We start from the raw sequence: 72089 nt of genomic DNA on the forward strand, positions 1-72089 counted from the left end.
CTTTGGACCCAAGTACTCCATAAAGGAGCTCTGAGCCAAGTTATCCACAACCCCCTTATTTACGCCCCTGAGAGAATGACTGCTCATTCTCTCATCCATAAAACACCCTCTTCCCTCAGCTTCAGGAACACTCTAATTTCCCTCCCCGAATCTCCTTGCTAGGACATCTTTTGCCTTTCCCTTCAATGTCAATTTTCTTGAGTGCCTCTATTGGAATCTTCCTACTCTCCCTTGATAATCTCATGTGCTCTGCTTGGATATTTCTGGTATTTAATCTCTTTTTCTATGTCAGATGCCAACCCATCTGCTTTGCAATTCTTTTCACAAGGAGACTATATAATCTCCATATTTAATTTTTTGAACTAGAGAATTATTTTGACACAGCTATAGGTATAAAATACTGCCAAAGAACAAAATGAAATTTGCTCTTGATGCAATGTTTAAAGTGTTTTTACAATGGGAAGTTCCAAAATCATGGTAGCTACAATGTTTTGAACAGTATTGTGTGTCAAGCATGGCTGTAAAAACTTTGTGGACTCTCACTAAAACTACTCAAAATTCTGCAAGGTAAGTATTTTTTGTTTTGTTTTGTTTTTACCATTATTAAGATTTTTTTCCTTTTATTTGTCCAGAAAGTGTGTTACAAAATAATTCTTATTTTAAAAAATTGGGATTATGGGAATATTTTAATTTTATTGTGGTAAGAACACGTAATACAGATTACCCTCAATAGATTTTTAACTTTACAATACAATAGTGTTAACTATAAGCACATTGTTGTACGATAGATCTCTAAAATGTTTTCATCTTGCTTAACTGAGACATGTTAGTTGATTAGCAACTTCCAATTTCCTCTCTCCCTAGTCCTTGGCAACCACTATTCCGCTCTCTGCTTCTATGATTTTGACTATTTTAGATACCTCGTATAAGTGGGAATTGTACTGTATTTTTTAAATTTACTTATTTTAGTTAGTTTCAAGTATACAGTACATTTGTTAGACATCTATATAGTTTGTAAAATGATCCCCCAATTGCTTCCTTCCTCCCCTGACTCTCCACCTAGCCAACTGTATTAATGATAACTGCATTCCTTATGCCATGCTCCCCATCCCTGTGACCATCCATCAGCTACTAATTTGTACTTCTTTAACCCCTCACCCCATGCTCCCAGCCCTCCAAATCCCCCTCCCCTCTGTCCATCACCAAATTGTCCACTATCGTTGTGAGTCTGTTTCTGATTAGTTTGTTCTTTTTATTCCTTAGATTTTGCATATAAGTGAAATCATATAGTGTTTATCTTTCTCTGTCTGACTTAAATATCTTTTAGGTCCATCAAAGCAATATCTTTTTCCATCTTCCTTTTAGTCTGTGTCTTTTAATCTGAAGTGAGCTTCTTATAGGCAGCATATGTAGGGGTCTTGTTTTCTTATCCTTTCAGCCACTCTATCTTTTGGTTGAAGAACTTAATTCTTTTCCATTTAAGGTACTTACTGATAGGAATGCAGTTGCTAACATTCTTTATTTCTGTTTGTGATACATGTTTTTTCTTCTTAAAGAAGTCCCTCCAACATCTCCTGTAATATTGGCTGGGTGGTGAGAAATTCCTTTAGCTTATTTTTGTCTAGGAAGCTCTTTATCTGTCCTTCAACTCTAAATGATAGCTTCGCTGGATAAAGTATTCTTGGTTGTAGATCCTAGGTTTTCATCACTTTGAATATTTTTTTGCCAAGCCCTTTTGTCCTGCATAGTTTCTTTTGAGAAATCAGCTGCCAGTCTTATGGGTGCTTCCTTATAAGTAACTATCTGTTTTTCTCTTGCTGCTTGTAAATATTCTTTCTTTGTATTTAACCTTTGGCATTTTAATTATGATGTGTTTTGGTGTGCGCCTTTTTGGATTCCTGGTTTTTGGAATTCTCTGAGCTTCCTGGGGTTTTATGTCCATTTCCTTCACCAGGTTAGGGACATTTTCCATCATTATTTCTTCAAACAGCTGTTCAACATCTTGATTTTCTTCAGGTACACGGATCAGACAGATATTTGGACCCTTAATAGCGTCCCATATGTTCTTTAAAATATTTTTATAGTCTCGGCATCTTTTTTCTTCCCATTGTTATTGAGTGTCCTTGGCTTTCCCATCCTCTAGACAGGGCATTTGATCCTTTTCTTTATTCACTTTGTCTATTCTTTTGTTTATTCCATTTAATATACTTCTCATCTCAGATGTGTTCATTTCAGATGGGTTCCCTTTTATAATTTCCATTTCCATTTTTATTTTTTTATCTCTTTGTTGAAGCTCTCACTGACTTTATCTACACTTCCCAAAAGTTCATTGAGAATCTTTAGAACCAGTGTTTTGAACTCTGCATCTGTTGTTAGATTACTTGACTCCATTATTTCTGCATCTCTGTTCTGTTCTCTCATATGGTTTCTGCTTCCTTGTCTTTCCATTTTGGCCGCTTTTCAGTATCTGTTTCTATGTACTAAGCAAAGCTCCCAAGTCTCCTGGTCTTATTAGTGTGGATTGTGAAGTGGGTGTCCAGTGGCACAGTCCTAAGAAGGGTTCAGCTGCAGGCCAAATTTAGCCCCAGCCTGTGCCCCTCCGGAGCCACCTGTTAAGATTCAGCAAGCAATCCACAGATGCTGTGTTTATAGTTGCCTCAAAAGACCAGAAACTGAGGCCAGCTGCCTCCAGTGTGAGTCTAGCGCTGTTCAGTAAGGAGCACCTGACTTGCTGAGGATAAATCTGGATGTGGCTTGAGTGGGGCCTCGAGTTGGGGGAGGTGAAGTTACAGGGAATCCTCTGGGCAGAGTGACCTCTCTTATCTCGTTTGATGATGTCACGGCTATGGCGGCACTGAGTCTGCGCACTGGGAGAGGGGAGAGCTCAACAGGGAACAATGGATACTGCCAGCACTGTTGTACAGAGCTAGTCTCACCTATGCCCTCACTCCCACAATGTCTCCCTGTAAGTCCCTGGTGCCCGCTGCGCGCAGCCTAATCGGCACTGGTACTCAGAACAAGCAGGTCCATCACTAGGAAAATCTGCTCGTGGATGCAGCCCGTTTAAGAGGCTTCTGCCACTGCCTCTGCCGCAGCCTCCGTCTCACTCAGCCACTGGATACCGGGCAGCCCTGCGTCCTTGTCCCGTCCTACCTTCTGTCACTGCAGGGTGATTTGGATTTCTCCCTAGTTGTATGGCTTATTCAACAAGATCCCAGGTGATTTTTCCTTGCTGCTTGCTTATTTCCATCACAACTTTGATTTGATCGTCAGAGGGATGAACAGAGCCTATCGTATACGCCATTTTTTTTTTCCTCCCCAAGGTAAGTATTTTGACCCCAACTTTCAAACTAAGAAACTGAGACTGAGAGAGATTATACAACCCATAAGACCCACAGATCATGCTACTAATCAGTACTTGGCCTGGAGCATAATAATCCTGGTTCTGATAGAAATTAAAGCCCATCTTCTTCTCACCCACATTTCTTCTCCAATATGGGCATTTCTATACCCATCTAGTTCAAAGATGGGCTTCTTAACAATGCTAACAGAGAATTTTGGTTATGACACGTACACAATATGAAACATTATAATCAATAGCTGAAACACCAGAGATTTTTCCTAGAGTCAACTTTATGGATGACATCCCTCAGATAGATTATTCCATGCCTGTGCCATATGTTATTTTAATATTATAAATTTTCCTTTACTGAAATGCACTACATCTAGATTTTTTTAATAAAGTTTCTTGTAAGAGAATCCTATTAGAAAGTCAGTTCTCATCTTTCTTTTTTTCTGTTAGAAATAATAATGATACCAAGCTTCAAAGATCCTATATTTAAAACTCTGATCGCCAAAATGGTCAGTGAAAAATTTCTAAGATCTTGAATTTTTCCTCAGCTGTTGAGCCTACAATGGAATACTGAAGAAAACTCTAGTAGTCACTGGGGAAAAAATTGTGTTTCTCTCATATGTATTTCCATAATGTTCATATTTTTTTGAAGTTGCCAGTTGATCACAATCCTGGCCTCGGCTGACCTAAAGACCAGGCACAGCCTTCAAAAGAGGCAGCTTTTGGTTTCTCACTTGTAGGAAACATAGTAATGAGTCCTTTAAATTTAGGTTAATACATTCAAATTGTTCCCAAAGAAAAGTTGGTAGAAAAGCTTTTCCTCCTGAAGGCAGTAGACACCAATTAGAAGTCTGCCAAAAGCTTAGTATTCTTAGACTGGTTGGAGAAAGGGTTCGAGTAACTAAAGTAAAAGCGTAGGAAAGAGGTGAGGATGAGAAGAGATATTCTTCACCTTGGCTAGGGCAGATTCTGTCACTTCCAAAGTTCACTCTGAAAAGAAAAAACCTGCTGAGTCTTCTTTTACAGATACAGGAAAGTCAAGAAAAGGCCCTTGCTCAGCAAAAGCAGAGCACAGAGTGGTGAAGTGGCACAGATGCCTTTTCAAAGGAAATCTCTGCCGCAGGCTTGTCCTTCCGGCACTTGGAACACAAGGCAAGGCAAGCCACCCTCCTGTTAAGCAGGAACAGGCATTCTGGCATTCCTTGGCACACTTGTACTGGATAAATTAAACCATCAGCGATTCATTTAAGCTTTCAGCATTTGCTTAAAGAGAATAATGTACTCGTGCAGACTCAGGAGACATTTATCTTTCTCCTAAGAGAGAATGCTCAAGTGGGCACTTTTATCACGTTCAATTCGACAAGCAATTATTGAGCACCTACCACATGTCAGGCATTGTGTGAGGTGCTGAGGATCAAAAAAATAAACAAAGCAGCCTCCTGCCCCTAACGGGTCCCAAACCAGCCTAAGAAACAGACACAGATCAAGCAACTCTAAGACAACAGGAGCAGACTAGATTTAGACTAGTGGATGAACGTGGTTCTGTGTAAGGCGGAGTGTGGAGAAAGCGAGTGGAGGAGAAGGGAGTGTGCTGGGAAAGCTTCTCAAGTGATCACATTTAAGCTGGGTTTTCTCCAAACCGCCATAGCCAGGAAGCAAATCCCAATCTTTCAAAATTCATTGTTCTAAGAACTCACAAAGACTTGGAAAGAGATACATTTTTAAAATATACAACGTCCTAATTAGTGGCTGTCCTCTGAAGCCAAACTAGGCAGCTGGGTAGCAGACTTCAAAGCCACTCATCTGATGACAGGCTAGGACGCAGAATGACTTTAAATGAGAAATAAGCCCCGGCTGAGCTACATTTTGCTAGCACCCCAATTTCACCATTGCTGGCATGCCTAATTTATTCCTTCATAAGTCTTTTTCTCTTTGTCATCCCAAGGCAAGATAAATCTTCAGTAGTCCTCAAAGGGAAATATTAACAATCCCATTAATTAAAAGATGCATGTAAACTTAAGCCTGAAAACTCTCATTCTTTTTGAGTTCAGAAAGTGAGCCAGTTCTTGACTCCAAGACAAATATTTTCTAGCAGGGCCTAGCTTCATCTAGGACTAGAGGCTAACTTTATTCTTAAGTACAGTGAAACAAATGCTTGTCCTTCAGAATGGAATTATAATCTGATAGTTGATTCTAGTTTAAGACAATAGACTAAATGTCGATCTTGAGCTTAATGTTATTCATTCCAGCATTTATGAAGTACCCACTATGTACACAGTAGGAATAGAAACTGATGAGCTTTCTTTACCACTGTCATTTCCCACCCCATCCCCACCCCTAACAGTCCCCATCAACACACACCTTCATTTTCATCACAGCACTTATATACTGTCTGGCACTGTATTATGATATACTAGAACATGGGCTGGCTTCATGAGGGCAGAAACTTCAGACTGCTGTGATCACTGCTATAATCCCAGAGTGCCTCGTAGAAAGTACTTGCTCAATGAGATAATTGCTCATTCACGTGAAGGAGCTAGGCATTGGAGAGTGCAGTTGACAAAGTTACAGAACATAGTGGCAGCTATATCATTTCCATATGAAAGGAGTTGATGGGTGAAAGGCTAGGGTTGAAAGGGATGTTTTAAAACTGGTTTGCAGAGCAAGCACACTGTCTCTACTGAGATTATGTGTTGGAGTGATTTGGTGAGAATATTGGAGAATTATGGGAGAGCAGCTAAATTCCTTCCACCGACTGGATAAATGAATAAAAGAAAAAATGTGTTTGATTGAATAAAAATCAAAATAATATGGGAACTTTTCCTGCCAGAAGTCTCATTTAGTAGGATGAATACACTATGACAAACAAGGTGGCTGCAAACATACATGAAGTGTTAGAGAAGCCCCAGAAAATCAACAAAATGAGGAAGACAGATGAGGACATGCGAGCTGAGGCTTACTATAAGAGCGGGAATTTTCCAGTGTTGCCCATTTGCAAAAATCTTCAGTCTGGCATTATATACTGTCTGGCATTGTATTATGATATACTAGAACATGAGCTTAATGAGGGCAGAAACTTCAGACACACATAAGACTTCTCTGACTTTGTTAAAGCCTCTTTAGGTTAAACACAGGAGCCTGCATTCTGAACCAGACTGCCTGGGTTCACATCCTGGGCCTGCCACTTACTACATGGGTGACCCACCTCCTTATCCCTATAAGGTTAATAACATTTATATCTACCCCACAGGATTGTGAGAATTGACTTAATAAATATACTTAGAACAGGGCCTGTCAAGTAGAGTAATAGCAAATGTTGTAATTATTTTTATTATTGCTATTAATGGAACTATTATTATTGTTCTTATGAACAGATTAGCATGCCGAAGGATGAAATAAATGACCAATATGGTTTAAAGGGAGTTCTAGTTTCCACCCTCGGCAGCGAGGTCTACTGGGCCCATACCAGAAAGATCAATTTCAACAGTCTAGCTAAATCTTGCCCCTAAAACACACAGCACAACTTTTAATGTAAAGGGAAATCTAATTATTTGCAGATATATACTATGAGCCCAGATAATAGGCATTACATAGAAGGGAGGCGCCTAAAAAAAAATAAGGAATTATATTAATTTATAATATTCATCTCAGACTCTACAACTTGCTTTTTGGTTAGAATTAAAATAATTTGGCATCTTAGCAACTGTCCAAGAGCAAGCTACTTTTAACATTTTGTCATCGATTCTTTCTGCTTTTAAGACCTTAAAAGCTACTACTATTCTAAATCACAGAAGCTATTTCTAAACCACAAGACGTAAAAATGTCCAAGTATCACTAAGCTTAATGACATTATCATTGAGGGTTTCCTAGCATGCAGTGTGAATTTCAGGAACTCGGTAAAAATTTTGTCATTTGCTCATGTTTATACATTAAGCATGCTTTCTACTCTATTATTCGTGCAAAGTAACAAGGAAAAAAGTTGAATTTATTAGCACGTTTCAGCTTCTATGCAGGGATTTAGATAAAACATCAAGAAATGCTTTTAAAAAATAGAAGCCTATGAAATTAGGAGTCATTATACCCCGAAATATGCTTTATTATACAAATTTAAAAGTAAAATGATTTTCAAAAAAACACAAGTATTCAAAATGATGACAATGTTCTGGAAAAGGTAGTGATGGTTTTAGTGTGTATACTAAAAACCACTGAATTGTACACTTTATATGGGTGAATTGTATGGTACATAAATTACCTTAATAAAACTATTGAAAAATAAATAATGGAGGCAACCTAGATGTCCATCAATGGATGAATGGATAAAGAGGTGGTACATAGATACAATGTAATATTACTCAGCTGTAAAAAAAAAAAATCTTGCCATCTGCAACAACATGAATGGACCTGGAGGGTATTGTGCTGAATGGAGTGTCAGAGAATGACAAATGCCATACGATTTCATTTACATGTGGAATCTAAGGAACAAAATAACAAAGATACAAAGAACATTTTGACAGTTGCCAGATGGGAAGAGGGTCCTGGGAGGAGGGCACAAAAGGGAAAGGGACTAATAAATACAAATTAGTAGTTACAAAATAGTCATTGGGATATGAAGTACAGCATAAGGAATATAGTCGACAATATTGTAATAACTATGCATAGTGTCAGCTGGGCACTAGATTTATCAGGGTGATCATTTTGTAAGTTATATAAATGTCTAATCACTAAGTTGTACACCTGAAACTAATATAATATTATATGCTGAATGTAATTGAAAATTAAAAATTAATTTAAAAAATAATAGCAAAGCATATACTACCTCTAAACATTAAGTTGACAGGAGCATGAAGACACAAAATCTGATTAAAGTACTTTTCTTTTTCCTGATAAACTTAGATAATACCATCAAAGCTTTACACCAATTATTTTCACTAGTGTGAATGATTAAATACAATAATGGCTTGGATGGTGAAGACAAGATGGTGTTAGCAATATTACCTTCTCTACCTTTCTATTCTTCATAAATTAAATTGAGAGAATTATCAAGCCAAGCAATTCTACTATTACCAATTTCTGTTTATCAGCTATTTAGAGTGGACAAAAAGAGAAATACTGTTGGTTAAATGGTTTAAAATTGTTTTTTATTGCTAAAATTTGGTATATGAAGTATATGGTTGTAAAAAAAAATTTCAAGGACAAAATAATTTTTAAGAAATTTATTTTGATATGTAAGGGAATGACACTGATAATAACCCCTGTAGAAATAAATGTACCTTTAAAAAGTTTATAACACCTAACACTGATACTATAAAACCTGACATAACACTTAATGTTGAATGAATCTAAAATAATTTAGCTTTTAAAGAAATATTTTAAAATTATCAATAAACAAAATTTCATGTATTTTCATCCTAGACTTAAATTTTATCTTGTAAAATGTATAGCAATCTAATACATGCGAACATGTAGATTGTTCTACATGTTACTACATTGTTTACTACATCCTAGACTTAAATTTTATCTTGTAAAATGTATAGCAATCTAATACATGCGAACATGTAGATTGTTCAACTGTTACTACATTGTTTAAAGCTACAACATGTATTTGAGAACAAAACTACCATATCCAAGAGAAAGGAGACTGCAGCTCAAGTACTGGGACCTTTCAAAAAACCATAAAGTATACAATTTAATTCTACTTATTTATAAGAATTTCAGCATAAACATGATAAACAAATGATTTACATTAATTATGACCATTTTATGCACTTAACCCAAAGGCATGAATTCATGTGTAAGGTGTAATCAACTTAATACTTTTCCTTGGTATCTTGCTTCCTTTATACCAATCGTTACCAATTTTATTAATATACTGGGAATCTAGTACAGTCCAAGTAAATATCATTCAAGAGAAGTAGCATGAAATATCGACCAAAATCATTTCGTGTTTACATATAATTAAGATTTACAAAAGCCTGAAAAATTACAGAAAAAGTTATGGAAGAAAACACATCTTGGGCTCTATTTGCATGTAAACTCCATGAAAGGAATGGAATTTTTACTCACTGCTCTACCCCAAGGGCCTAGAATAATGCTTGGCATATTGAATGAGGGAAAAAATGCATAATATCTCCATTACCTTAGCAAGAGGGAAAAAAATCTTCAAGTCACAATACATACAAAAAGAGGTAAATTGTAAAGTATTTTTTATTGTAAAAAAGTCAATAGAGGTTGACAATGCAAATGTTATTGCAGAACATTTCCCCTTGGTTCCTGAATTTGCTAGGTTCCTAATGTACCAGCAAGTTTCCATTAGCACGTTTCAGGTTTCATGTTGATTATATGATATATTGCTTGGAAATAAAAGTCCATCTGATATTAAAAAAAAAAAAAAACCTGTTGTGCTTTTCCTTCACATTTCCTGCAGGGAGATCTATGTATCCCAGACGCTTTCACAATTAACAGTATAGTGCCTTAACCAAACCAAAGAATCCTCCATCACAAGTTACTAAATCGAACCTCTACTAACATATGCAATATAACCAGATTTAACGGTTTAAAAACAAAAGAATTTAGAATTTAAAACAATCTTTAGACTGATTTTTCATATTTGAAAGACTGTAGTTTATTTGCAGCATACAAATGGAGAAAGTAGTGCAAAATGCATCAAGTTTTATATGATAAATATACTTTCAACCTAATGGATGCCTCAAAAGCAGAGTGAAAAATTACCACTTCTCAAAGGCAATCTAGACTGACTCAGTACTAAGGTCACAATTTAGAAAGATCAATTGCTATTCTATTTCCACACGTTGCAAAATGATTTCAGAAACAGATTAAACATACAATGTTTTACAAAAATAGAAATATTGTTTGGGACTTTACAAAACTTTATAAAATATAACACTATATTTGTAAATCCAAGATAGTTTCACCGAAATAGACATTTCCACAGATATAAAGTCTAGTCAAATTTGGTCTGTCTTGACCATTCTTACATATTATTTTTTCCAAATCTTCAGCCTAAGTAGATCTGTGCTCTATCATAGGATTTTTTTTAACAGATTATTTTCAAGAATTTTATAATTTTTTCATTCTAGAAACAATGTTAAAGCAGATGAATTTATACCTACAAAGTCTTTTACTAAAAACAAACTAATACAATTTGACAATTCTGTATTTGATAAATTCCAAACCAAATTCTTAAGAATGACCTCCTATTAACTGAAAATTTATATCTGACAATTATAATTTGGTACCTATAAAACATAAAAATAAAATCACAACTATTTTGTGAAAAAATATTTATTCGTAGAGAAGAACTTCTAAATTTAGTTATTTGTAGCTGTCAAATGACAAGTTATTTTCCAATTATACCCATTCATAAACACTCATTTTATCACCTCGAAGAGCACCAGTGTATTTTTAAAACAAACTAAAAGGTGAGAAGGTAGGGGCTTATTTCATATAACAATGCTATTAAGATAAGGCACCACTTGGTATGTGAAAAAGCCAAAGTATTTCCAAATCATGTATTTTTGTTACTGGTGTCTTAACCATTAAACAGAATGGTTAGAAAAAAGCTAATAATGTTATTAACTAACCACATTATACTCCTTTGTCCATCATTCTTTGCTTTTAGTTTTTCCATATAACAGAACAGTTAACAACAATGTAGTACATGATCTGTTAAATAAGCATCTCTTCCCAACCTTCCAAGAAAATAATCTAGAATGAAACAATAAGAAACCAAAAATTTATCTGCTATATTTGTAAGAGGCTATCCCTGCAGAAGAATGGAAAGTCGTGGGGCGAGTGGTGGAAGCAGTAGGGTTGGGAGGATGGCAACAGGAGCTATTTCCTATAGAATGTATTGAGGCACATAGGTTAAAAGTTTCTCAGGCAAATTCATGGCTAGAGCAAAACAGAGAGAGCTCAGAATTTTACATTTCCCCCAAAGCTGATTTCTTAGTCACATCCAATTTTATATTTCAAAACGTGCCCTTAGTCACTGCTATCATCATCATCATCATCATCAGATACATCATTTAAAGGAGACTTCAATGACTGACTGTAAGAGTCTGACCTAGTAGGCTGGCATGTGGCCAAGTCCCCAGTAGAAAGCAAGTCATAGCAGAAGTCACAAATCCGTACAGGCTTAGAAGACTGGCTGGGAAGAAGGAATCTCTTTTCAGAGCAGGGCCCACAGACAACAAAACCACATTTTCGACAATGGTGACGACGATTAACAGGCGTAAATTTTGCTTTCTGACAACGCATACAGACAGTTGCCTCCGAGTCAGGAACCCAGACAGCAGCATGTTCATTACTGGGTGTCTTCCCACTTTTGGAGAGTAAATCAGTAACACATTTATTTATGTGATTCATCCATTCCGATTTCTCAGTGGCAGTGGCAGCATAAACTGCAAATGATTTAGTTGGTGTCTTGATAAGCCATCCATTCCTCAAGTCTCCTTCATCTTTGATGGAATCAATAGTGACATTTTCCAGGGGAATAATATGTTGTTTGTTATATTTTTTCTTCTGAATGACAATATTGCCATATACAAGAATATCATTAAATAAGAAAAACTGCCTTGCTTTGGGCTTTTTTCTGCATAACTTAGTCAATACTCCTTCTCCAATAAGTACCCGTCCAGGTATAGTTAAAGGTTGACCAGCTGCTCCAAAACAGTTTTCTACTATATTTATACGTCTAGTATTTGCTTCGCTGTTTGCTAAGCGGTCCACCATCTTTTGCTAATAGCCTTTAAAAAAAAACAAAACAAAACAAATTAGCACATAAAAATTATAAATCCATATAAGAAATTAAATAACCTAAATTTAATCTAACAAATCATTATTTTCACCCAGAAAGCAAAATGCTCCAAAACTGTTTTCCTCTAAGGTAACCACTAAGCATACCAAAAGAGCTAACATCTCCCAATATTTATAATCATAAAATACACTATTAATCATCTCCATATAGCACCATACCAGTTAGGCAGGTATTTATAGAAGTATAAACTTCTTACAGACATAAAGGAATAACAACTGGACAATGAACATAAATCATTTCTGCAAAATAATAAATCCAGTTCCATGAAATTTAATCTCAGTACGATTATGAACGAGAGGGCCAAATATTATATAAACTAAGAGAAATGACTATGATTTTTCCAGTAAGCTATTACCATTGAGCAAAGGCCTTCATTCTTTCAAAGGGATTACCAGAACTGTTTCCCAACAAGTCTCCTTGTCTTTGGTCTTGCCCCTAAATCGATCTTCGGGCCATGATATCTCAAATGCAAACTTAATCATACCATTTCTTAGTATGACTTCCCTAACCTAGCAAATGCAGAATATTTAGCATGGCATCATTACCTGGTCCTTGCTTATCTCCCCAGACTCATTATAGTGAATCTTCACCTCAGACTTTATGTTCTAAGAATACCCTACTACTTGCAGTTCATTTCACCCATGCATGTCTTCTCTCATGCTGTTGTATCCTTTACTACTTACTATCCGCTAGCTAATACCCTTTCTTCAATACTCAGTTCAGCTTACCATATCTATTTCCTTAAATTCTATTAGACTACACACCTTTCTCTGTGCTCTTCATGTTTTATGTACCTTCTAGTTTCAGTCCTACCAAAGGATTGAAATCTGTCCCCTCCACAGGCTACAGTGGAACCTAAAAGGCAGAGACCATCTGATATCTATATTTGAAACTGATGCCAAGGTGCTCAAATATGTTGACAAGTATATTTTGGCAATGTGCAAAAAACCCATATTAATCTAATTTTAAATGATCATAGATGTAATTTCTAGATGTAATACTGACTTGATTGACTTGATTCAGTATTACATTAAGGAGGAGCGTTTAAAGTTTAAAGACTAACAACATAGTCTTAAGTTCCAGTAGTCAGCACACAAACTGATGATACTGTAACCCTTCTTGGCCTCCATTATAAAAGAAACAACAATTCTGATTATTCTTGAATTCTGTCTCATCCCCAATCGTATAAAGTCCTCTTGCCCTCCACAACGGTGGGTTCTGCCCTGAAAGTTGTTCCTAAGAATTAATATGATAATGCACGGATCCAAACTGTGATGCCTTCTCTTCGTAATTAATGCAGATCTGCCAGCCAATTAAAGGTCTACTACCCTATGCACGAGTGCAACAAAGAAGAAACATGAAAAAAAGACCGAAGTCATTCATAATTAAAGAAATAATATTAAAATATTAGGGTATTTTTTAATATATCAGATTTTTTTTTGTAATTTCCAAAGATGCAGTACTACTCAAGGTATAGGGAAACACGCATCCTAATACACTATAGAAAATATGTGTACCCTGTGACCTAAGTATTCTACAAAAAGTTTCACTCAAGTCCATAAAGATAAGTACAAGGACAGTCAACACAGCAGTGTGTAAAACAGAAAAAAATTGGAAAAGCTCCAAATGTTCATCAAGAGGAAGTGGTTGAACATTTTATGATATGTCCTCACTATATATCGTTAAGAATGAGACCTAATACAGTGATATGGGGAATTCTCAAGATACTTGGGTGGGTAAAGAACTGAACATAATGATCTTATTTTTATTTTAAATATATACCATATTTCATCAAATCCAAGATGCTATACATTTTAAGACATCCTCATTTTATGTGCCACAAAGAAAGAAACATGCTGCCAATTAAATCATGGCATACCCTTGATTATATGGCATCCCAATTTCAGACATAAACTATAGTAAAACAATATTCACCTTTAGGTTCAATGAAATATGGTATAAATGCATAATCACAGACACTTGTAAATATGTAAGCATACATAAAGAAAATAAAATTAGGAAACTATATACCATAATATTAACAATGGTTATCTCTGGGAAATACAATTAAGGACAATTTTTCATACTTTGCATTATATTCAAACATTCAACAAGAGTTCATTTTGTTAGGCACTAATCTAGGTGCAGAGAAAAAAAAACAAAAGCAAAAAACCAACATAGGCAAGGTCCTTTCTCTTCAAGACTTACATCATAGTTGGGGAGGGAGGAAACAGAAAACAAAATCAAGAACCAAACAGTAATTAATGTTATGATATTTTAAAATGACTTTAAAAAAATCAACCAGAAGTTACTCAGATTGGATGATCAGGGACAGACAGCCTTTCTAAAGTTACTACTTTAGCAGATAAGGAAGAACTAGATATGCAGATATTAAGGGTGGAGACAGGGAGAATATTCCAGGCAAAAAGAATAACTGAAAAGGTCTAAAGGCAGAAAAGAGGATGGTTGGCACTTATATAGAACTGAAAGTATCAATTCCCATCCAAATAAACTGCTGTTTCTACTCATTTGGACATAGAGTTATTAATCAGCTCATATACTGGCAATGCAAACAGGTGTCCTATTATTGCTACTACTGGAATTAATAGCACCACTAATTTGTTCAGTGCTTTTCACATTTTCTGATTTTAACTGTCTCAAATTCTTGGGATATAACTAAAGAAGTTTTTATTATCTCCCACAGAAGTGTCAAATAATGTTAACTGAAATGTGAGCTGAAGGAGAAACTAAGGCACAAAGACAGATTCAGTAATGTAAGAGGCAAAACAGCCTGGAATTAACTCTAGTCACTGGGAGCCCAAGTAAGGAGCTGAGCACTTTGTATGTATTACCATATTTCCTAGTCACTTAGGATAATTATGCACTATTAACTCAATTTTACAGATGAGTAAACAGAGACAAAGAAGTTAAGTACGCCGCCCAGGGCTGTCACAGAACTGGGGCTCAAATCTGACTCCTTTTTGCTATTACCAGTATACTACCACACACTAATTATTCACTAAGGCTCTACAAGAACTAAGAAAGCTAATGCTAACCTCTGGACTTTCACTGCAAACCTTAAAAATAGTGAAGAGAGATAAGAGGATCTTGAGCAAATAATCTGAAAGGACAGGTCATCATGATTTACTTAGCAAGTCTCCTGATGATGTTTCATTGTTCAAATTTTACAATATATTAGGCCTGATTCTCTGTTCATAAATCTTTCCCCCATTTAAGAACAAAGCGACATAAAATAAGTTTGGGGCATTATTAATTGGTATTCGGCTAAAACAAATAGCTTTCATAGTCTGACAGTGACCCACAGAAGAAATACATCCCATATTGCAAGGATGCAAGGTTAGTGGGGGAGAGAATGAGAGACAGGGTGAATGCGGGGAGGGGAGGTTATCAAAAGGGAAATCAAAGTACCACTTTTAGCTGATTACTTGATACCCCAAGGCAAGGTTCTTTGGTAAACTGGATTAAGGCACTATTCTTTAAGTGGGGCCTCTGCCTTCCCTCAAAGCCCAAATCCAAATTTACTACCAGAACACTGAGGTGCCCCAAGCAGTAAGAACTCTCAAAGACTCTGTGAGAGTGTTAGAATACAAGATTACCAAGGCTAGCCAAGGATTAAATCCTTTGCACATCTTACTCACTGAGCCACACTGAAGAGGAAGCAGAAGACAACTACAAAATGTTGTCTTCTTTTCTGAGGAAACGAATACCAGTGAATATGCAAAGAACTAGGAAGAAAGCTTCCCCACCCTCTGGCAGAGATGACTTCTTTAGGGCAGATTCCAAGTAGTAAAATTACTGGGTCAAAAGGCATGACTGTTTAAGGCTTTTACTATCTTTTACAAAATTTCCATTCTGAAAGGTAACACCAATTTGCCGAGCAGCACAATCACTGTACCCATCCCATTTTGTCTCAGAGTATTTTTCTTTAAAAACTTCAGCAAACAGGATTTTTTAAATGGTGATTCATTTTATTCATTTAATTCACTTTTTATTCATTGTTTATTCAATTAACGATTATTTATTGAACATTTCCTAGATGCCAGATATTATTCATGTCCTCTCAGAGTTTATAAAGTCTAGAGGAGAAAGACAGTAAGTAAACAAATAGGTGATTCTGAAAGGTTAAATGCAAAGAAGAAATCAGTGGACTGCCAAGAAACAGGAAAAAACTCATTTACTGAGTACAGTAAGTCCTCCCCTAACGCTGTTGCTGTTGTCTTAGGTTTCCACTTTAAGCGAAACTATGTATACTGAAACCAATTTTACCATAGGCTAATTGACATAAACAAGGGTTTAGTTCCTAAGGCATGTTATTAGAGCACCTGCTGTAGTTTAGAAAGGCCTCACTGAGGTGGTTCTATATTCTGAGTCTTAAAGGATGAGGTCAGCCATGAAAAGATACTAACACTATGGAGAAAAGTCCTAAGGCAGGAAAGAATAGTACTTTAAATTTAATTGAATGTTTTATTTCGTAGCTACCTATTGAGGCAGGCCAACAACCACTTTTTAATGTTTAATAGTCACTTATATTTTTAAGTTCATTATTTAGGGGTTATTAATCTGTATGATTGTTTTACATATAAATGCTATTGACCCATTTATTTCTTTGCTTTTCCTCGTATATTAATCTATAATTTTGTTTATGGTGTTTGACAGAGGCAGTTTTATTTCTTACATAATTAAACTTATAGATCTTTTCCTTTGTGATTTTCTTCTATTACTCCAAAGCTTCCCTTACCCAGATATCAGATACACCTATTATTATCTATGTTTTATAATATAAATTTTACATTTAACTCTTGTATCCATCTAAAATTTACTCTGGCAAGGTAAAAATTCCTTTTTGTCTTTGCAAATATCTGCATTCCATAAGAGCTAATTAACTGCTCCAGATTCACCAAGTACTAACAGTGACCACAGGTTTCCTCATTTGTAAATGGGAATAATAATAGTGGCTATGTCCAGGAAAGAATTAAATGAAGTAATGCATACAAAATGTTCAACAAGTAGTCAACAAGTGGTAGCTCTTATAAATGATATCAATAATCAAATCTACTAATATATAACACTCTTTAACATATTAAATTGTTATATATTCTAACATCTGCTTTGGGAATGTTTGATCTAATATATTAATTTGTTCTATAATTCTTGTTGGTACCATGCATCTGGTAGAACTTCTGGACTATCTCCCATTACTAATTTAACCTTTCAAAAACATTTTACCTAATCTTCTCTTTATTTTTCCAAATGAGTCTACTAAGAACAGTGGTTCTCAACCTTAGCTGAACACTGGAACCACAGAAAAGCGTTAATTTTCAGTATATCAGAAAACACAGACATCCCAATTTACTATCTGGGTCCAAAATACCCTTTTTACTTATTTTTAATATTTAAGCCATTTTATGACTAATTTACAGAAATAAGAATAAAGAGATAATAAAAAATAGCTTTAAGAGTAATTTAAATATGAAGGTACATATATCCAAAATAGCACCATCTTTTGAATGCAACTAACTGCTCATAAATTATCATGCATGAATCTGTAATACAATTGACCTTTGAACACCATGTGGGTTGGGGAACCAACTTCCTTGCACAAACACCCACATATAACTTTTAACTAGTGAAAAACTTGCGAAAAGCTTAAGTTGTAGCTCAGTGTTGGGGTGGGGGGGAGGGCGGAGCTGATTCCAGTTCCCCCTTTCCCCCATAGATACCAAAATCCATGAATGTCCAAGTCCCCTATATAAAACGTTGTATATCAATGCATACAGTTGGCTCTCCACAGCCAAGGACTCCCAAACTCAGATCGCAACAGTACAGGTATTTGTTGAAAAAAAAAATCTGCATATAAGTGGACCTGTGCAGTTTAAACCCTTATTGTTCAAGGGCCAATTTTATTTCCATTTTCTGTGTTTAGGAATATCGTTTACTCATTAATTCTGAGTTTGAAAAAAACTCATCTAGAAAATCATCATCTGAAGACTCACAGTCTGAGATTTCACTTACAATGATTCACCATCATTAGTTTAAGTGTTGCTGTTTCTTTGCATGCATTTTCTGACTTGTCTAATAGTTCTGAAATGTCTTTGTCAACGTTTCTTTCCCATAAAAGGTGGAAAGTGAAAAATGAAGAAATCTAAATTCTCAAATATGTTAAATGAAAGCTTAAAACAAACAAAAATACTAAGAAGGACATCTCCAAACTGTTTGTGTATCTTCTTGAAAAATGATGCAATGCTTTGAGCAATGCAATAATAAAATTGGAAGATGATGCAATAGTGATGATTTATTTTATTACTGCATCATCATCTAGGCAATTACATCACTCTTCCATTTTCTTTTTTGTTAAGTAATTCCTAGATGATGAAATAGCAAAATGCTTCAAGATGTAGGAAAAGCAAGATCTCTAAGATCTCATAATATCAGATATACACATGTCCAATGAACTCATGGTAACTGCAAACTAGAGTAATTTTATTAGTTTTTTTAAAAATAACTAAATTTCCTTTTTGTTTTGAAGATCTCTAAGAATAAAAGTTACAAAATATCAATGACTACGAATCATTAGAACTGCTTAAAATGGAAACTCAAAAACCAAAATCAAGACCAATAAACTCTGATAAATACAAAGGGTTAAGAAATACTGATACCTAGATCCCTTCCCTATATATTCTGATTTTATTAGTCTGGGATATGTGGAGTATGGGCACTGGAACTTTTTAAAGCTCCCCAGGTAAGTCTAATATGCAGTTAAGGTTTAGAACCACTTTCTGATTACAATAAACAAAAGAACAAACAAAATCCACTGAAATTTTGATGGAACTTACATTACACCCATAAATTAATTTGGATTAAATTAACATCTTTATAGTTTTGAGTGTTCCTAGCGAGACCGATAATGTCTCTTCCTCCTAAGGTTTCAAATCTTTGGTGGCCCAGTAATTTTGCAGGTTTATTCTCACAAGACTGTTACATTTCTTAAGTATGTTCCCAGGTATTTTAAACTTTTTGCTGCTACATTGAATCTAATCTCTTTTCCACATTATATATTTTTTAATTTGTTACTACTATTGATAAGAAAACTATTGACATTTCTGGTTCCCCTCATCCTATCCAGCCACTTCACAGAACTCTATAATTTCTAACAGTTTTCCAACTGACTTCCTTTTTCTTCTTTTCCAGTAAATAGTGTCTGGAAGTCTTAATTTATAGTTTAAAATTAAGAACCACAACAAAAGCATACCCCTCCAAAAAACAAAAACAACAAAAAAAACAAAACAAAACTTTAACTTCCATAAAGTCAGCTTTAAATACCACTTAAAAAAAAAATTTAAATAATCCAAAATTTCAAGTTATCTCCTTCACAACTGTAAACAAGAACTGCATTTGGATTGTCCAAGTTCTGCCCTAGTCTTTTGCTAACATCTTGTTTCTAAAGTAATATGTTCTTCAGTGGAGTGTCTACCACCTGTTAAACATGTAATACTAGAAGAGGCAAAAGCTCTTAAAAATGAGAAAGAATACTATTTACAATTGAGAAGAAAGCCCAACTGTCACAAAATACCATGGTCCAGTTCTTACTGAAAATCAATACTCCTTACCTCATCCTTGAAGGTGAGTTTAAAACAAAAAAATAATCTAACTAATTTCTTACATGTACCCATGACATCTGATATTAGTGAGCTTCAGTAGTCAACTGTGCATTATACTGGAAAAACCAATGAACTATGAACCAAAACACCTGGATTCTCATCTTAGCTCAGGAACTGAATAAGAGATTTCACATAAATGACAGAAGAGGAGGAAGAGAAGCAGCAGCAGCAAGCCTTACTTGCCTACAAATCAGTTTTTATTCAAACTTTTGATTGTCTTAATACGAATCAAGATTTTAAAATCTGTGTTACTGCTGAATTGAGACTTTACAGAAAATGGAAGAGAGGGAGAGACACAAGGAAGTGGGGAAAGAAGAGGTAAAAACAAACAGCAACAAACTACCAGAGGTACAAGATCCCTAGGCAAATGTGTAAGCATTAGAGCAAACCACGCCCTCTCCTAATGCATTTAAATCAAATTATTCTGAGTGCCTACTACATGCAAAGGACAAGAGAGTTCTTAATTTCAAAAATTCTATAGTTTAGTAAGCACAATGATAATCAAAAAATTCTAAGTAAGACTTTCAATAAAATTTTAGAATAATAAAAAATACTTGAAAGTTTAGCAAATTAAACTTGGAATTTTAGTAAATTCTACTTATTCCATCAACAAGAAGGGACAAAGTTTTTCCTCCTCTTTCACTAGGATTTCTGCCACTGTGGCAAACCAGCTATACAATATATATTGCAGAAATTAAAAGTGATAAAGGGAATGGGTTCATTTCTTAGGGAAATCAAACATTTATTTATATTTTAATTTTAAACTCATATAAAGCTGGATTGAGAATAACTGAAACTTCAAAAGTTTGAATCACATTTTGAGACACCAGTCTTTTTTTAAAAATCTCTCCGAAGCACCAAATATTCCTATCACTGAAAAGTAGACTCAAATGCATTATTCTAAAGTCTTAGCCAAGAAAGAGAAAAAAGAAAAAACATTTACTCAACACCTATACACACTAAGCATGTCCGCATTTTATTATTTTAATAATTTCTATTTTGTTAAGTGATCCATTTTACAAAAAAAAAGTAAACTGAGTCATGGATTAGTTAAGCAATTTTTCCATGATCTCACAGCTAGTTTTTGTAAAAATGCATGTTCTTTCCATTTTATTTTGCTACATTCAGAAATAACTATTTTAGAAATAGTTCATTCATGTAGACTTACGTATTTGGGAAAGCCACTTGACAAAATAAAGAGAAAAAAATTTAAAGCAGATGGTAGTAAGTATAAAATACACTCAAAATGATTCTTAAAATACTAAAGGAAGTAAAGAATAAAGCTATGACTAATTTAGTGTCAATACAGGTAGTTCCAAAAAGATTAGGCTTGACAGAGAAACTCAACACAGTATATAAGAACTAAGCCATAGTTGAGGATTTTAGAAAATTAATCTAGAAAACTAGAACAGTCACACTAGAAGTTACAAAAGGTCTTTCTTTAGAGAGGTAGGAGAGAGGGGAAGAATATGGACCTCAAGTTTTAAACAAGTCCTCTCTCTAGTCCTTAGCACTTAAAACTACACAAGACTAGTATTTTTAACTACAAGGTAACACTCTATTCAAAAACCAAAGGTTTCCTAGCCAAATTAAATCCAAAATCCTTAACCCAGTATTCAATATCCTTCACAGTCAAGCCCCAGCCTCCCCCAGTCTCTCTTTCCATTTTTATCACCTTCTATATGTTCTCTTTGTTACAGTCAACCAGAGTACTAGCTAGTTCCCAGAATATGCTCTAGGCTTCCGCCCTTACCTCTCTGGGCTCAGTATGTCCTCTCTCCCTTGCTATTCTGAAATCTAACCTGTCCTTCAAGATGCAGTCAGTTCAGTAGCCTCATAGCCAGATAGTTTCATCTTTAAATCCTCATTAACACTTTATGTGTGCCACTTTATGGCATTTACATTCTGTTTAATAGATATCTGTGTACCTGTTTATTCTCAACAGATCTAAAGACTCCTGAAAACAAGAATATTATTTCCTACAACGTTTTATTCCCAGTAACACCTACAAAAATGCCTGCATATACATCCTATCAATGCACACTGAGCTGAATATGACCAGCAGCAGTTAAAGTAGAAGCAGCTTCTCCACTGGAATGTGACAAAAATCAAAGACTTTATTTTTGATGTCTATACTAATTTTCACAGAAAACAGGAACCACACCTCCCCAGACACAATTGCTTCACTAGACCCAGAGATTTTAAATTTACAAGCAAATGTTCTGACCCATTTAACTATAGTATCTAATTATGAATTCTAAGTATTGAGCATGGCAGATCCTGTTTTTTAAAAAAATCTTTATCTCATGATAATATATAAAAATGCTTTTTTCTCTAACCAAAAGGCACAGCTGTTAAATTAGCAAATAAAAAATGATGATGTGTGCATATGCTCATTACCAACAAAATTCAGATAAAAAAAACTGCATCATTTCAAAAAGTATTTGTACAGGGGCGGCTGTACAGTGCTGACAGCTATTTAAAAAACCACTTATAATATTTGAAAAATAAAGTTGGCAAAGCCCAATTGAAATACTGCTGTAGAACTGGTTATCCCATCACATCCCTAACAAATTTTCTTCAGTATTTTTCCAAGCAGTTACAATCTGCTCACTAGATTCAAAGCTTTATGTTTTCTGTTAAGAGAGAAAAAAGAATAAAACAGACACTGGGAATTAAGACATGTACCACAAGATTTTAATACATAGCACAATGAGAAAGTACTATAATAAAAATATTAACAAAGTGGTAAGGAAGCTAAAAAGGAAAGAGTGAAGGGATGGCTTGGAGAATGAAGCATCTGAATACTTGAAAAAGGTTGTGAACAATAAAAACTTTAAAAAGCAAAAAATGGTAAGTAAAGGCACAAAGCTCTGCAAGTAAAAATGTGTTAAAAAAAAAGTCACATGTACAGTTGCAGTAGAGGCTAGAGGAAATTATTTAGTAGAAAAACGAGAGAAAAAAAACCAAGAAATCTTCTTGGTTCTGAGAGTTCTTTCTAAAACTTTTGGAAGGAGTGACCTGATTTGATCAGAATTTTCCTAAGGTAACTATAAAACAATAAAGGTAAACTGAGAAGGGTGAGACCAAAAGCAGAACTCAGATGAAAAATTACTGCAAAAGTAGGGGGAAAAATTAATGAGTCTGAAGTTTACAACAGAAAAAGAAAGAATAGGTCAGATTCAGAATTTCCGTGACTAACTAGATGTGGAAGAGTAAAGCTGAAATTAAATCCCTAGGTTTTTAGTCTAAGCAATATGGGAGCTAGTAAAACCAGTAATAATTTTCTATGACTTTAAAGTAGCAAACATTTATTGGCTGCTTATTCTTTACAAAGTAGTATTAAAAAATAGAAACACTCAAAACTAATAATCTTTGTGGAGAAAGACAGCCATATTCCCAAATTTATACACATAAGTGTATATAATTCCTGAGTGCTTCTGTAGTTAATATGATTATGGAAGTAACTGATTGATAAGGAAGGGAAAACAAGAAAACAAGAAAAGGGTCTGGCACCTACATACTGTGCTATGGACTGAGGACTATGATTAACTCAAATGTGTAGACTCAAAGCGTAAAGGAGCAAAGGAGCAACAAAATAAAAACTTTTTTTTTTTTTTTTAATAAAAAGAGTGATGAAGCTTAGAGCCAAAAGGTTTAGTTGGGAGGTAATTTTGACCAAGGGGGTATCTAGGAACAACTGTTAAATGGCTAGAAATTCAAGCTGGGCCTTATAACAATAGTAGTAGGTCAGATTCTTTGGGAGAGAGAAAGTAGATAATAGTATATAATATAAATATATTCACCAGAGAGGAAATAATTGAACTGGAGGAGGCAGGGCCAGGACAAGTGCAGCAGTAGAAGAGAAATCTGGTAATATGGGGAAAAGCCAAACTGCAAAGGAAAGTAATCATCAGACTGAAGAGTTTATACTTTATTATATAGGCAAAGGGAAGATCAATTTTTAAATAGGGAAATATTAATCAATACACAGAAGCAGTACACAGAATGGACTGGAGATTACTAAAGAAGCAAAACTGAAGGAAAAAAACAGTGGGAAGGGTATTATAACAGTCTCTAAGTGAAAGGTAATGAAAGCCTGAGCCATAATAATTGACAACAGAAATAAAGGGAAGATGGAAATAAGAGATGACTGAGGTATAGCAGATAGGATGTAGGAACCAACCAAATCTGTGGATGAAAAGTGAGTGTAAGATGTCTTCAAAGGTTTAAGCATAAGCCATCCATCAGATGCTAGTTTTGTTTCAGGAGGGAGAAGAAATAGTTTGGGACATGTTTATCTTGAAGTACTTTCATGGCATCCACAAGACAAACATCTCTTTGTCAAACAGAAATGCCAGGATGAAGAGAAAGCTCTAAGACAGAAAGAGAGTTAATAGTCACTGACACAGAGATGCAGGCTGAGGCTGTGGAAGAAGAAAGGGCAGGGGACTAAGTCTGGGGAACACCTAGTTTATAAAGTTGAAGGAGCAAGAGAGAAAGGCAGACGAGAGCACACAGCACTTTTTCAACATACTTTCACATGTTTCAAAGTCTCAGAGACTAAATAACTTTATTGTGCCAAAAGGTCACAATAAGCAGTGAAATACATAGAAAAATCGAAAATTAACAGTAATGCATAATATTTCAGAAAGCATTTGCCCTTTGACCCTGCAATTTTTAGCTACAGAAATTTATCCTGAGAAATAAACTAGTGGTGTGGGTGGGGTGTGGGTGGGTGGGTGGTGTGTGGGGTTGGTTGGGGGAGGGGGGTTGCTGTATATGAAAAGTTTTCCCTCTGACATTAAACTCTAAGAGTGGAAAAACAGAACCTAAATTTCTAACCATCCAGAGGAATGGTTGAACACAACATGAAAAAGCCAAATATCATAAAACATTTTATCACATAAAAATGTTAAACTTCAACACTGAGGGGAGGAAAGAGCATTAAAGAGAAACATTTGCAACATATAACAAAGGGTCAACATTTTTAATATTTAAAGGGTTCCTGTAAATCAATAAGAAAAAATGAAAATATCCCAAAAGAAAAATGAGTAAGATACAAATGGCAATACCAAAAGAACAAATAAGTTAATTAGTTAACAGAAAAAATGTTGGCTCTCCATGCTAATCAAAGAAATAAAAAATTTAAATAAAATGATGTATTATTCACCTACGATGTCAGGAAAATGGGTACTCATATTTAGACTATACACTGGAACAACTTTTCTAAGTGCCATTTTGGTAATATAAGCACTTTAGAAAGTTTACACAGCAATTCTATTTCCAAGAGTACATGCAAAAAATAAGACCACTGTACAAAGTTGTTCACATAAAAAAGTTCACTGTAGCTTTTTCTACAATGCTAAAAAGCCAGAAACAACTTAAATGTTCAATAACAGAAGATGGGTTAAGTAAATTATGGCATATCCATATAATGGATTTTTAGACAGCTTTTGAGAGAACACAGAAATATTTAATGTGGAAAACTGTTAAATAAATCAATATATTAAAGGTTTCTAAATAGCACATATAGTATAAACCTTTTTTTTTTAAGTCTGGAAATGTACACCCCCAAAATTTAGTACTGGTTATGCCTAAGACTAGAGTAAAATATTTTGATACTGCCTAATTATTTTATAATAAACTCATATTCTCTCATAGACATTTTTAAAAAGTTATTAAAATAAGTAACAAAATGCAAAGAAGAATATGTAGAAAAATATAAATGTAATACACAAAGTTACAGGTACAATAAAAATATGAATACAACAATCATTTGGATTTTCCTCTATTATTTAATTGAAACAAGTATAAAGAATTAAGGATAGTTCCACTTATGAAAAGGAAAAAAAAGATGAAAAAGTTGATGCAAAGCAGAAAACAGAAAATTCACATCAAAAAATTAATCATTTTAAAAATAAGGTCACTTGCTAAAAGTCAAGCATTTCAAGATTGATGTTAGTAACCTGAATTAGAGTGAAAAAGCAATAGAGAAAATCAGTCAACTTTGGGATGAGAAAAGGATTAGAAAGCAACTAGTACACAGGTAGCTAGAAACAAATATTTAACAGTCACCACAGCCGTGACTTTTTCAGGGATGCTAGGCAGGAACCAAGTAGAAAAAGTAAATGGTGACATTTACAAAGTTGAGAACTGACCAGTTATAAACAGCAAAGATCAAGAAGAGGACTACACGGTGCCGGTGAGTTCAGTTAGAATATGAACTACAGAGTTCGGTAATGGAAAGAAGGGAAAAAAACTAAGAATCTGGGAGGAGCTAGAGGTGACAACGAGGACGAAAAGCTTGTTCAACAAGTATGATGGAAAATACAAATATATTGAAAGACAAGCCCTTGAATCACCATTTCAGGTCACATAGCATAAGACCTGAGGTAGTGCTGAATGAAAAGTTTAAATAAATAACATGGTCATGTAGGATGCTGATGCAAAATGGAGGTTAGGTCACTGGAGTTAGTGAACTGTAGTTCCAAACGTGGTTTTTCTGGGCTGAAATAAATCTGTATTTCACCTGTATTCATCTGAAATTAACCTGTATGCACTTCATTTCCTCCACTGCAAATATATCCTTTCTAGCCTGACTGATAGGAATCTGGCTGACAATTTCTTTGCATTTTATTTAACCACAAATGAAGAGAATAAGAAGATGGGAGATTAAATTAAGTCAATGGTTCTCAGTCCTAACTGCACATTCAAATCATGTGCAAAAAAAATCATTTGCACATTCAAATCAGGTGCAAAAAAAAAAAGGCAAAACTACCTATTATTACCCAAACCCAGTAATTCTGATTTATTTGTTCTAGGGTGGGGTTCAGGCATCAGTATTAAGAAGCTCCTTAGGGAAGTCTAATGTGCAGTCAAGCTTGAGAACTGAACTAAGTATTTCTATAGGTTGCCTTCCTTTAAACATTTTTAAATTCTATGATTCTATATAATTCACTGCCATTCTATTAATACATTAATAAAACTTGCTGAATATCATACACCAGGCATTTCCACAAACATCTTAGTAAATCCTCACAACACTGGAAGACAAATATTTCTGTGCCATTTCACAAATAAGTCCAGTGAAGCTTAAAGAAGTGAAGAGACTTGTTCAAGAGTCAATAAGCTAGCTAATAAGGAACAGAGCTAGGATTCAGGGTTTTTTCTTTTGTTCCAGTCCACCTGACATGCAACCTGCTTTCTCTAGCACTCACAACAACTACTTGAATGTCTTCTATTCTCCTCCCAGGACTTCCCAAATTGAGCACACCAGTTTGTGGCTTATGGTTTCACTGGAGAGAAAGTTATGGGTGGGGGTACAGAATTAACTCCAAATTCTATAGTAATTTCCTTACAGAACATCTTCACCTACAGAGGTCTTGCAACTTATAAAACAGCGCGCTGAAAGCATATCTATGAAGTACCTTTTATTCAGTTAAGCCAACATGCACACTATTAAGCACGCAGCTGGTGTAGAAAGCTAGTTTTCATAGATAAACATCAACAGAAAAGCAATTTTATACACTTTCCATTAAGCAAGGCATTCTAAAACAAAATTCTAAGACAATTCTGATAAAACAATAATGGATAGAAAAATGAGATTTGCTCTATCAAAGAGCTTAAATGTATAAACATGACAAAATGTTCAGGCATTAACTCTATTTTCATCCAGTACAAATTACACTTTAAAATTATGATATGTTATCCTTTTGTTGACCCATAGCTTCTTTGATTATACTCAGTCCATCATCTACTTGGAAATTTCATAAGTATTCAAGTTCTGTATCCCCAGGCCAAAATTTGAGTTACCAAAAAAAAAACCAAAAAACCAGAATTGGAGAATTAACTACTATGCCCAAGAAAACTGCAATTTAATAAGAAGTTCATAAAGTATATTAATAAGGAACGTATGTGTACTCATGCATTCAAACCTTTCCTGAGCATCTGCTATGTTCTGGGCTCACTGGGCATGGAGAGGCAAATCAGATCCAAAAAGCCTGCTGTCAAGGACGTGCCATGACAGGTCAATGTAATATTTATGGGGATGCCATGGGATAAATGAATTATTCTTGGGGAGAATAATTCATTTAAGGGGTGGGGTTAAGGTGAACCAGGCAGAAAAGGCTCCAAAGAGTATACAGGCTTAATTAAGTATTTTTAAGAGGAAAAATTTCATTACAAGAACTCTTGTAAATCAGCTCTCTAGGAAGTAAGTATTTATACTGAGGAACTAAATTAAAATCAGAAAGAGCAGTGAAGACACAGGAAACATGGTGGTCAGAGAAATGAGTTATGCATCCTACACAGTTATGCCACAGGAAAAATCCGAAGGTTTCAGAGTAGTAAGACCTGAGTTAAATACCAGTTTGGCTGCTAGATTTGTGAAGATAGTTAAGTCATCTCATTTCTAGATAATTCTTCATCCAGAAAAACAAATATGTATAAATAATAGTATTTACTTGACAGTAAAGCAAAACAAAAAGGAATTTTTTTAAAGAAGGAAATTAGCAATCAAATTTGAGCATAAGCTACATTTTTACCTATATGTTAGATAAATTCTTCAAGACAAGTTTTAGGATATATTTTATTTGTGCTTAAGAGTCTTGTCAGTTAACAGAATTTTAAAGCTAAGCTGTCTTTATTTAAAAAATAGCAATTCACGTTCATTTACTGGAGTAAATCAAGCTGAATCTTTTTTGATGCCTTGGTCAGTACACAGTTTTATTTTCTGAGGCGATTACATGTGCTTTCCAAATAAGTAACTTAATACTAATCACCTCCAGTGCTGTCAGGACCAGAAGAGATTAAAAACAGAAGCCTTCGTTAATTCTGAATTAACCTGAGGACCTCATACCAGGGTACAGAAAAAGGTAAATGCTCAAAAAATGGTAGGCATGCATCTTTAAGGAGCCAAAGACAGAGAAAAAACTTCGCAATGTCAGGATCACTTCACCTTGTTCGTAAGAGAACAAAACATTCCTGCCTTCAAGTCTCTCAGTCAACGTTCCTGTCTAAATTTTTCTTTAATGAGCCTCTTCAGTCACGAACTGAAACACAAGAAGGCATTTACCACCTTACATACTGGGTGAGTCTGAATTAGAGAAGGGCTTACTTATCCCTAACCTTAGTACTACTCACTTCAAGGGCACACACAAGTTATTGCTATCATGTACCAAGAGCACACAAGCAACATAAGCAGCAAGCTGTCGGCTTTCAATAAAATTTTTAAAAGAAAAAATAAATTCGGCAAAAGACCATAGAACTTTAAGACTCCAAATAATGTTAAATTCCATCGCTTCTATCAGAGCAGATTCTGCGGTGCCATTTTTTGCCCCAAGTCACATAAAAATATGCTGTTCAAGTTACAACGTCCCTGAGACCAGTCTGCAAACTTTTGGACAGAAAGATGTTGGGGCCCTAAGACGCCCAGACCACGACTGGGACCCGAGTCCTGAAGCCCGACTGCTAATCCGACCTCGGGCTCCCTCCGCGCGTCCGCCCGATCCCCGCCCCGCGGACCAGCCCCGCACTTGCGCGGACCCTCCGGGCGGGCCCCGAGCCCGCCAGCAGCGGCTGCGGCGTCCTGCGGGCTGCGCGCCTCGCTCCGGGCGCCCGCGGGCCGGCCCCAGCCAGAGGCGAGAGGCCCGGGAGCGCCCCGTTTCTTACAGACCCCAACATGGCGTCGGCCGCCGCCGCCCGCGACGACGACACCTCCCTGCGCCGCGAACGGCCCGGGAACCGCGGAGGAAGCGCCGGAAAGTTTCGCTTCTCCTCTCCCGGCCCGCCAGGGGCCGGCGGACAACCAACTCCGGCTTCACCTACCCCGCCAGGCACGGGCGGCGGCGGCGGCGGCGAAGGTCCAACTTCTCCTCGTCCCGGGCGCCCAGCGCGGACTCTGCCTGCTCCTCCGACCTCCCAGGGTGTGTGCGGCCAACCGCCCCGCGCAGCTGGCGCGATGCGGACGCGGCGGGCGGGCGGGCGGGCGGGCGGCCGGGGCAGCCGCTCGCAGGCGACTCCTCCGCCCCTGCAGTCGAACCCACCGCGGCCGGCTGGGCTGGCCTCTCCCCTGCGCGCGCACGGGCGCGCGGCCGCCCCCACGCCAAGCGCGAGCGCGCGGGCACGAGCACACCCACACCGCTCGCTCCCCGCTCTCTCCTGCGGGTTCCCTCGCCCCGCCGCCCAGCCCGGCCCCGCGTGACGCGCCCTAAGGGGCGGGGCCACAGCGGAGGCCACACCTACCTAGGCAGCTAGGCCTGGGATTGGTTTCTTCGCGGGCCTGGGAGTGGTTAGGGTGACTGTGGGGCGTCTTACCTGGCCGGGTGGCTCACACAAGCCTTTAAAAAGGTTTGTTCCCAGTACGAAGTTCTGAAGGAGACTGAGTGAATAGAAGGAGGCGAGGTTCCCTCTCTCCCACCACCGAATGGCCCTTGCCAGGGGGCTCAAGAACTTTCTTCATCTAGGAAAGAAAAGCTTCGGATTTAAGATGCCCAAAGTCGTCTGGGCGGACATTCGTTTGCTATACCCACTTAGAAGGCGATCCTACACGGCATGTATTCCATTTGCTTTCCCTAAAACTCCTAGGTATTGAAACCAGGAGAGCGGTGGCTACAACGCGTACTCTGCCCGCGTACTCTGCCCTTTCTCTTAAGTGCGTGGCTTTATTTCTTGCCTTAGAACTTTGCTATTTCCAAAACTTCTCTGACGATGCAATACCTCATATATGTACTTCACATACCTGGAAATTGTAATGATACTATGTAAGGTTAAACCTGCCTTTTTTTTTTTTTTTCATTTATACCGTAGCAACTGTTTGCTAAGCGCGCTGGTGGGTACGTGGAGAGATACTGGACATTTCTAGGATAGACAGGAATTGGGGGTAGGGGAACGAACTACTCACTTCAAACAAAAAAGTGTGTAGGTGGAAATTAGATTTGGGTAAATTTATCTTCCTCATTGATCTATTATTTCAGAGACAGTTTACCTTTGAGTACTCTTGAATTAGAGTCGCCAACAACCAAGCTGCACCCACCGAGAGAACAAAAGAGCCCATCTGGGTTCTCGCCTGCTTTCTTTCCACCTGTTCTTGGTCTGGGATTCTACTCTTTCCAGGTCTTTGGCCTCCCAGCCTCCCCTACTTCAATGTCTCAGAAACAAGCAAAAAAAAATTTTTTAAAGTAATTAGAACAAAATTGAAAAGGATGAACTTTTTTTAAATGGAAAAACAAAGGATCACCATCACACAAACCTTTACATGTGTTAGCTATAGTTGTCTCTTTAGATAAAGACATGCCTCCAGGACTCTTGACTCAATCTTCACCCTACCTCACCTTCATTCATCCTTATACTTGTCTACATGCAGAGCAACATCTATTACTAGAAAAAAGGATGGACTTGATAATCTCCAAAATCCCTTTAAATTTTGAGATTAGGAATTGCTATGTCTCATTGGTTAAGGTCTAGTGTAGACCATTAGTCACCAAACACTTGATCACACCCATTAGTAAAAATGTTTGCCCTCTCTCTGATTCCAATATATTTACCTAGTTTACCCTAAAGTACATGGACTTAAAAGCTGAAATGTACTCAAATCTTCGCTTTCCCACTACTAAGGACAACTACCTGTGTCCTTAGCCACATCCAAATATTGCCTTAGTTTCTACATTTGTAAAATTAAGATAATAGTAGAATCTACCCAATGATGTCATTATGAAGATTAGGTGAATTAATATTTGTAAAGCAAAGTGCCTGGCACATTGTAAGTGCTATAGATGTTAAATAAAAATTATTATATATAATCTATGTTAATTATATATAATATAATTTATATGTGCACTATTATATATATATAGTGGGCATATATAGACACATATCTATTATAATATATCTAATATATTAGGTACATTACAAAACATACTTAAAATCAGAAATAATGATTTAAAACGTTTGCGTGTGTGTGTGTGTATGTGCTCTTTCTGCACTCTGCATATTCGTACCCTCCCTGGGCTGTATGGACCCCTATTTGGAGACCATGAATTCAGAGCTTTACTGACAAATATAGTAGCCACTTAAATTAAAAATTCAGTTCCTAGATATGTTCATTAGATCTTTCCACCTCTGAGTAAAGCATTGTTAAAGTCCCTACTCCCCCAGTGGTCACGTGAGAGTCTCCCAAAGATCCAGAACAGCTGCAGAAGTCTTTCATCACAGGTTTGAGCTTTGAAACAACCAATGAGAATCTAAGGAGCCATTTTGAGCAGTGGGGAACACTCATAGACTATGTGGTGGTGAGAGATCCAAAGTGCTCCAGAGGCTTTGGGTTTGTCACATATACCACTGTGGAAGAGGAGGATGCAGCCATGAAGGCAAGGGCACACAAGGTGTATGGAAGAGTTGTGGAACCACAGAGGTCGGTCTCAAGAGATTTCCAAAGACCTGGTGCTCACTTAACTGTGACAAAGATTTTTGTTGGTGGTATTAAAGAAGACACTGAACAACATCGCCTAAGAGATTATTTGGAACAGTATGGCAAAACTGAAGTGATTGAAATCATGACTGACCAAGGCAGCAGTGGCAAGAAGAGAGGCTTTGCTTTTGTAACCTTTGATAATGACTCTGAAAACAAGGCTGTCATTCAGAAATACCACACTGTGAACAGCCACGTCTGAAGGAAGGAAAGCACTATCTAAGCAAAAGATGGCTAGTGCTTCACCCAGCCAAAGAGGTTGAAGTGTCTCTGGAAACTTCGGTGGTGGTTGCGGAGGTGGTTTTAGTGGGAATGACAAATTTGGTTGTAGAGGAAACTTCAGTGGTCAAGGTGACTTTATGGCAGCTGTGGTGGTGGAGGATGTGGTGGCAGTGGGGATGGCTATAATGAATTTGGTAATGAAGGAAGCAATTTTGGAGGTAGCGGAAGCTACAACGATTTTGGCAAGAACAACAACCCATCTTCAAATTGTGGACCCACGAAAGGAGGAAACTGGAAGCAGAAGCTCTGCCCTGTGGTGGTGGAGGCCAACACCTGGCCAAACCACGAACTCAAGGTGACTGTGGCAGTTCCAGCAGCAGCAGCAGTAGCTATGGCAGTGGCAGAAGGTTTTATTTACTGCCAGGAAACAAACTTTAGCACGAGAGGAGAAACAGAGAAGTGACAGAGAAGCTATGGGTTGTAACACATTTGCGAACTCAGTCAAGCACAGAGGTGGCAGAGCCTAGCTGCTACAAAGAAGACATGTTTTAGACAATACTCATGTGTATGGGCAAAAAACTTGAGGACTGTATTTGTGACTAAGTGTAGAACAGGTTATTTAGTTTCTGTTCTGTGGAAAGTATAAAGCAGAGGGTTTTAATGTAGATTGTTTTTTGCACCATGCAATTGATTGCTAAATGCAATAGTCTGATCATGATGCCGAATAAATGTCTTTAAAAAAAATCTGGTTCCTCAGTCACACTGACCACATTTCAAGTGTGTAATTGCCACCTGACTACTGGACAATACAGATATAAAATATTTCCATCATTGCAGAAAATTATATTGAACAGCACTGACAAAGCTGGAAAAGAAGTTGGCAGGGGAGATTCAGGCAGTAAGAGTAACTTCTGGTGCAGACCTGCAGCTGTATAACACGTTCAAATCGAGTGATGAGACCTCTCTCTGAGCCTCACATCTCCTCTGTAAAGTGAAGATAAAAATAGGAACTACCTCATGGACGACTGAGCAGAGGAAATAAGATGTGTAAAGTCTTTGGCAGAGTGCCTAAATCATAGGGGAACTTGAAAATGTTAATACAATCTGATTTTAAATTAACCCATTCTAAAAGCCTTAAAAGCAAAGATCTTGCTATTGTCCTTGGCTCTAATAATAAGTTTGTCAAGGATACTGATTTTGGAAAAGACAAGAATTTGGTTAACTTTTAGTCAAAAACAGAGCATTCAAGGAAAGATGGCAAATACCTGGATTTTAATTATTCCTTAATTTCTTTGCCCCACCCCCACCTCCACCCATAGACCCTAGTCTTTCCCCAATCATGTCCATTGCAGTGAAATAGCACTGCCAACCACAAACCTGATGAGTCATTGCAATCTCATTCTCTTTCCCATCTCCTTCATCCAATCCCTTTGCCTCCAAAGTATTGTAGGATCTACCTCCAAAACTCTGTCCTTCTACACAGGACCACATAGGATCATATCACTCCTCTACAGAAACCCTTCTGTGGCTCTCCACAGACACTACCACACACAATTATACAGGTTGCAGTAGAACAACACTGTGGAAGCGTGCTTTTCACATTGGAGCACTGGAAATTTTGTGTTTATTACAAATATCCTCTGGTAGATTTTAGTGAAATGCTTTGAGGAGTAGATGCCTTTTCTTAACTTGCCATATAGTGTAGGAACATTTCAATTTCACTTAGAAACAAAATACCAGCTAATCATCAGGTCTTATAAGGCTCATCATAGTCCAGCTTCTGTCATCCTCTCCACCTTGAAATGATGCCAAGTTCCACCAAATTCCAGTCATGTGGACCATCAGTCATTTTTAAAGTATACCAAGCTCTTTTTTTTGCCACGGGTCCTACTGCCCTGGCCACAAAGTCACTCCTCCCTGCCCTTCACAGAGCTGTGGCTCCTTGTCATCTTTTAGGTGTCTGTGTCCTAGAGAGTGGTCTTGTTATTCTATGTCACAGCCCTATGTATTTCCCCCATGGTATTTACAGATCTCTCCGAAAACTTACTCCATGAGGGCAGGCAGCTTACTGTCTTGTTCTCCTTTCTATCCCAAGGTCTGAACAGGACAAAAGTGTGTGCCAGCTTGTCAGTGGTGCACTCAGCATTATTGCCACCCCTTTCTACATTTTCCTCTGTACTATGGGGAGAAAGCCTAGAACTTTGTTTTCCAGAGGACTTTTTCCTGAATAATTCCAGGTTAAATTCTTCCAGTGGAGACACATACGTGAGATTCAAAAGGCAGAAGAAAAGGAGAAATCATTATTCTCCAGTATAACTTTAAACAGGCTACTCAGATCACAGGGGGCTGTTTTCCCTAGACTTCTGGGTGTCAGACAACCCTGAAAAAAAAAATTCTATTTCTAAAAGGGGAATGAGGAGTATATTCTTTAAAAGGGTAGTGGAAATGTTTCGGGTTAAAAGAGGCGAAAGAGACATGACAACTAAATGCAATACCTGACCCTAGACTGGATCTTGTACTGGAAGGGGACAATGCTACAAAGAACATTATCGAGTGAATTGACAAAATTGGAATATGAACAGAAAATTAGATAAAAAACGATGTGCCAAAATTAAATTTACTGTTCTGGTTATATAAAAGAATATCCCTATTCTTGGAATTAACACCCTACACTAAAATAAATTCCAGGTATAGATAATAAATAAATCTAAAGTATTTAGGGTAAAGAACCATGCATGTATATAATTTACACTCAAATGATTCAGAAAAAATTTCACGTATAACATATAATTAAATATTATATATAAAGGAGGGAAACTACCTACATAAATGATAAAGCAAATGATGTAAAATGTTAGTAGATGAATCTGGGTAAAGAGTATATGGGTGTTTTTGGTACTATTTCTATTCTTGAAAACTGTAAGTTTGAAATTACTTTCCCCCAAAAAGTTTATGTATATATATATATATATACACATATCACTAAATAAACTATACTGAATAATGCAAGACAAACTAGGTTAGGTGTCTTAGATATCTAGCCTCAAAATAGGTCCGGACTGACAGCTACATGATTAAAAACCAATACATTTTATGCTTTTTTTTTTCTAAACAAAAAAATGGTTTTACTCTTCTTACAAAAGACAAGATGCTCCCTGGCTATGAGAAAACAAGCTATCATACACAAGATGTCTTTCTAAACATTTAAATACAGACATTTGTGGCTTCGCTGGCCACTGTGTCCCATAAACCAGTCTGGCACAATCACATTTGATGCAAATCCTGGGCTGCAGGAAGTGGGAACAGATACTATATACCTTATAAAAATTCATTATGTAAACATAATAATCAAAGTTATAACCACATCCCCAAATCACATTGTAACACTTCTTACTTTGAAGCAGGAAGGCCCAGGACCCATGGAAATACAGTTCAATGCTGTTTTATCAGAGGGCCTTATAGTCAGCTCTTAGAAGATCATTTAGAAAAGTTTCTCCATTAAATGATGTAGAAGATTTTCTTAAAAATATTGCAAAATGGTAAAATGATCAGTAGTTGCCAAGCATTGGAGGGGAGTGGGGAATGAACAGCCAGAACACAGAGGATATTTAGGACAATGGAATTATTCTGTATGATACTATATAATGGTGGATACATGTCATTTTACATTTGTTAAAATTCATAGACTATACAACACCATGAGCTAACCCTAATGTAAGCAATGGACTTTAAATAATATTGACAAGTCAATGTAAGTTCATCAGTTGTAACAAATGTACCACTCTGGTGCAGGGTGTTGATATGGGGTGGGGGGAGGCTGTGCATATGTGAGGGCAGGAGTATATGGGAACTCTCTGTACTTTCCACTCAATTTTGCTGTGAACCTAAAACTGCTCTAAAAAATAAAGTCTATTTAAAATAACAAAATGAAAAAATTATTGCATATGTATCTTGGAGAGGTTGAAATTTAAGCTTGAGGAGTTATTTAAAAGCTTTTTGGCAGGCATTTTAATTCATTTCTTGAAAGATATATTGTAAATCATATTTCTCGGACTACTGCTCTTTTAACCATCTGTCAAGTTATCTTACGTAAGAATCAGAAAATGACACTTAAATTTGAACAGAGAAGCTTATCTGTATTTTAAAAAATTAAATTTTCTTGGCAGAAATTTGATCTTGATCTTGGGAGTTTTAACATATAAACCTAGTATACACAAGAAATCCTGTCAATTTTCCCAACAATAGATATAAACTGATGAAGATTTACCTCACTCCAAACTAAGTTTATGTATTTCCAACAGGAAAATAATTTATTTGTCATATTGAAAACTAAGAAACTAGTTTCATGCTCATCTCTGTCATATCAGAAACATAAAGTTTAACACCCTATATTAAAATAAATTCCAGGTAGATTAGTGAATTACATCTAAAATATGTAAACTTTTGTATAAAAAAGATATATAAAATACACTGTATTAATTTTTTTTTAATCTTTGGGTTATCTATGATTCTTTTTTCTTTTTCTTCTCTGTATTTTACCAATCTTCTAAATAAGAATATATTGTTTTATTTTTTCCTTATTGTTTTAAGGTACAATCATGGGTAAGTTTTTCATTGTGTCAAAAGGACACAATGGCTGCTTTATTTTGTAGAAAATTCCTAAATTATTTACACAGAACCTCCCCTGCCAGTAGAGGAAAATTATACAACAAATGCCTTATTCCACAACATTAACTCCTGTAAATGACAAAACATTAACCTCGACAAGTAGTTAACCTCTACAAAACTAGCTCGAAATAAGTAAAAACGACCTGCAAAGTTAGAACATTGAATTAAATTTTTAAAAGTTGATGCTAAATTAAATAAAATTTAACAGAAACTTTAAATCCAAATATTATCAATAGAATGTATTTTAAAAAGCAATATATTTTTCTAAAATGCTCTTAAAAATAGGTCATTTATACTTTTATAAGAAGAAATTTAAGCATGATTTAATTTAAAAGTTATTTTCAAATTAAAAAAAGAATGTTTTTATAGTTTAAAACCAGATAGACCTGGGTTCAAATTCCGATTCTGCAATTTATTAGCTATATAATCTTGCATAAGCGACTTAACTATTCTGTGCTTCAATTTTCTTACTAGTAAAATTTGCAAAATTGGAAAAATAATTCCTATTCCCTAGGATTATAAAGATTAGGGATAATATAAGTAAAGCATAGTGCAAGTAGTAGGTGCCTGGCAAATTGTAGGTGCTCAAAAAACAGTAGATATGGTGATAATAGTAAATGTTTCTACTGATATTATTAATAAAATACAAATTTTTATCACTTACGTACAAAAGCAGGAAATAGTAAATTGAACCTTGCCAGGTCTGATTCACAGTTCCCTGGCCTATTCCTACAAAGGTCGTTCCTCCATATTTGTGCCTCTCTACTGACTCTGCTCATTAGAGAATGTTCACAGGCAGGAAGAACCCTAAGTAAACAAGCTGTCATTCAGCTGCAACCAGCCAATCGCACTACTCACCTGGTTTCCCTCTGACTCTGTATGGAGCTGCCCCTGATACCCATCTCTCGCCCAGATTCTATCCAAACCTACCCAGTGTTTCTTCACTTCTTAGCTCTAGCTCAGCCACTATGCCTGGTGGGCACCCGGACAGATAGAACAAGGTGCCTGGTTCTAGAAGAGGAGCAAGGTGGGTGAGCCGAGAGTAACTTGGAGAAGAGGTCCAAACTGACAAGGAAGTTACCCTGCTCTTCCTCAACGGGGCCTCAGCACATACAATCACTATTTATTGCATTATGACTCAGATATTAGGAAACCCAAATTTGGAAATGAAACTGAGTGGCAAAGCAGCCAAAGCAGCCTAGAAATGTTGAACAGAAGCAAAAGACATGGGCTCACAGCCAGAGACCATAGAACTTAAAGCAGAGGACTGCTTCTAAAGTTGGGGTCAAAAGTCCTAAGGGTTGGAAAGAAATGTTGATCTGGAAAACACTAAATAGCTTTTTGATGGTGATACAAAGTTGTGAATGGCCTCTTCCTGCCATGCAGCACCATCTTCCTTTTTTCTCCAAGTACTGAACTGTTTTCCCGTTATTTTTTCCATATCATCTCAGCATATCTTTATCTAATTTTCTCTTAGCCACTGCTTTCCTTCAAGAAGACTCTTGATACATATTCTACTTTCCCAGAAATGGAGTATGATGTATATGTATAGAAATATGAATATATACATCATGGATTTGAAGACTAAAATAATCCATGGAAATCTTTCACTTGGGGATAAGGTTAAGGAGGAAAGAAAAGATAGTATGAATTAGTCTTATTTATTTATATATCTATTTACTCATTTGTTTAGAAAATATCTACTGAGTGCTATGAGCTAGGTATTGTTCTTAGAGTTGGGGACAGCATGGGATATGTAGGAAGACAGACAAGGATCATGTCTTCATGGAGCCTACATTCTAGCAAGAGGAGAAAAGACAGATAATAAATGAGACAATTGCAGACAGTGATGAGTGCAATAAAGGAAACAGGCATGGTAAGTACCACGACATCACTTAGGACTGTTAGAATGGGAGGTACTTTAGCCCAATAATATTCATCAATCCCACCACCACTACTACTCTTGGAGAAGAACAATTGGCAGTCTCTCCATCTCATGTAAATTGCTATGCAAATGCATCTTCAAGACAAGTGTCCTAGCCTAAAGTCACCACCAGCCCCTCATACCATCGCACACTCTCAACCAGATTATTGCCACTAAACTACACTCCTGTAAAAGTCCTGGAGCCATTGAAGAGTAATGAATGGAAAATGACTGGGTATTTTAGATAGGATGATTCATACTGCTTCTCTAAGGAGATGACAACTGAATTGAAAAATGAGAGAGGTGACTCTTGGTAGAGCTGGAGAAAAGCATTCTAGGCCAAGGAAGAAACACATGTGAAAGCTCCGAGGTAGAAAGAGTTTATAGTGAAGTCAGACTATAGAGATCAATGTGGCTGAAGGAGGAGCAGCTATAAAGAGCCATGTGAGGTAGGCAGAGGCCAGAAGTGTTCTGGCCTGAACCAGAAGTGCCTGAACTGAAGGATTATAAGCAGGAGAGTGATAATATTTGATTTAGTTTTAACAGATTTAACTCAGAATGGAAAGTAAAGATGGAAGCAGGAAGAACTCTCAGCAGGCCATTACAGAAGCTCAGGGGAAGATGACCATAAATGGGACTAGGGTGGCAGCTTTGGGAAGCGAAATAGACAAGTGAGGTATATTTTGGTGATAGAACAGGTAGTGATACGGTAAGTAGGTAGATATAAGCCAGAGAGAGAGGGACCATGAAGGGTTAAGGAAACCCAGAGACCAGCTCAGCAGAAGAATGTACACAACAGGATATCGAAGTTGAACTCATAGCCAAACTAGATAGGCAGGTACGATAACCAGCAGCGCCTGGCACTGACTGTTCTTGCTTATACGGTCCCTACCCCAACTTCCTGCGCTAACTACAGATGACCATCATATGATCATTACTCTGGGCGCACTCGACCGGTAAGTTAGTTAATAAAATTAGTTAACTGAGCATGTGCCTTCCCTCAAAATCCCCACCGTTAGGCTTAGGACTGCCCATCTGCTGGCACACATTGCCCAGGCCCCAGCTTGGCGTAGGCGGGTCAGATGGAGGAGCAGTGAATTCGCACCATTCGAGGTAGGGAACCCAAGGAGAACAAAGAAATCCTATGGCCCATAATAACCCGGACCCTCAATTTTTCAGCACACTGGATTTTTATCTGGCTGCCCCCTTGGACTTTCTCCCAAGTATACTTTGCTTGCTTTACTTAATAAAATCGCTACTGTTTGCTACTTTTCATTTGCTCTGTCTTCTCTGAGTGTGGACCTGCAAGCCAATTTTTTGTGGGGGACCCAAGGACCTAGCCTCAGACTCTCACAACACAGGCACCTAAGCGCGGGTAACAGTAGGACTTGCTAAGCTGACTGCAAGAAGGTGAATGGAGAGAGACTCCTCGATTCAGGCTTGACCAGTTGGGATGGTTGCAGCCCCATTTAATAAGATAAAGATACCTGAGAAAGGAGCTGGTTTGAGAAAATGGGAAGAGAATCGAGAATCATTTGACATATTTAGTTTGAAATACCTGTTAGGGATACCAAGTACTGAAGTCAAATCCAGAGTAAGGGGAGAGATCAGCACCAAAAAGCTAAATTTGGGCATTGTCTACAGAGAGGTGGGGAATGAGAGTACAGTTAGGGATGCGCTCAAGAAATTTACTAGAATAAAACCTTTCCAAGCAAGGTACTAAAGATGAGTGAATATAATCCAATAAAGAAACAGTGCTTTATGCACAGATATATGAGAGCAATTGAGTATTTTGTCACAATGAAATAGTATTCGATAATTTAAAATTTTTACTATGACTTCTTGATAAGAAAGAGATATGTTCATGTTATAATGCTAAGTGGGGAAAAACATAAACTTGTCTGCATGGCATGATAACTATATAAAAATATGTACAAAAGACAAGAAGGGAATATATAAAAGGTTAATCATAGTTATTTTCTTTTCGGTCTTTTCCATATTTTCTATAATTTCCATTCTATTAATCAGCTTAGTCTAGGCTTATGCTAAAGGAACAACCTCCCTCCAAAATTCCAATAGCTTAAAACATAAAATTTGTTTTTGTTTACCCGAAGTCCACTGTAGGTCAAGTATAGTAGATGATAAAAGATAGCTACTATCAATACTTTCCTTCCCTGTACCATATGCTACTCCCTGCATCAAGAGTGGGAGTTAATTCCCCTCCCTTTGAAACCGGACAGGTCTTGGTGAGTTGCCTTGAGCAATAGAATTTGGCAGCAAAGATGGGTCAGGACACCGAGGCCATAAAAAGTCTTTCAATTCCTTCTGGGCCTCTTGAAACACATACTCTTACAACACTTCCTCTCAGAGCCCATGTAGTGAGAAGCCCAAGCAGCCTAGCTGCTCTGGTTGACAGCTCCAGAGCACTCAGTCAAAAATCAGTATCAATTCTAGCCAGAAGCGTGAGACATTTTGGACATCTAGCTCAGGTGTGTTGTTGGATGACTGCAGCTCCAGCTGACAAACAACTGCAACAATATGAGATACCCTAGTGAGAACTGTTCCACTGAACCCAGTCAGCCCACACAGAACTTAGAGATAATAGTAAGCCACAAGTTTTGGAGTGATTCTATACACAGAAATCAATAACCAGAACATCTCCAAGGCAGCCAACATTCATGCAGTGACTCAGGGATCTAGGCTGCTTTACTCTTGTGGCTCCACCATCTCAATATCTGGCTCCCACTATCACCCTGAAGGGGAAGGGAGAGCTGAAAGTTCACATAGGACTTTTCACTACATCGGCCCAGAAGAGATGAGCTAGGAAGTGTAGTTTTATGTGTGTATTGAGGAAGGAGAAAAAAATGATATGCTGATGAGCACTGATGATGTGTACTATAGCCTTATGTTACTTTCACTTTTTCATTGTGAAATATTGGAATCATAAAACCCCAGGACTGCTGGCCCCTGTTTCGGGACCATGGAGGAAGTCTGCTTTCAGATTCATCTCAGACAGTAGAAGCCAGAACAGAGAGAGGAAATGAAAAATGAGACCTTGACTCCATCAAGCCTTATCTATAGCCTGAATAATCTCTGGCCTTTTTAGGTGAGATGATGAATTCTCTTTATTGTTTAAGTCAGTGTAAGTTAGGTTTTCCGTTGATTTCAACCAAAAGACTCCTAATTCATAATACCAAAATTCTGATACAGCCACTTTTGATTCTCCAAAATACATGTGTTTTCATTCAAAATATGCTTAAACTGGGCCCAAAATATATTGAGAATAATCACCACAAAAGGCATGATCTGGGCCAGGGTTGTCAGGGCTGAAGAACAAAATCACCATCTATAGCATATAGGAAACCTCTTAAAAATTGAGCACATTGCAGCTGTTGAGAAGTGCTGTTCCTTAACTGTTAACTCATAGATATCTGTAATTTTAGGGCATCTGCCTGGATAAATAACTGTGGGCAGCTCTCTGTGTTCCAAGCTTCTCTCAAAACTATCTGCTGAGCAATCAGGTTGGGTACCACTGAGAAGTATGAAGACCCTCATCAGAGGCCTGAGAGCTCTTGTATAGAAACCATGTGAATAGAAAAACTCTTGTTGAGTCAAAGTTATGCTTCTAACTTCCTGCTGTGGTCATATAAATGGGGAAGTGTATGTGCCTCTGAATATGTGCAACACAGCTCCAACCACTGTGGCTTAGTCAACTGGAAAAGGTTTCAAGGTAACTTGAAAGGGGGAAACAGAAAAATTTTCAATCAGGGGAACCAGACTCTTCCCTCTCCCTTTGTATTATAAATCTCTCATCCTCTCACCACATTTAAACAGCTAGAGAAGCCTCCAAGAAAAGTGACATAACAACATTTAAAAGTTGCCAAGTGAGCCCTTCCAGAAATAGTGTAGTAAATGAAAGACTTGGTCTTCTTAGTCACACCAATCCATTTTTTCTTGGGTCATTATACATTTTTTCTTCTCTCTGTCAGCCCTCTTGATGTTGACAAAAACTGAGATGTTCAGGACAAACTTTTTAGACTTCAGTAGCAATGATGGATGAAGTAGATCTATTAAAAATAAAATTTTTTTGAAGAGTTGGCAATTTGGCAAGATGGGCACGTAATTTGATAAGCCCTTCAAATGCAAGTCTATCTTGATATATGCCTTTGCTTCTTGCAAATCTCAGAAGAGCATTTATATTAGCTAATTTGTAATTTCAGATTAAAGTTGAAGCACTAGAGTCAAAATTAGTTTTATAAATCTCTATAAAATATTAATGAAAACCACATCTGCTTTTTTTGTTGATAATGCTATTTTGATCTCACAATAAAAAAAAGAATGTAAAGGAAAGTAAGAACATAACTGTCACCTGCATACACTGGATGAAGGAATGTGATTATAGAGTAGTGGTAGAAAATATATACAGAAAGTTGGCAAATGACTCGTAAGTACAAGCCCTGAAATAGCTCAGCTTTGTATATATGTGACATCTGCCAACGACTAATGTAATAGAATAATGATTCACTTGGGACCAGATTTATGTAAAAGTTCCTGTAAAGTACACCTGCTAGCTTCATGTAGCACCAGAAATGCCATTGAATTTCAGCAAACATGGCTATCATGGGAGGAAAAGGTGAAGAGGTCACCGCTGGTACATTCCGGGCACCAGCTGCCCTTTCTTTAATTGAGGCCGCCCCTTACTTTGTCCTGCCCCTGCCTGTCTGGGGAGCACGGGTGTTCGGCGGTTAAGCCCCAGGGGCCGCGCATCTGGCTGAGGCTGAGGTAGATCTCCCTGGTTCCCCTTTCCTCTCTTCTGCAGGCCTCAAGCTGCTGAGGACCCTTCTCTTTCAAGACAAAACTACCAGTTTTCTCTGTGGCTTCACTTCTCCTCACCAGGACTGGAGATACAAATTTGTTTGCCTTACCTGGTCTCTGCTCCTCCTTACATAAGCACATATATCCTTTCCATGCCGAGGCTTCACTTCAGATCAGCTCAGTGAAGTGGGCAAGGAAAGAACGGCAAGTATGTGGAAGCCTCAGGACTCAAGAAATCTTCCCAGGTTTTCACCTTTTGGGTCCTGGCTGGAATCCCTGACTCCATGAAGTCCCTGGGCTTCTGCTCTGGCTCAAGAGGAGAATCTCTTTTTCAACTTCTAGAGGCCACCATCTCACTCCCATCTCTGCTTAAGTCATCACGTCTCCTTCTTTGACTCTGGCCTTCTTGCCTTCCTTTCATAAGGATCCTTATGATTACGTTGGGCCCACCCAGATAACCCAGGATAATCTTCTCATCTCAAGATCCTTAATTTAAGCATATCTGCAAAGTCTCTTGCTGAGTAAGAGAATGTAATCAGATTCCAGAGATTAAGATGTGGACATCTTTGGGGGTCATTATTCTGTTGACCATAGTTAGAAACTTGGGTTTTGTTCTAAGAGCAGTGGGACTCTGTGGAGAGCCAGGGAGTGAAACCAGTGGAATCAGTATTACAAAGCAGAGGAAGAAGTATACTGGATAGTAGGAACAAAAGGGTTAGCCATGGGCAGAGGATTTAAAAGTTAACATAGAGGCCCCCATGTAATATTTTTAAACTTATGGACTCTCTGACCATGTGTAGGATAACTGGTATATAATTTTTTTTTTTCCCATAGTCTGGGTTTGGTCTTTCTCAATAAATCCTTATACTATTCTGCCCTCCCCCACCACCCTGTACTGTATAGTTTGATATAATGGAAAATTATACATCAGAACCATGTTATCTTCAGTCTCCTGTAGAACATGTTTGTTTGTTTGTTTCTCCACATCAAAGTGTCATTGGACAATACCCTTTCTGGGTCCCAACATTCAGTGTCAGCTCTAAGATTTGTGTTGCTGTGAAAAATTTCTGACTGAATGCAGTTATTCTTATACTGATTAGTAAATAACTTGTAACTTTTTCAGCCAAGTGTTTCTGGAAAGGAATTATCATACCATCTCTCTGATCCCCTACTGGGAGCTGAAGCCTGCTGGGCTGGCCTGGCTTGTGTGACCCTGAGTGACCTGGGCAGGAAGTCAGAGTTTCTCCCTCCTAGTTCTGAAGGGAGAGGGCAAGAGTCTCAGACTGGCCAAGGCTGCCAGCGAACTTGGGAATTTTATTCTAACAGGTCATCTAAACAAGGTAGCGGTGGGGTAGATAAAGAGAGCAGAGGCCCAGAGGAATGGGATCAGAGACCAAGTAAAGACAGGAGCAGGAAGAGGCAAACCAAAAGGAGTCATTGGAGGGCATTCTAGGCAGTTCTGAGCAACTCTTTGCAAGATCAAAGACAGGAAGCTGTTGCCGGAAGCACAGGCATGTTTGAATAAATTTCATAAACTTCATAAAAAACTTAAAACTCTTCAAATCTTTATTAATTTATTATCCCTTAAAATAACACATAATCAATATGAACAATTCTGTGCACTCTTTCTACTTAGTGTTGTGACTAGAGGCTTTCCAGGAATCCATGTAGTCCACATTCTTAGATTTCTTAGACATCTGATCTCTGAAGCTAAGCAGGGTTGGGCCTAGTTAGTACTTGGATGGGAGACCACCTAGGAAGACTGGGTGCTGTAGGTGTAAAAAAAAAAATAATAAAATAAATAAATAAAAACACAGATGCTTGCCTCTGATTTCCTGGACTCAAACTCCATCTCTGCCATTTATTGACTGCTGCTTTTGATAAATGACATAACCTTTCTATCTTTGTTTATATATCTGCTTAGTTAGGATAATAATAATACCTACATTATTGGGTTGAAGATTAAATGAGTAAATATATAAGAAGCACTTTGAATAGTGCCTGGGATGCAGCGAACACTTAGTATGTGTAAACTACTATCATTTTTACCGAATGTGTCCAACACTGTACATCTTAGATAGCCCATCTGGCTTCTTAAGCAAGTGGCACTCGTGAACCAACCCTCACAGCACAATGAAACTGTGTCTGTTGGTGTAGAGCTCTGCAAAGGTATCTTGGTGGTTGCTGGGTAGGAGGCAGACAACATGTGCTGTCTGGTGCATGGTTTGTTGGCGATGCAAGATGCTAATGAGACCACAGGTATAGAATTAAATACATTCTTCCATTTTGTTCTATGACCCCAAACTGAAGTTTTTGCTTCTTTAACCATCTCTGAGGCATATACCGCTCGCCCGAAGGTCACCTGGTCACCATTATTGGCTATTTTTGGACCAAGGGCACTATTATTGGAATAACTGCCACAGATCCATGGGCGACATATGATGGGTCATTAGGACTCTCAACCTGAAGTAATAAGAATGTATTTCCACAGAATCGAATAAAGGTAATTTAAAGAAGACAGAGAAGGAGAAGAATCCCTATATGGACACACTGATACACAACTTCAAATTGTTCGGAAGTGTAGCAAAATATTCCATCAAAAGAGGCAGAGATAACCTTAGCTAAATCACTTTCACTTCATCAATTGGAGGCTCATTTTTTTATCAGCAAAAGCACGAGGGAGCGGATAGTGACCTAAATCAGCTTTACTGGAAGAGCAAATCCTTTCTTACATGGAGCACCCAGAATCTCACATGACGCATTATTAGAAACACTATCCTAGAGGATCTGAAATGAGGAATGTCTCGTTTACTGTGCCCCCAGGGCATCAGCAGCTGCTCACCTGGCTCTCCCCAAGGTTTTCTCCCTTTCTCACAGCACCAACTTCGCTCAGCCCTTCTCTATGTCATGCACTTTTATGCTCTTCCAATTTACAGACTCCAAACACATATACAAATATGAATATTTATGCATAAGCTTAGAGACAGACAGAGGAGAGCTGCTAAATGTTCCATGTTGGTCTGAAGCTCATTCAATTCTTCTGGGTTCTTTATTTTGATACAATCTGGGGGACAGTCTCTGGTATCATTTAATGCCCTTTCTGGGTTCATCTCACTGCATCCTCTCTCAGACATTTCCCATCCCCCCACCCCAACCCCACTCCACCTCTCAGGAGAATTGCCTTAGTGATGCTGGATTTTCTTCTCTATAGAAAACAATATAGTGTGTTTCCTCTACAGTGGCTGCACCATTTTACATTCTCACCAGCAATGCATAGGATTCCAATTTCTTCATACTCACACTAACTTTTTTTTTTTTTTAAATAATAGCCATCCTAATAAATGTGAAATCAGCAGATGTTTTTAAGATCGTTTGGGTGGGAGGGCTTGCCAACAAGCCCTCTTTCCAGCCAGGCCACATGATAAGTGCTGCCCATCTTACTTTGCCATGAGGGGACCAAGGTCACAAAATAAAGAAACATTTGACAGGGTGATGTGAAGACAGTCCAATGGCAGTTGTGCACACAATGGGGTGAGGTACAGGATGAGCAGCCTAAGCTTAGGAAATGATCATCTATAACAGGCAGTAATAATGCCTTTTTGCTCCAGGGCAGACATTATCTTTATTATAGTGGACTGTAAGCATACCTGGCTTTTGCTCTGCAAGAAGACACTATCTCTATCTTTCAAGGTTGTTCACTATATAAACTTCCTTAGATGAGGCTAAGAAAGATAGCCCAGAATAAAGGGAAGTCAGTATCTTTGCTGGCAAGCCATGTGGAAACACAAAAGATCCATAAAGAATTATCTTCCAACAGTAGTTACCAGCAAATTCCCCTTTCTCACCTTTTTGCATAAATACTATGAGCATTGTATTGTGTGTATTTTATTGTGATCTGATGTTCATGAATGTGAATGTGGACATTCTAAATTATTTTTGGCATGGTGATTATGATGGACCACTGCAGCAATGCTTAAATGCAAAAGTAAGATGCCTATTGTCATTTTATTGTTTTAAGAGTCATAGGAATAGACCAGCCTTTCCCTGGGCCTTTCTAGGCTCTATTTGGTAAGTGTTGACCAGCCTCACCTAAAAGAGTACAGATAGGTGTCCACCTGGTTGAACTAGGCCACCCAGAATCACTGGGAAGGCAGTAATCACAGTGGATCTAGTACAGGAGGGTACAAATGTAAATGCCTTCATTGGCCAGGCAGATAAGTAAATGAGGTGGCCAGTTGTAATAACTGGGTGTAGTGGGGACCACAGCAAATAGGAGAAACCACACTCAACTCCAACTGATCACTTCCATGTGAGAATGAGGGTGGCAAGTTGCTTGATTTTTTTTTTCCCCAAAGAACTTGAAAATGGGATTGTTATATATATGTGTGTGATATCACCTATTCTTTAAATGTTGGCAATAATTCAAACTTAAAATAGTACAAGTGCCCAGGAAATAACCCAAAGGAGCTGTGGTTGGAACTGAGGGAGCCTTATGAAGGCAAGAGTCAGCTCTGATGGACACCTGGCCTCCTCCTCCAAGGGGGAAGTTAACATTTGGTTGACTAAGGTCTTAATGGGTGAACCCAATTGGTTAAGAGAACAAAAAAGCTATGAAATGTGAATCTGTTAGAATCACATTTATGTCCTCTTGCCCCACCCTCACTTATTCTTGCCCAGGGAAAGAATAGCTTATTTTGGGGGGAGTTTAGAAAAAGGGATCGTGCATGTCTGGATCACCTCACTCCTCTCCTTCTCTTTAAGATTCATCTACCTACTAAAGAACACAAGATTTGTTCCACTCCTCTATGTCTATGCTGTAGACATAGGTGTTATTGTTTTCACTTTACAAGTGAACGAAAAGAGGCAATTGAATTAGATTTCTCTGGTCCCACACTCTCTGCTCCTAACTACCACCAGTGTTATTTTTGCCTTCTTATAAGAGTTACTTTTGAGTTGCCTTTACTCCAAGGGTAGGAAACCTCAGGGCTTTCCAACCAGAGTAACAGAGCCACCTGGCTCCTGTGATTGGTTCAGAAATAAACATGTGACACAGGCTTGACAAACTAGAGTCAATTAGACTTAATCTGGTACAATATTGGGGGAGAGAAGTATTCTCTTCCCAGTGAAGTCATCAAAAGGAAGGGATAAAAACCTGGATCTACTGACAGTCATTTTGTCACCCTAAGGAGAATGTATATGGAGCCTAAAGAGAGAAACAGAATGTAAAGGTGGTGTGTCAGTTATCAAACTGATTACCTCTTAGCTCCAAACTTACCCTTTATTGTCTGCTCCACAAAAATGCAGCGAGCCCTTAAATATTTTTTCTTTACTAACTGTCATGATGCTACACTTTGTCAGTAGGGGGCACTGGAGAAACATGGCACAAAAAAGAGTTTTGTTTTCTGGTTCCAGTGTGTTCACTGGGAATGCAGGTCCCTGCTCCAGTGTCTGGCTTTTGCAGCATCAAAGGCTTCTCTAATATCTGGTTCCTTCAGTGCTAGCAGCATCTAGTGGCCAGCAGCTTATCCTGGCACCTCCTTCAGGTACACTTTCTCGTTTACAGCTTTCTCCAGCATCCTAGAGGATGAATTTCCAGGAAGTTCCAGGGGGTAGGTTTCGCTGAAATGCCTTGACAGTGACTTGTCTGTCAATCAGTGAGACACAGCTGTGCCCTCTCCAACAAGGTCTGGATCTCAACTTGGGGTGGGGGTATGGGAGTACCTGGCTCTTTCTTAGGTGCTCTATCTCAGCCCTAGGGGTAGTATTGTTCCTCGTATCTGCTATTCCTGAATTTTTTAGAACTCTATTTCTTGCTAGCAAATCCCTCATTTACTCTAATCTCGTTATAGTTAATAATTCTTTAGATTAAACCTTCCCTATTCAAATGATATGTAACCGCTCTCTTCCGATGAGACTCTGAATGACACAGATGGCAAGTGAGACCAGGCCCTGATGGCACTGGCTGGTCCAAAAGCCACCTCTTCCTCTGGACTTTTCAGTTACATAAGCCAATACTATTTTTTTCTTTACTTAAGCCATTTTGAGTTAGATTTTTGCCTCTGGCAGAATCTCGATTACATAAACCACAAAAGGAGAAGAAACAATTAAAGGAACAAGAAATGTTTACCCATAAAAAAGTCATCTTCTTAGGAGGCAGTATGAGAAGTATTTACATTTTCATCATGTGAAAGAATTTGAATGTTATGGTCAATTCGAATAGTATGATGATAATATAATTTATCATCTGATGACCAAATTAGTACTAACGGATGAAAATTATAGAGAGACAAAATCTCAGTTCATCACGACAGCATGAAGAAGAACTTCCCAGCAATTCAGTGTTCAAAGTGAACCGAGCTGCCTTGTTTATTGTGAGGGTCCTGTCCCTAGTGGTATTGGGGAGCAAAGGGTATTGGTCACTGTTAGGTAAACTATGGAAGAGATTACTGCATTGGGTAGGAAGTTCAACTAAATGACCTATTAAATTTCCTCCCAAATCTAAGATTCTACTATTAGGTTTGTTGAAATTCCTCAGCCCAAATCCTGTTAGACAGTTCCTATTAGACAATCCTAGTTAAAAGAAAATCAGACAAGGGTGACATTGTGCATCATGTGAATCACTCGGGATTGGAACTTTGGGTACTGCCAGATGTTATCATCAGATGCAAAGAAAATAGACTAAGTCACCAGATAGGGGTGTTTAAATAGACTTCTTTGCCCTGCTAAGAACATAATGTATTGCATGCAAAACTGGAAAACAGTTACTGTAAATAAAATCATTCTGAAAATAAGCATATTAAACATTTGGTTTTAATTTGGCTCAAGCATATTTACCTGACTCAGAATTAGATTGCTTAAATGAGTAGGTAAATAAAAAGTGCTCCAAGATCCGGCTTCACCCAAGGTATGGAACATTAAGCTGGGAGGCAGCCAACATTGATTTTATTCCTGCTTTTCATAGTGACCTTGGGGCAAGGGAAGGGGGTAGGGTGGAGGAGAAGTAGAAAAAGAACTTGATTTTCTGAGCTTTGGCTTGTCCCAGTACAAGAATCAACAAAACAATAGTCACACCAATATCATAGAGTTTGTGAAAGTTAAACAGGAAATGCCTACAAAAATAGAAAACAATGTATTCATCTATGGAAATAATAGATATTTTGAGCCAGAATCTTTTAATTCAAAGGTTTCCGGGCATATATTCCATTGAAAGCTGCATTATTTAGCTAATTATTTCACAACACCTCTGAATTAATGTAACCTCTAAAGATATTCAATCGAAAACTGGCTAGTTCTAACCTACAGGATAAATTGCTTTAACATATACCAAAAAAACGTAGCAAGTGAAACTAAAACCTATAGAAAATCAGAAACAGTATATTCAAAGGCATAATATATTCATTCAGGAAGTCAGAGGCAACTTTGCATCAGTTTACATGGGGTAGTCCTCTAGACCAAACATTTTATCAAATCAGATCATTTCCTTTTCACTATTAATTTTTTTTTCCTCTTCTTTAAGTGGAAAAAATCCAACCACAGTTCCATCACAGTTTTTGTGGAGCAAAACTTGCTTTCAAGTTCAATCATTTGCTTTGTCCTTCTATTTGCTATTGTTCTGTTTATTTTTTGTATGCAGACGGCATCCTGAGGAGGAAATCATTTCTAAACCTAATTCTTACGGATATCCTCATCTTGGGATGTTTTGTAATTGCTTATTTATCCTTTACACAGAGCGAGAGAAGGCAGGAACTGATTAGGAGCCAAGAAAGGTAGGGACTGTCCTGGGATTGAGCCTTTAGAGTTTGGCTTCCTTGGTTATTGAAATCAGTTTCTAGACCAGAGAGACTCCAAATTCACTCCAAAGCCTCACATATGAGTTAGGAACAGTTATTTGCAGCCTAGGCCAACACAGAAGAGGCTCAGCACACTTCAGCTCAAGGAAAAGGGCTTGGGAAAGCACATTTATAGATGCTCTCCTCAAGGCATCAGAAAAAGCATTAGAGGCCACAGTTCTGCTCGTAGATTATTTTATAGGCACTTGGAGATGCTCTATTATATGAAATGTTTTGGAGATGTGACAGAAGTGGGGTTGTTAGGAATGAGTAGAACTGAACAGCAAGAGAGGGTTTGTGCCTCCAGCAAGCCCCAGTGAGAAAGCTTGTGCTCTGTAACCTGGAGTGAAGAGATGGAAAAAGTGGAACATTCAAGAGGCTGGTGTCCAGAAACCATTGTTAGAAGAACTCTCCTCTCTATTTGGGATTGGGAAATGACTAGGAAGTTGTCACAGCCAGCCCCTTGCATGAATTGTAAAAGTTTGGGCCAGGCAGGGGAAGCAAGGGAGTGGAGAACAGGTGCAGGCTGGCATAATGGGCACAGCCATTTTTGTCCGCTAACCAGAAGCCCAGGAAAACTGATGGTGGCTGGTGGTAGCCCATAAGAACAGACCCTGAGAGGGAAGCCAACTTTCAAAGAAAAAAGATCTCCTTGGATTGGGGTAATGCCCCCACAACACTGGCAATGTTGTGGCATTGACACATGAAGAGAAGCCTCAATCCTACTACATACTTTGAGGTCTCTATGTTAGAGGACAGTGCTGGCTGAAACCTACCATTTCTGGGAAGGCAAGACATTATTAGCACTGGCCTGCTTTAACATGCTTGGAACCTAGCAGACTAAGCCTGCGTGTATTTTTTCTAAGGTCTAAAGGACAAAGACGCTTTGTTCTTTTCATAGTGCAGGGTCCTAGGAAAGGGCTTGCTAAGGAATGAGGCCCTAGCAGGAACTAGATGTTTAGGATTTAGGGATTCTATTCCACCTTCTTCACAGCTGTAAGCTTGGCTCTTTCCCTCTGGAGAGGTGCTCCAGTTCCTGGAAAGGGCAGACCAGGTCCTGAGGACCAAGCAGCTGGGTGCCCGCCAAAGGGAGATCCCGATACCACTGTAGAACGAATGTTAACACCTTAACAGCTGAGCCAGGGGGTGAGGGAGTGGGCGGAGCTCAAACCAGGCCTCTGCCTTGTCGTTTTAGCCTCCAAAGGAAGACTTTCCTGCGTTCCTGTTCTCACGTCGCAAGTGGAAAGTTTTCCTCTTGGTGTTTTGGGTTAAGAGCAACCACCCAGGTATTTCTGCATTTAGTCTAAAGTTGTTCCAAACAAGAAATAGTGGAAGTAAAGCTAAAAATCTTATAACTCTCCTAGGAAATATAGTGTTATTCATACCTATAAATCCCTTTGTGTTTTACAACCCACTATTTTACTATTTAAACAATCATACTAGAGAAAATATACAGTGATGGCACACAGATTTATCATATTAAGATGGTCACAGAAAATTGACTAAGTTATAGAGTAGTTAAGCATTTTTCTTTTGTTTTTATTCTAACACGTGTAGCTTCTCTATCAAAATAGAAAACTAAGAAGCCATGTGACTAAGTGACAGAATTTATTTTGTTTTGTCAAACATGTTTCAACAGCTGTTAATTTTATGGAGTCACTTAAAACACTCTACAGAATTTCTCTTACAAAAACTTTTTGTACTAGTCTACATATGGACAATTTTAAAAGAAAAAGAGAAAAAAAGAATATCCATATAGTAGACTATATTGCAAAATGACACTGGTGAGAATAATGATGTGAGGGATATAATATTAATTTTAAAAAGCAGGGCACAAATCTCTATATACAGTATAATTTTAATTTTAAATAAAAATGATATATTCAATTAAAATTGTATGACAGTAAGTAGAATGATGATTGCCAGGGGCTGAGAGGGGAAAATGAGGAATTAATGTTTAATGGGTACAGAGTACAAGTTTTGAAAGATGTAAAGAATTCTAGAGATGGATGGTGATGATGTCTGCACAGCAATGTGAATGTATTTAATGCCACTGAACTGTACACTTAAAAATGATTAAAAAGAAAAAATTATGTTATGTGTATTTTACTATAATTTTTAAAAATTATATATTCAATTTTAAAAGATTAGAAGGAAACACAACAAAATACCAGGATATTACTTCAGAGTGGTGAGATTACAGATGATTTATTTTCTTTATATTATTTTATATATTCCAAATTTTGTACAATAAACATTTTTAATAAAAAATAATTTTAAACAAATTCGTTTTCTTAGATTTCTAAAATCATTAGTCTACTTTTCAACTTCCTCAAGATTCCCCAAGCACAGCTACCAGACTTTCTTCTCCCTGGGACACAGTTTAATTTCTTATTAAGACTTCATGGAATGAGGGAACCATATACTCCGAATATTCCAAGAGAGTCCAGCTTCACGCTCATAGTTGTAACATCAATATTTAATGCAGAAGTTGTGGTAACCGTACCTATAAGATTTTTTAGCTTCCCCATAGGCCATTGCCCAGCTAATTTTCTCTGCATTTTCTGCCATCTCCTACCTCAGTGGGCTAAGAAGTTGTGGTAGAGAGTAAATGAGGGTTCCCACCTGCCGCCATGGTGGCAGTCAGTTCACTGTCTCACTGTCCAGCACTCTATACATTTCTCCTCAATTCTGAGCACTCAAGATGTAGCAATAGACATTAATCTTTTTAATTTGATAAGAAAATTTACTTTTGCGATGAAGAAGAGACTGCAAATCAGAATATCACCATTAAGGGTGAGCTGCTCTCACTGGAAACCCTTTACAAACAAGGAGCCTCCTCTCACCTTTTTAATGTTGCATAGCAATCACAGACAAAGGGATTCAGAACCCATTATAGAACTCTCCCTCAAACACCTGAGAATTGGCCCAGAGATTCCCTAACTAGTAGCGCATGAGTCACCACTTAGGAGGAATTTCCAAAGTACTTTAACACTATTAGATCATAAGATCTCCAGTTGGTACTTGGTACTCGAATTTTAGAAGTTAGTTTTTTCAGGAGCATGCCAACTTCTAAAAGCTTAATTTTCAATTCAGGAGTCAACAATATAAGCAGAAAATGGATTCTACGATATTGTTTTACAGGTTACTTCCATTTTTTTTTCTTTTCTTTCTTTCTTTTCTTTTCTTTTCTTTTTTTTTACCAATTATGTCCTTACCAATAAGAAAAATACTTTCAATTTTTCAATTTGAGATGTCTTATTTTAATCTTTTGTTATTCATTCTTAATTTTGTTTCATCTGTAGTCAAGAAATGTGGCTTGCACAAGTCTCCATTTGAAATTTGAGGCCTAGTGCATCATATATTTTGGCAATTCCCCATGGATGCTTGAAAAGAAGAGACATTCTCTCCAAGTTCGTAATGTGCTTTTAAAAGGGGCAACATACCCAGCTGGAGACAAAAATTGACAAATGAGTTTGTTCATGGACCCAACGGCTCTGGGACCTGCAGAGCTTACATGTCCTTCCCTCCCTGTTAGGCCTCATTAAGTGGGATTCCAACAGCATTGCTAATATGAGTTGCCAGGGTCCCAGCTGAGCCACTGGAGGCCTCCTCCATCTCCAAGTTTGCAAATCTCTGCTGGTTTCAGCGACTGTAATAACTATAGTTATAGCAGAACCAGCTGCTTCCTGTAGTTTTCCTCCTAAGAAATTCTCAGTATTAGACTTGCCTGTTTTTGCTCCATGGAGACTCAGATAATGAGTCTGATTTGGCAGTTTTGGAAAAAGTCATTGTGGACTAGGGGCTGAGAGATGATAAAGGCAAAAGGTCACAAGATCCAATTTGTCACAATATGATCCAATTTGGATTAGATAGTTGCAACACTTTTGCAAGATGTTTATAAATAGTTTTTAACAAGACAGATATAAGTATTTAAGATACAAAATGAATCCAGTGTCCACTACTTACTAGAAACATGGTTTTGAGGTACAGTTTCCAAATCCATAAAATGAGAAGAATAATGATGACCTCACAGCATTAGGAGGCCTAATGAGCAAAGTATGCTCAGAAATATTAATTCTCTCTTTTATCAGCTATTGTTTCTTGGTCTGTTAACTAAGGACTCCTTTTCATCCCTATTCATTTTGGTCACTTGGATTGTTCATAAACTCACAGGTAACTCAGATCTGCGCATGTGGAGTCACTGGTCAGTGACTAGCCCCAGGCATTGAGAAGTGGTAATGCTGATGGCTGAAAAACAGAGTTTCTCTTCCTGACATCCTGCAAGGTCCAGTCATTTCTTCTAAGTCCTGGCTGCAGTGTTCCTCCCCAGTATTCTCCACTCTCCGACCCTCTCCCATCCCAAGTTCCTGTACCCACTGCCCATAGCTCCCAAATTTTCACACTCTTCTGAATATGAGCACTTACATCCTTATTTAACTCATTATTAGAATATTAGAATTAAAATATTTATAAATTGTGGCCAAGTATCAAAGACCCCTTAAAGGTGATAGCTAAAATCTGCTACACTTACACAAATGATTTATATTTGTAAGCTAAACTTAACTTGAGGAGCTAGATTTTAGGAGTTATTATAATAAATAGAATATCCATTCTAAATTTAAAAGACTAAATGGGCTTTTTGTAGACACACAAGAAACCCTCATATTAACTGTAAGGTAGAGATGGTCCTTCCAAATCACACAGAATTTGGAAGGAAAGTAGGAGAGACTGAAGAGCAGTCAGCCCCTGGGGATTTACCTGCCTGGGGCCAGAGGCCAGGATAGTCTTGTTGGACTGATCTTTCTATGGCCTGTGCCTGCCCTAGCACTCCGCTCCCAGGCTCAAGGGTTACTCACCTTGAAATTGTCATTTAGTTAAGAGAATGAGGCCACTGGGAACAGGGATGAGTGGGTACTGACCTTCATCCCTTTTCCCATTAGGATGGCCCATGTCCCACTCAACCCTGATGTCCTTCTTTCTCTGATGACAATCTTCTGATCTTGCTCTACCCTAAGTCTCTGTGTTTGTCAAAGCACCTGACTTTCTCCTCATTCACCCCCCTGAGGCATATTGTGCAAATTAAACATAGATGCTTGCATGCAGGAGGGAGGGAGGCCTCTACAATAGTGAGTCATCCTCAGACATTTGGTGTCCACATGTTTTTTTTCTTCTCCCTAGACTGTCTGATTGGATGGTGGTTGCCACCTGTCAGGCACAAACAGGAAAGGATTCACAGGAAGATAAGGAAAAGTAAGGGCAGGGTAACTAGACGAAGTAGAGGAGGAAGAGGAAAAAGAGGTATTTCTGTAAGGTCTAAAGGACTTGAGAGATGAAAAACAATAGAAAACAACTTAGGCTAATTAAGTAAGGGAAGATCAATGCATGGGCTCTGATTAGAAGATGTGTGGCAAGAATAGCACTAGCTAACAACTAATGAACACTTATTGTGTGTTAAGAATTGTTTTAAAGACAATTGTATATAATATCTCATTTCCATGTCCCAACAACACCAAAAGATAGACATTTTATCATCCTGATTTTGCTGATGAGGAAACAGAAGTATAGATGAAGTCAATTGTTCAAGGTCCTGCAGCTAGTGGCAGGGCCAGAATGCAAACCCATTAAGGCCACTAACCTAAGTGACACCTGTCTGTGCCCCAACCCCACACTTCCCAGTTGTCTGTATCAGGGATAAGGAAAGCTACCCAGTGAGAAGCAAAGGGTGGGTACCATAGTTATGAATTTACCAAGAACAAACTCAATAAACTCAACATATTTTTTATAACTCAGATTCTTGGGAGCAAATGTCCTCATGACATTGCAGATCAGCAGAGAAAATGAATTTATTTTAGATACTGTTTCTGCATGTAAGATTAGATATAGGAGACTTTGTTATTTATTTTAAAAGGCTTCACGAGGTATTAAATAACCTGAGCAAAAGATGCTGACCATTTTAGAGTCGGGCCTGGAGATGATCAATATGGAATCAAATTATGTCAAAAGGGGACTTGAGATTAACCATACGGTAGATAATTCCATTTAGAGATAGTGGAAGACACAGAGATTTAATTAGAAAGTTTTGAATGCAATGTGAAGTTGGTAACACCTAAATGAGAAAGGTGTAAATGTGAAAGCTAAACAACATCAACTGCTTACAGTTGACAGATTGCCCAAGGGCAGGACAGAATAGTAAGGAGGTGGACAAAGCTGGTTTTATTTCAAGGGCATATAAAAGAAGGGGAAAGAGGAACAAATGAGTTATTTTCATTTGTCTAAATGAATATAGGGAAGAGCTTTTTTTGGGAGAGAGAGGAAGTGTATAAGAGAATTCGAGGTTTTCTGGAAGAGCTTCTAGAAGAAAATACAGAAGATAAATTTCAGCTTGCAGTGGGTGTTCGGTGAATGGGACAGATGACTTTCATAATATTAAGCAATGAACAAGAAGAGCAATAAGAAATAGTAAGTGGGAAAAGAAAGCTGGTAAAAGGAAATGAGACCATGACTCAGCTTTGTTTCAAGACTACAAAGGATAAAAGGGGGCAGGAGCGGGGGAACCACCCAGAGGAATTAATAAAGGAAAGGTATTGTAGGATAAGAGTAAGAGGTTCATTGTAGGACTCTTCAAGTCTCCAAGAAAAAAAAAGATGTTAAAGTACAGAGCTGGAGACATGAATAGAACAAGAGATAAAGGCAGAATGGGATTAGTTAAATACAGGAGCAGAAGAGAAATCCAGAGCACGAACTGAAGAATGAAGTCAACATAATCACACAGATATGAACATTATAACATTGATGTAGCAAGTGGGGCCATTTTACTTAAGTGGTGTAGGGATGGAAAAATCTAGAGCCAGAATTTGAGAGGGGAGAATGCCAATATGATACAGAGAGGGCCACTTCCTGTGCCCAGAGACAGCAGCTAAAGAGTTTTTCTCACAATGGGTTATTTGAGAAAAGGGGACACATTGGATAGAACCAGGTGCAATATGAAATATTTAACAAGGAGCATCTCCCACACCAATCTTAAGGGACACTCACTGAGGCACAACATCTTGGAGCCCTCACACTGTGCCTGGACACAAGAGGTGGGGGAAGGCAGTCAAGGGGAAGGACTCCGAAGGGCCTGAGGTAAGGAAGACCCTCAGAGTGGCAGATATTTACCCAACCAGTAGGAAAGTACAGCAAAGCCCCACAATAATGCCATAACTGGGGTCTAATATTTAAATACAAAACATGGGTTCCACTGTTGTGAAGCTAATTAAAACTCTTTCAATCTGACTGAGCTTTCACAAAGCATATAAAATACGGAAGCTTTATTCTGAGCCCCAGTGACTGCACACTTAACTGAGCAAGTGCAAATGCTTCCCAGGCAATGAGCTACTCACCTGGCCCCACCCCCAACATAGGTACACTGATCTGCTTGAGAGAGAAGTGCGCATTGCCATTGTGACACATCTCAGCTCATCTGATGGAGGGTTTCGCTAGGTTTGAGTGAGTCAGTGGCTGGCACAGCCAGACAGTAACGTCCTGGAGAATTACTATTTCTACCTACTTTAAATGTGCTAAAGCTCTGAGGTTTAACTGAATAGCTGAAGGTATAAATTGTGGAGCAAAAATCCTATTATGAAACATGAAAAGTATGAATATTGACAACTCCCGCCTGTCTTTTTCTCCTAAATACAGTTTATACTGAATATATACTTCTGCTGTAGTAAGTGATACAGGAAAGGAATCTCAAGGGAATCTTCAGAAGTGATTCCGCTGAGAACAACCTACAGCTGACTTACAAAGCCAAAGAAGATCTGTTGTCCCCAAGAAGAAATACACTTGCCTCAAAAGACACCTTGTGGTTAACAAGGCTCATGTTCATAATCAGAGTCTGGAAGCCATTGTTTAAAGAGGCCTCTCAGAGAAGTGGAAGACTGAGCTGCCAAGCCTCTCGCACTGTCTTACTGCTGGCTGAGCTATTCCTTATAAAGGAGTTCCTGGAATCATCTTTCAATCTATGGGCTGAGACCTACCCTGTCTAATCAGAACTGCATATTAATATTCCATTTGCATCTTTACTGACCAATCGGAGCAACTTAATAACAACCAATCAGGACAGGTGAACCTGACCAATTAGGACAATGCTGTTTGGACTAACCAAACTGCAAATTTGGATTCCTCATTAACATAAAAAAGGACCAATCAGGGAACAGAGTAGACACTTTCTCCATATAAGTGGGTCTCCCCCTGGTTATGGTGAGCAGCTAACCTGAGGCACCAGGCCCCACATGTCACCTGCAGGATTAGCTACTAAGCACTGCCAAAGAGAGCTTAGGACCATCTGTCCTCCTCTCCTAACCTGCTGGGTAGAGGCTGAAGTTTCCAGGTTGCTAGGGAGGGCTTGAGAAATAGTGGGTTTTGTTGTAAGCCTGTGTGTGCCACTCCCTGGCCCTGAATCCAATGTGCAAGAGAGACGAGGTTGTGAAATGCAACTCAGAAGACACTGCCAGCACTGTGGGTGAAGGGTCACCCTTATCTAGCACTTAGCAACTGTGTGTTAGAGGAAATAAAAAGTAAAATAAACTAAAAGGACAGGGAAGAGAACTTAGATCTCTTTTCAAGGAGACACATAATGGTAAGAAATGTTTTTAAAATAAAAGCGCTTAAGAAAAGAAGAAAGCCGAAGAAAGTTTTCAAACAGCAGATCTATTTTTGGCTGCACAAAAGTTTAAATGGAAGGCATGGGTCAAGGGAACAAAGGTAGAGAAATAAAGCAGCAGCTAGAAAAATGCAAAGAACAATTGCCATAGCCAAATGATGGGATGAGAAAAAGTCCTGATATAAATAAATGATCGAATAAATAAGAAAATGGGAGAGAATAGACAAATCTCCCATGCATAAAGATTTCAAATCATTTATATAGACACTTTGCCCTTAAGGAAGTAAAACATAACTCTGCCTCCTGAAATGAGAGTTGCTCATAGTGACTTCCTCCCAGAGAACGGTATGAAAAGGGAGAGGAGAGAGTAACTTTACAGGGGAGAAACCCAACAGAGCCTGCATCAGCCAGGCAATCAGGTTCCACAGCGGTGGTAAGTCAGAGTGGTGTACCCTGAATAGAATGTGATTGGAACGGTACTTTACTTCTGTGATCTTCCTCCTAAAAGCCCATAACCCTAATCTAATCATGAGAAAAGTATCAGACAAATCTCAATGGAGGCACATTCTACAAATAACGGTACTTGTCAAAACTGTCAAAATCACCAAAAAACAAGAAAAGTCTGAGAAACTGTTACAGCTAAGAGGAGCCTAAGGAGATGTGATGACTTAAATGTGATGTGATGGGATCCTGGGAAAATAAAAAGACATTAGGCAAAAAATAAGGAAATCTCAATCAACTATGGACTTTAGTTAATAACAGTGTCATTAAAAGTTTATTTTTTGAAGAAGGTTTCTACCCCTCCTCTTCAAAAGTCTGAAAAGCCCTGCTTTCCTTTGTTTTCACAGAGATGTTTAAGGATAGTTTTCTCTTGATTAATTTCAACTTTTCTTCTAGAGTTTACATAATAAAACTGTCAAAGCTTTACATTATTATTAGTTAAAAATTAAGAGCTACACTTGCAACAAATGGGTCCCTCTGCCTCCATCAGTCTATTACTTTAATCATAATGCATTCCATTCTCTTGAGAAAGGGCCCATAGTGAGGTTTTGAGGGGTTTTGGTTGGAGTGTGTGCATGCCCCTGTGTGTGCCTAAGTGCTGATTAAGTAGTATTCAACTGACTTTGCCATCAGGTCACTTGCTAGATCTGTGACTTTTAGTAAATTACCTAACCTTCCCTTATATGCATATTTGGAATCTAGTGAGTAAGTGCTGAGAACTTACTGTGTACCAGGCACTGTGCTAAGTCCTGGGCTAACAAAGAAGTGCAAAGGGGACTCTGTCCCCATAGAGTTTGTGGTCTACAATGATTAATATTAATTACTAATAATTATCTCATAAATAAAAGCAAAATAACCACAATTGAGACACTCACTACTAAGGTTCGAGGGAGGATGTGTGCTGCCCTGAGGTCTGGGAAGATTGCTCAGGGGAAAGTGATGCTCTGGGCAGATCCAAGGAATAGGAAGGGAAGGGAGGGCCTGCTGGGTGGAGGGAAGGCAGAGGAGGCCCTGTGCCCAAGAAGCATGGAGCAAGATGGCCTGGCCTCTGCCTCGCCTCCTGTCCTCCCATTACCCACCTAGGTCCTCTGATGTGCTGAGTCTAGGAAGGACATGAAAAGGGACAAGTGTTGAGACTTCATTAGTCACACTGAAAATCCTCTCTCTTCCAATCCTGAGGTAAAAAATGAAGACCCCAAACAAGCTTAGCTCCCAGTAGGAATCCTCACAGTGCTCTCCACTTCAGCAGCCTCACAGAGCCCATGGCTGCTGCCTCCACCTCCGATTCTTCGGCACCTACTAACTGTCTATTCTGATCTCTTCTGTACCTCACTGCTTTGATTTACGAGTGGCTTCTGCAGGCTCCGGGTTGCTGCTCACTGCCAACTTTCAGTGGCTCTCAGCTTCTTCCCACCCTGCTGGCTCCATCCACTATGGGAGATGGGCTTGGGTCAGCTGATCTCTCTCCATTAGTTCATTTCCCCGATCGAGCATGCACTTGAGACTGGCTTACAGGCCAATGGCCTGGGTGTAGTGGCTGCATATAGCTCAGGTAGAATCAGGAAGGTGAGAGACACGGCAAGACCACTTGTGTTTGGGGCCTGCCTCTGAGCGCCCTTGCAACTTTGGAGGGGCAGGCACTTCTCAAGGAGGGCTTTACGACCCAGAATAACTCCCTCCTGGGAAACTTCTCTAGCATAAGAGGAGGAAATCCTCCTCTCCCACAACTGGGGTAGATGATTCTAAGGTCATTGCATTTACAAAGCTGTCTCATACTTGCTTCTTTTCTCATTTGTCTCCCTCCCTAGAATTTAGCCCCTTGTATTAGTTTGCCGGGGCAGCCATAACAGAGAACCGCAGACTGGGTGGCTTAAACAACACACATTTATTTCTCACAGTTCTGGAGGCTAGAGGTCCGAAATCAAAGTGTCAGCAGGGTTAGTTTTCTCTGAGGCGTCCCTCTCTTTGACTTGTTGATGGCTGTCTTCCTCAGGTGTCTTTGCTCTGTGCAATGTGTGTCCTGATCTCCTTTTAAGGACACAAATCATATTGGATCAGGGCTCACCCATATGACTTCATTTTTGTACCTTTGTAAAACTTCATATGAATGAATGATCAAATCTGAAAGTCATTTGTCAAATCTTGTGTCTTTGATTTAGAAAACCTGATGTATTTTTGCTCTACTGTAGAGCACTCACTAGAGAAATTGGCAGAACTCTTTGAATCTTCCTTTTTCTGTTGTTTGAGCTCTTTCATTCGTCTACTGACCTATTTGAATGGGATTCTTGTGACCTTTGATTCTGCTTTTTCATATTCCAGGTCTAGGGTGTTGTTAACCTACCAACTATGTGTAAAGGGTGTATTTGCTTAGTAATTGAGAAATAATGTTCTCCACATTTGCCCTTTTTGCTGGCTGCCTAATCATTGTCATCTCAACTTTCTTTGAATGAGACTCCTTTAGATTGTAAGGAAAGGAATTTGGGGTTGGCAAAGCCTAAACCACTATTCACCCATTTTTGACTTCAGATAAAATATGAGGCTCTTGATCTAATGGCACTCTCTAATGGTCCATGGCAGGTGGGATGGCTGGAAAGAGGGCACTAAGGGCAGGAAAGTGGTCAGGAAGTAAATGCACACAGGAAGAAATCCACACCTGGGATTAGACGCTAGCTATGAGTGGAAAGGAAGAGATGGGTCCGTGAAACACTGTGAAAGAAGAATCCACAGAAACTGCTGACTAAATGAATGTACAGAAAGAAGAGGAGGGGGAGTCAAATATGGCTACATGGATTTAGTTTATGATAGAGGAGGGAGATGCTCAGCCATTCATAGAAATTGGGAATTTGGAGTGAGAGCTTGGAGCTGTACAGTTTTAGACATATTGAGGTTGGAGGACATACTACTTTCAGGTGGTGGAAACCCACGATCACTTTTAGTTAATGTTCAGGAGGGAATATGCAGAGAGATAGAAACTCCAGCCCCAGGTCAAAAATCAATCCAGCAAGGGGTCAGAGGGTACCAGGGGAGCCATATAAGTCAGTAGCCAAAAGGACTCTCAGATTACCTTCATATACTTGCATGGAGCCCTGACAATGTTGAGACTAATTAAATGGAATATAATTATTCTTTTCTTTTTTTTAACTTCTTATAATGGAGAATTTAAAAAATAAAAGTAGACTGTAATGAACTGCCATGTTCCCATCACCCAGCCTCAACAATGATCAAATCCTGGCCAATCTTGTTTCATCTCAGCCCATGCCCACTTCTGTCTGCATTATTATCTTGAAGCAAATTCCAGATATCATGTCTTCCACAACAAATGTTTCAGTATGAACGGCAAAAAATGAGGACTATTTTATAACATAAGCACAATACCGTTATTATGTCTTAAAAATTAACAGTGATATATTATTAATACCCAGTCAGGTTCCAATTTCTACTTTTTTAAAAAGTTTATTTGAATCAAGATTCAAGTTAGACCATAGGTTGAGGCTGGTTGATGAGCTTTTAAGCCTCTCCTACTCTGGATTCTCTATTCAGTGGACAGGGGAATCTTTGTGGCACCAGGGACCGGAGCTCCTATGAGAATCTAATGCCTGATGATCTGAGATGGAGCTGAGGCAATGATGCTGGCGCTGGGGAGCGGCTGCAAATACAGATGAAGCTTCACTTGCTCCCTGCCGCTCACCTCCTGCTGTGTGGCCCAGTTCCTAACAGGCCACTGGTGGAACCAGTCCACAGCCCAGGGATTGAGGGCCTCTGCTCTACATCTTCTGTAAATTGGAAGTCCTGATCAGATTCAGATGCCCCCCGCCTTTTTTTTTTGTTATACAAAAAGATGCCAGTGGAGGTGTTAGAGGAGTCACAGTAGTGGATGGGATCATCAGGAAAGAGTGTAAATTGAGAGGGCTCCGAGGATGGACCCCAGGGGAAGGGAAACATTTAAGGGGCAAGCAGAAAAAGAGCCATTTGAGCCAGAAAGGGTAGGAGCAGCCAGGGCGAGGCAGAGGCAGGGCGAGGCCCAGGCCTTCTTTGAGAAGGGACTGGCATCTTTATCCCATCCCTCCCCTCTCTCCCGAAGGGTCTCTGCTTACTCTACCTCACCTGCTGCAGAAGGCAACAGGGCTCCCCGCCTCTCTTCTCGAGGGCTCTGGCAGTCTGGAGAGAGAAAATGGGCGGAAACACTGCCCGGAATTCGTGCAAGGGGCAGGCGCCTGGAGTTGCCGACTTAGGAGGACTGAACACGCAGAAGCCCCGGAATCCATCCCTCACTCCTCGACCCTACGCCTCCTAACCCCCCGCCCCTTTCCCCTCATCACCTCCCCTCACGGAGACTGAGGTGCCTCGATGCTGGATGCCCCTCGATCTGGCGACACTAGGCGGTATTTTCCTGGCCCTCAGCGCGTCCATCCTTTGCAACAGTCCCGGCAGCTACCTTTCCAATTACACCCTCGCCCAATTGCTGGCCTGGCACCCCGCTCGGGCAAGGGCTCATGCTTCTCCAGCTGCTCCTAGCCTTTGCTTTCAGGTGCTAGAGAGAGCCTAGTGATTGGCCTACTTTCTCTCATTAGTTGGGGCCCCGCTCTTCTTCAAAGTGCCTACTACCCACTCTCCTCACTGGCGTGTTTCACTTCTTTGCTGCCTGTGGAAGCATTTGTAGTCACCCTTGTTCTGAGCCTTCAATGAGACAACTTTTGGACTCTCCCATCCTGCAGCACGGTCCTGATAAAGCACTAAGGTACATGCACCATCACACAGATATCCCTGGTCTCAGGTCTGTGGATCGGGCCAATTTAACCACCTGTGCCCCAGCTTCACTGCAGATCCTGGAGCAACAAAGCCTTCTCTGCCTTGGAAAGTTCCAGAAAGAGTCTGGGCCCATCACAAAGGTCTCTCTTCAGAAGGAAATGCTGGCCAGGGCTTCTGAACCCTAATAGTAAAGTGTCACGTTATCGCTTTGTCAAATTTCCAAGTGGGGGCTCCTTCTCACTCTTCCTTTTTCCTAAGAGAACAAGGTGCCAGCCTTATGTTTAGTCCTTGTCTGGGTATGGGGCTCATGAGTTAAGGAGTTCCTGGAGACAAGATTGATGAAGATGCAGAGAAGTTAAGTACCTTGCTCCACACTGCGCGTCTGGTATGTGGTTGGACAGGTTTCAAAGTTATTGTGTAACACCAAGAACGTATTAAACTTCTTTCAGATATTTATAAAGTTCTAAGAAAAATTATTATTTAATAATTGACAGATTTTTTTAAATTTTGAAAAGATCTAATAGGTTTTATTAAGCAATTCATGAATCACTAAGAGGGTGCTCTAATGAGTTGTACAAAACAGAAGTTTTTTTTTTTACTTTTCATCTTTCTTGAAATATAAGACAATTAGTTGCTTGTATTGACATTGTACAATTCAATGAAGATTTTTAAAATTATAGTTGGCATACAATACTATACCAGTTTCAGCTGTATAGCATAGAGATCAGAGATCCACATAACTCACAAAGTGATCACCCCACTAAATCTAGTACCCCTCTTCCCTCTTACATATTTTTTACATTATTAACTATCTTCTCCATGCTTCACTCTACATCTCCATGTCTATTCTGCAGCTATCCATTTGTACCTCTTAATCGCTTTGCCTTTCTCCCAAACCCCCTTCCATCTAGTATCCCTCTAAATATTCTGTATCTATGAGTTTATTTCTGCTTTAGTTGAAATCATGCGGTAAGTGTCTTTCTCTATCTGATCCATTTCATTCAGCACAATACCCTCTAGGTCAGTCAAGGCAATAGCTTTTTCCATCCCCTTCCTTTTAGTCTGTGTGTGTCTTTTAATCTGAAGTGAGTCTCTTGTAGGCAGCATATGTAGGGGTCTTGTTTTCTAATCCATTCAGCCACTCTATCTTTTGGTTGGAGCACTTAATTCTTTTCTATTTGAGATACTTGTTGATAGGAATGTAGTTATTACCATTTTTTATTCCTGTTTTTGATAGATATTTTTTCTTCTTGAAGAAGTCCCTGCAACATTTCCTGTAATACTGGCTTGGCAATGATAAATTCTTGTAGCTTTTTTTTTGTCTGGGAAGCTCTTTATCTGTCCTTCAACTCCGAATGATAGCTTTGCTGGATAAAGTATTCTTGGTTGTAGATCCTGGGTTTTCATCACTTTGAATATTTTTTGCCAAGCCCTTTTGTCCTGCATAGTTTCTTTTGAGAAATCAGCTGCCAGTCTTATGGGTGCTCCCTTGTAGGTAACTAAGTGCTTTTCTCTCGCCGCTTTTTAAGATTCTCTCTTTGTATTTAATCTTTGGAATTGTAATTATGATGTGTCTTGGCATGGGACTCTTTGAGTTCATCTTTTTTGGGACTCTCTGAGCTTCCTGGGGATGTATGTCTATTTCCTTCACCAGGTGAGGGAAGTTTTCCATTATTATTTCTTCAAATAGCTCCTCAATGTGTTGTTTTCCTTCAGGTACCCCTATGACATGAATATTTTTACATTTAATAGATTTCCATTGGCTCCTTAAATTATTATTGTTTTGGCTTCTTTTTTCTTGCCATTCCGATTGAGTGTCCTCGGCTTCCCCATCTTCTATATTGATGCTTCGATCCTCTTCGTTATCCACTGTGTTTTTTCCATCTAATATACTCTTCAATGAAGAGTACATTATGCATAATGTGCTCTTCATTTCTGACTTACTCTCTTTTATAATTTCTATTTCCACTTTTATGTTTTATATCTCTTTGTTGAAGTTCTCACTGAATTTATCTACACTTCCCATAAGTTCATTGAGTATCTTTATAACCAGTGTTTTGAACTCTGCATCTGTTAGAGTGCTTGACTCCATTATTTCTGCATCTCTTCTGTTCTCTCATATGGTTTCTGCTTCCTTGTCTTCCCATTTTGGCTGCCTTTCTGTGTTTGTTTCTATGTACTAAACAAAGCTCCTAAGTCTCCCCATCTTACTGTGTCTTTGTGTAGTAGGTGTCCAGTGGCACAGTCCTGAGAGAGGTTCAGCTGCAGGCCAAATTTAACCCCAGTCTGTGCCCCTCCAGAGCCACCTGTTAAGATTTAGCAAGCAATCCACAGATGCTGTGTTTATAGTTGCCTCAAAAGACCAGAAACCGAGGTCAGCTGTCTCCAGTGTGAGTCTAGGCGCTGCTCAGCAAGGAGAACCTAACACACCGAGGACACACCTGGATGTGGGTTGGGTGGGGCCCCGAGTTGGGGGAGGCGGAGTTTCAGGGAATCTTCTGGGCTATGGCGGCATGAGTCTGTGCACTGGGAGAGAGGCGGGCTCCACAGAGGAACAATGGATACCCCGGCACTTCTGTACAGAGCAAGTCTCACCTCGGCCCTCACTCCAACAACTCGGTGTCCCCCTGAAAGTCCATGGTGCCCCTCATGGAGACTATCCGGCACTGGTACTCAGAGCAAGCAGGTCAGTCACTGCAAAAGTTTGTTTGCAGACATAGCTCCTTTAAGAAGCATCTGCCGCTGCCACAGCCTCTGTCCCACTCAACTGCTCAAGACTAGGCAGCCTCGCGTCCTCGCCCCGTCCTACCTTCTGCCGTTGCAGAGTGATTTCTTGGATTTCTCTCTAGTTTTATGGCTTGTTCATCTAGATTCCAGGCAATTTTTCCTTGCTGCTTGCTCCATGTTTCTGTCACAACTTTGATTTGGTCACCAGAGAAATGAACAGAGCCTCTATCATCTACGCCATTTTTTTTCCACCTCCAATAATTGACAGAATTTTAAAATCACCACTATATGAAAGTGCATCTTTAAAGTAAACTAGAATACAAATAAATATGAGTTCTTATGGAAATAACACATTTTTACCTTTAGTAATTTTAGAATCTAATAAGTAATTGAGATTATGCATGAAAAACTTTACAGGTTTCATTAATATTGTTGAAATGCTATATGGCTTCATAACTAACTGATTGTTTTTTGTTTGCTCTCTGTGTCTTCCACTAGGATAGAAACACGAGAAGAGACACCTTGTTTATCTTGTTCCGTGCTATAGAACAGTGCCTGGTACACAGCAGGTGCTCAATAAATGAAGATTGAATGAATGAATGAATGAATGGATGGATGAGTGGGTGTATTTACAAGACTTGTTGAGGCTGTAAGCTTAGATCTCTAATAATGAGACTGTAGATAACAAAGAGAAAGGAAGAATCCTGAGGAATTCTGTCATTTGGAGGAGGGGAATAGAAAGAGGAGACAGCAATCAGTGGGAAGGGGGGCAAATCCAGAAAGTGGAGGATCATGAAAGTCAAGAGTAGGGAGAAGTTTGGTAAACAATAATAAAAAACAATGCAGAAAATTTTTAAAAAAGAATCATGAAGACACTGTTTCATTTGGTCTTTGGGACTGGAAGAAGAAGGCAGCTGCAGAAGAACAATTGGAGTAGAGCCCCGTTTGCACAGGAATTAAGGAGTAGTTAGGATACTAGGCAGGAAACTTGGCAGTGAATGGAAGGAAAGAGAGATGACAGCTTGGGCATTTGCTTGGAGAATGCAAGCTTATTATTAATTCGGTAAAGTGTAATGTTACCACTTTGTCAATATCTCAAGTAGGGGCTCTTTCTCACTCTTTCTTTGTCCTAAGAGAACAAAAGGGCCCTTGAATTTCACCTGTGCCCCCAGAGATTCTTCTGAGAGCTCAGGTTTTGGAATCAGATTTCACTTTAAATCTCAGATTTTCCTAGTACTAGCCGTGTGGTTTAGTAGAAATAACTTAATTTCCTAAATTTTCTCATGGTAAAGTGGGGATTCAGCTAGTCACTGAATATTATTAAGCTCCTACGATGTGCCAGACATTGTTCTAGTGAGGGATTTAGCATACTGACGGTAAATAGATGTCTGCACAATTCCAAAAATATAGAGCCAACTAGATGTACTTTTCCCTATCGCTTCCAGAAAAAACGGTGGCCCCACTCTCACCCAGCCAGCCAATGGGGGCGTGGGAACCTATACTTCCTGTCCCACTAGGCTATATTGATGCAGGACAGGGCAAATCTCCGAGTTGGGAGAGACTCAAGCCCTGCACTGAGAGAAAAGGCAGAGTGTAAGAAAGCATTCAAACACATGCCAGAGTTAGGGTCAAAAGAAAGTTTATTAGAGAAGAGGTAATACTCCATAGACAGAGGATGGCCTCTTTTCAGAAGCAGAGTGAGAGGGCCTGAGAGAGACAGGACAGTGAGAGAGACCCCAAGTATTCAGGGAATTCAGTTTATATATCATTCTTTAGTTCCTGTGAGTTACAGTTTAAAAGATTTTGTTTACTCATTTTCCTTTGGTATGGACATACTATGAGGAAGGATAAGAGTATGTAGTGTGAAAAAGTAAAGATATGTAGTGTGAAAAGCCTGCTGGCAATTCTCAGCCTGTGCTTCATAGGTTCCTCATGGTTTTAGCCATAAGGAATAAATGATTTTATTTTGAATAATGTACCACTTAAGACTCTGTTTTTCCTGTTTCCCTTCAGGGTGTGGGGAAATGGTTTGTTAGCAATCCCAGCAGAAATCTTCCTTTGTTCTGCAGGTGTCCTCATGGTCTGGCTGCAGGGCTGATCAGCATAATGAAGTCTCTGATATAGCTCAATTTAACATTTTAGTTCTCTTGCCTCCTTGCTACAACTGCAACAGTCCCGCCCCCTCTCTGCCCTGCCTCCAGCCTCCCCTCTCAGCCACAATACACACTGAGGTGGTAGCAGAGAAGGCCATAGGAGTTGGACCTTCATCCCCACCTTTCAGTAACAAGGCTCCTACCCCTTTGGTGTCAGCAGAGATCACATGAAGAGTCTGAACTTTCACCCATTGCCCAGAGGTAATGAGGCTACTTTCCTGTGGTGTCAGTAGGGGCAACAGTAACATGGCACTCCTACCTCTCCCATCCAGGGTAGTATTAGTGAATGCCTAATAGAATCCAGAATTCTCATGCTTATAACTAGGAGCCCTTTCCTTCTCCAGTGTCAAAAGAGGCCAACTAGACCTCTACCTCCACCTAGCAATAATGAGGCAGCACTTCTCCCTTCCCCTGCCAGATTGGTATCAGAAGAGCCAATTAAAACAGAAGGTTTAAGTAAGATCCAGAGTCTCAGAACATAATATCCAAATGTCCAGTTTCAATTGAAAATCACTCATCATACCAAGAATCAGGAAAATCTCAAAAGAGAAAAATCATCAATGCCAACACTGAAATGAAAGAGATGTTAAACTCATCTGACAGAGATTCTAAAACAGCCATTTTTATTTCAAGATCTAATTTTTATTATTTTTTAATTTAAGTATAGTTGGTATACAATCTTATATTGGTTATATTAGTTTCAGGTGTACAATATAGTGATTCAACATTTTTATATCTTACAATGTAATCACTCCTCTAATCCTAGTAATCATTTGTCACCATGTAAAGTTATCACAATATTATTGACTATATTCCCTTTCCTCTTTTCACCTATTCTCCTCCCCACTCCCTCTGGTAACAATCCCTTTGGTCTCTGTTTCTGTGTGTCTGTTTTTGTTTTGTTTGTTTTATTTTGTTTTTAGATTAAAGCAGCCATCTTAAAAATGTTTCAACAAGCAATTGCAAACGTTTGAAACATGAAAAAAGTGAAATTTTCAGCAAAGAAATAGAAAATCTCAGCACAGAAATAGAAAATGTAAAGAAGAAACAAATGGAAATTTAAGAACTGAGGAATATAATAACTAATGTTTAAAATTCATTGGATGGGTTCAAAAGCAGAATGGAGGGGCAAGAGGGGAAAATCTGTGAACTGGAATATAGAGCAATAGAAATCATTCAATCTGAATGAGAGAAAATAGACTTAAAAAAAAAAAAAGTCTCAGGGACCTATAGGCCCATAACAAAAGTCTAACATTCATGTCATCTGAATCCCAGTAGGAAAGGAGGAAAAGAGCAAGGATACAAAAATACTTGAAAAAAATCACTGCTGAAAACTTTCCAATTTAGCAAGATGTAAACCTACAGATTCAAGAAGTGAGCAAATCACAAAAGGACAAACCCAGAGAAATTCATATCAAGTCAAATTTCAAAAAACTAAAGACAATACTTGTTCTTACATTTATTTAAATATAATCTTATGACTGGTGGTTATTATAATAAAATTTGGAGCTCATAAAA

At 38.6% G+C, this 72089-nt stretch overlaps 1 protein-coding gene and 1 pseudogene across 1 annotated transcript; one reads left to right on the forward strand and one right to left on the reverse strand.

Moving 5' to 3' along the window:
• Positions 1-9538: 9538 nt before the first annotated feature.
• On the reverse strand, positions 9539-29834 carry PLEKHF2 (pleckstrin homology and FYVE domain containing 2). The gene is made up of 2 exons (XM_039866356.1): positions 29696-29834; positions 9539-12117 (listed from the first exon to the last, which is right to left on the reverse strand). Exon 2 carries the CDS (start codon positions 12101-12103, stop codon positions 11354-11356), a length of 750 nt encoding a protein of 249 aa, XP_039722290.1. The 5' UTR covers positions 12104-12117; positions 29696-29834; the 3' UTR covers positions 9539-11353.
• A 459-nt stretch (positions 29835-30293) lies between these two features.
• Positions 30294-33218, forward strand: LOC120605482 (heterogeneous nuclear ribonucleoprotein A1-like; annotated as a pseudogene).
• The last annotated feature ends 38871 nt before the right edge of the window (positions 33219-72089 follow it).

This window comes from Pteropus medius, unplaced genomic scaffold (assembly GCF_902729225.1).
Source record: "Pteropus medius unplaced genomic scaffold, Ma_sr-lr_union100, whole genome shotgun sequence".
In the NCBI taxonomy this organism is placed as follows: domain Eukaryota; kingdom Metazoa; phylum Chordata; class Mammalia; order Chiroptera; family Pteropodidae; genus Pteropus; species Pteropus medius.

Bases quoted from the DNA above. Each gene is read 5' to 3' on its own strand.
- PLEKHF2 (XM_039866356.1), bottom strand. From the start codon at position 12,103: ATGGTGGACCGCTTAGCAAACAGCGAAGCAAATACTAGACGTATAAAT.